This window comes from Triturus cristatus, chromosome 2_2 (genome assembly GCF_964204655.1).
Source record: "Triturus cristatus chromosome 2_2, aTriCri1.1, whole genome shotgun sequence".
Lineage (NCBI taxonomy): Eukaryota > Metazoa > Chordata > Amphibia > Caudata > Salamandridae > Triturus > Triturus cristatus.
In genome coordinates this window covers 121,574,125-121,646,213 of record NC_140582.1, presented here as the reverse complement: position 1 = coordinate 121,646,213, position 72,089 = coordinate 121,574,125, and positions in this window count along the sequence as shown.

Here is a 72,089-nt window from a genome sequence, read left to right as displayed (position 1 = left end):
TCAAGTGCCTTTCATGCATAGTGGTAAGGTCAGGAAATGTGCGAATCAGTGGTGCTGGTGTCGCTTCCCTCTCCCAGGGTACCTATGTGTGAAGTACATGGAACATGAAGATTGTTCTCAGTTTTCTAACATACATAAATGTGACCTGTAAGCGCAAAGCCATGCGTAAGTACATATATTTGCATCCAAAAGGACTACAAATGTGACTTCATGACGGTAGAATCTGACTCATCCACCAGTCATATGCAAGCTAACATTCACAGGGCTGGAACATCATCATGCACATATACAAAAGAATGAGAGAGACCCCTTTTGCCAGACCAGGGGAGTAGGGTACTACTAACAGGTAGAAATAAGGGTTTCCCTTGGTGGAAGGCTAGTACAACTACTGGGTCACAAAGTTCTCAGCAAAGAGGGTGTTTATTGAAATATTTGCCCATACGTTGAATCATACACAGTTCTGAATGTAACCATACAACGTCTGAAATATATATTAGAAAAATATTTGTATTTAAAAATTCGATAATGTTTGCAATTAAAAAATACAATAAAAGTTACAGTTAATAACACCCAATTGATGTATCAATATTTCCCTAAGGAGATAAATATTAAAACATTGTGCTTGATCCAAGTCCTATGGCAAAAAGGAACACCACCAAAGCCTAAACTTTGTATATCAGAAAAACAATCAAACATAGAGACATGAAACAGACATTGCAGTTTGTCATCAGATAACACATCTGGGTTAAACAATTTAAAGACTAGTCCTAGTAGCAGATTATTTTGTTTATCTATAGGATTCGTTATTTCCCATGGATTGTGTTGGATGTTCATTCTGTTTTCATAGTCGTTGGTATTAAAAATCATGACCCCCCGCCCTTATTGGTGGGTTTGAAAGTGATTTGGTCACATTTTTTCAGTAGTTTCAGGGCCTTCCTATGGCACACTGGGAGATTATTATTATGGCTGTGTTCATTTTCCATAATGTTTTTAATTTCAATCTCTACTATTTTTTCGAACAGTTCAATGTTTTTATCCACCTGGTTGAGACTAGGGGTAAAGGTTGACTTTGGTTTGAAGCCTGTAATATTATCAGTTGGTTCATAACTATTGTCTGCAAAATACCTATTTAACCTAATTTTTCTAAATAAATTTCTCATATCTTTTTCCAATTCGAATTTAGCCTCAGTAATATGAAATAAGTTAACAACCATTTTTTCCATTAAAATATAACGAATATCTGTACAATCAAGAAAACTGGGATTTCCCCTAGTAAAATATATGTGGGTAGGATAACTTCTAGTGACCTGAGACATACACAAATATGAGCCCATATTATGGATCAAAAAAGAACGTTTATTGTAGGATAAAATATGTGTGGAAAAAAAGTGTCTCAAACAAATAAATGATCCCTATTTTGCTGTTTAGATCAAATATTTTAGTGATTATGGAAATGTGCAACCACTGCAATTACATTTGTGGCAGACTTAGAGAATTTATGGAGCTGACTATATGAAATTATTACACTGTATCTGTCAACAGGATTGAAACCCCATAACCAGGCAACCAATCAGTGCCCATTACGAGAGACGTATAACTGTCTTGAAAAAGATGGAATAATAAAATAAAACCATCAAAACGCGTCGACGTTGCATTCAACACAATCCATGGGAAATAACTAATCCTATTGATAAGCAAAAGAATCTGCTACTAGGACTAGTCTTTAAATTGTTTAACCCAGATGTGTTATCTGATGACAAACTGCACTGTTTGTTTCATGTCTCTCTGTTTGATTGTTTTTGTGATATACAAAGTTTAGGCATAGGTGGTGTTCCTTTTTGCCATAGGATTGGGATCAAGCACAATGTTTTAATATTTAGCTCCTTAGGGAAATATTGTTTTTTCTCGTGTATATGTATAATATATGTTTCTAGGATACATCAATTGGATGTTATTAACTGTAACTTTTATTGGATATTTTAATTGCAAACATTACTAAATTTTTAAATAAAAATATTTTTCTAATATATATGACAGACTTTGTATGGTTACATTCAGAACTGTGTATGATTCAACATATGGGCCAATATTTCAAAAAAAACCCTCTTTGCTGAGAACTTTGTGACCCAGTAGTTGTACTAACCTTCCACCAAGGGAAAACCTTATTTCTACACATCATCAGGCACACCATCATATCAAAGTAGAGGGACAGCACCATAGTGAGGCATCACAGACATGTTTAATCGGCTAACCCTTTACACATAGTGCTAATGACATTGTGCATACGTGCACATTTGTGCAATACACAGATGAAAAATGACCTACAGGACATGACATGGGAATGGAGCTTTTGCATTGCCAATGTCTCAGGACACATATGTTGCGGTGGTGGTGTGCTCCAACTTGTCAAATACAATCTCAGCAAATGTTAACATTCCGTTTGTAACACAGTACACACAAATGACCTTGCCAATAAGACAAATAGAGGCTTACACCTCTGGCGGTCGAGGACCACGTAGTTGGTGGTTACTTACACAGAAGTCTCCCCATAGGCTAATGTTGGGGATTGGGACCAAGCTCGTCCAATGGATGTGTGCATCTACACTCATGACCGCCTAAGCAATGTAAATGTACATGGTGGTTTGAAAAAACACTCACTTGTCTAGCAACACTGCTGCCATTAACACCTCCTCACCGTCAACTGCTGTGTGTCACCTCTGGGAGCAACCATACCAGGCCAAACATGTTCGAGGGCCCCTGCATTCACAATGGAAGTGCTGGAGACCCTAGTTGGAGATGTTCTTCCCCTCTATGGCCAGCTCTACGGCTCATCAGAGGGGCAGGTAAGTTCTACATGATGTATGAAGGATACTTACGTCTCCACCTTAACATGTTCATGCTCGACCATGTGCCTGTGAGCCCCAGAGTGAAAACACAGACACATTTGTCACAATCTTTTATCACTATTTTGGTCAGACAAGTGTAGGATGATGATGCACTGCTCATTGCCTGGAAACACTATACATTATGACATTGAAGTCGCACCTTATCCTACCCCTGTGACATAGGCATACATCTGCATGGATGTTGTAATGTCGACTAACATGGGCTTCACATGGGAATCATGTTCAATCTGCAGGGGAATGTTCATGTAGTAATGAATAACTAGTGGAGTGAAAATGGAAGGTGCACTGGTAAAATAATGCAGGTAATTGTTTGGTCCCACTCATCTCACAGCAGATATCAGTCTGTAAACAACCTCTTGTTTGGGAGTGACGGATCGTCACAAACTCATTTTGTGGAGAACGCAACATTGTTGACCTGTATTGCATGACCACTACATATACAACTACTTATGCACTACTTGGACATATGTAGTTATTTTGGGATCACTGTCCAAAGTGGCAAACAGCCATGCCTTTTAATTAGGATCAGTGACTTAATATCGAGAGACAGAATATCGACTACACACAATATCGAAGACAATATATCGTATACCAGTATATCGACCACCAATACTTAATTAATAGTACACCAAAATATCGAACCCACTACATCGACTAAACAAAATATCGTTTCTAACATTATCGAAACTCAAAATATAGATTATACAAATATCGATATACATACAATTAACTAACAATGCACCATAATATCGAAAATCACAATATAGACTGCCTACAATATCGACCCTACCATATTATCGACTAATTGTAACACACATTACAACATGTAAATGCATATAAAACTGACTTTTTCCCAACATAAACATACATCTTAAATTTAATTAATATAAATACATTTTAGAAACACATGAAAAACAAATAAAATGCCTTTTAATAAAACAACTTATAATATTATAAATAGATATACTAAACTAAACTAACACCAACATATATATTATATAATTACTTATAAAAAACATTCTAACAAGGAAATATACTTAAAATACAAGACTACTACTTAATTAGCATCTTCCATATATGGAAACACGAAGAAAAAAAAATTCAAACTGAACACAACAACAAATCAGAATCGAAGACCAACTAACCCAACCAATGAAACGAATTAACCAATTAATACAACAGTATAAAAAAAAATATATATTTACTCTTCTCCACTTCAAAATTAAAAGAAAACTGAAGAAAAACGCTACCAGATTGGTTCCTAACTACAAGATATACTAAAGAAACAAAACCTCTAACAGAAATAAGTAAGTAAATAATGTTTGGCAAAACGTAAATTTACTAACTGTTTGTACAAAATGCATACAATTTATATGTAACTAAAATACACTTTCATTTACTTATATCTCCACTACAGATACTTCCAAACACAAGAAAATTCCTCTACAAATCAGCAAATCAAAAAGTAAGTAATTATTCTTTTATAAACATTAATAATAGAAAAAAGTCGTAAGAAATATTATGAAATTAAAATAAAATACTAAATGCTTTCATGTATTTATATCTCCACTACAGACACTTCCAGCAATCTCCAAAATTATCTACAACAACAGAAAAAATAAAGCTAATCAACAAAGTAAGTATTTCTATTAATGACTTTAAACTAAATAGATATAATCACTAATTAAAACAAACCCTTTCCCAATTCCCCTATCACCTACAACAAATAATAGAAAATGTATTAACATTACATTTTTTTTTTCTACAGATATACCAAGTCTATATGAAAATTAACAGCCAACAACCACCAAAAGAAAATTCTTTTCAACATCTACATCAAAATTGTAAGTATATATCAAGAAATATATATCTTTCTAACACATTATTTCATGATATGATAGTAACGTAATTATATCTACATTTTCTTTAGAAATAAAGACATCACCATGACTGAAGGCGCTGAATTCATCCAATCACAAAAAGGAAAAATGCTCCTATGTTACATGGGTTATGTCTATACGCAAGAAAGACAGAAAGATTTAAAAGTCTTCTGGAAATGTAGCAAGTACTATGCTAGCAAATGCTACGGAAGAGCCACAACTCAAGAAACTACTGTATTATCAGTCAATGAGCACAACCACCCTCCAAATATAACTGAAATAGAAATTAGAGGAGCAATAGAAAATATCAAAGAAGCAAGCACTAGCACAGAAAAACCCACTAGTGAAATATTAAAAGAACAGCTACTACAAATACCCCAACATGCATCTGGACAATTACCATCCATTGATGCATTAAAAAAAATGATCATTAGACAAAAAAAGAAAACCACAGCTCCCATACCTATCCCTAAAACTTTCCAAGAAGTAAACATCCCACAAGAACTAAGCATTACCCATAATAAAGAGCCATTTATTTTCTTTGACAATAAAAACAGTGAAAAACTTATTATAATGTTTGCCACTGCAAATAACTTAACTAAACTCCAACAATGCAACACCTGGATGATAGATGGCACATTTAAAATATGTCCTAAGCCATTTTATCAACTGTACACAGTACATGCTATGTACCAAAACACTAACATTCCCTTCATCTACTGCTTACTCCCAAATAAAACTCAAAGTACCTATTAGAAATTCTCCACAAAATAAAATCAGAAATTCCAGATTACTTCCCACATAAAATAATAATGGATTTTGAAATAGCCATGATTCAGGCTATTTTAAAAACATACCCCCATACATCTATACAAGGATGCTACTATCATTTTAATCAATGCCTCTGGAGATTTCTCCAAAAGTGAACACTGAGGTGCCGATCACGATCCGGTAAAAAATTCCCCCGTGCGACTCGTATCGGGTCTTTTTACCGTACGAATCGTACAAGTGCCGTACGAACTGGCAATCACGATTCGCATGGAAAAAGTCCATACGAACCGCACTGGGAATCATTCCCCACACGTCCTCGGGTCGGAAAATGTGTCCGACACGTCCTCGGACGATTTACCTTACAAACGTGAAAAGCCAAGTCCGACCGAGGAATCACGATCCATCCCGTGCGTCCGAGGTTACAACCGTATGGAAAAAACACCGTCCGCACCGAACTCCTACAGCAACCATGGAGACATGTGCCCGCATACGCGCCCAACACTCCCCCCAGCCCCCGTACGTCCGACACGTACCCCCCGTATATGTATACCCCCACCCGTCTAGGTACACCCCAGTACGTTCCAGTCGAACCCCCACCCCAGTACGTGTCATAGCCCCGTCTACCCACACCCCAGTACGTTCCAGTCGTACCCCCACCCCAGTACGTGTCGTACCACCGTCAATGTACACCCCCCCACCCCTGTACGTGTCGTACCACCGTCCATGTACACCCCAGTACGTTCCAGTCGTACCCCCACCCCAGTACGTGTCGTACCACCGTCAATGTACACCCCCCCACCCCAGTACGTGTCGTACCACCGTCAATGTACACCCCCCCACCCCTGTACGTGTCGTACCACCGTCCATGTACACCCCAGTACGTTCCAGTCGTACCCCCACCCCAGTACGTGTCGTACCACCGTCAATGTACACCCCCCCACCCCAGTACGTGTCGTACCACCGTCCATGTACACCCCAGTACGTTCCAGTCGTACCCCCACCCCAGTACGTGTCGTACCACCGTCAAAGTACACCCCCCCACCCCAGTACGTGTCGTACCACCGTCAATGTACACCCCCCCACCCCTGTACGTGTCGTACCACCGTCCATGTACACCCCAGTACGTTCCAGTCGTACCCCCACCCCAGTACGTGTCGTACCACCGTCAATGTACACCCCCCCACCCCAGTACGTGTCGTACCACCGTCAATGTACACCCCCCCACCCCTGTACGTGTCGTACCACCGTCCATGTACACCCCAGTACGTTCCAGTTGTACCCCCACCCCAGTACGTGTCGTACCACCGTCAATGTACACCCCCCCACCCCAGTACGTGTCGTACCACCGTCCATGTACACCCCAGTACGTTCCAGTCGTACCCCCACCCCAGTACGTGTCGTACCACCGTCAATGTACACCCCCCCACCCCAGTACGTGTCGTACCACCGTCAATGTACACCCCCCCACCCCTGTACGTGTCGTACCACCGTCCATGTACACCCCAGTGCGTTCCAGTCGTACCCCCACCCCAGTACGTGTCGTACCACCGTCAATGTACACCCCCCCACCCCAGTACGTGTCGTACCACCGTCAATGTACACCCCCCCACCCCTGTACGTGTCGTACCACCGTCCATGTACACCCCAGTACGTTCCAGTCGTACCCCCACCCCAGTACGTGTCGTACCACCGTCAATGTACACCCCCCCACCCCAGTACGTGTCGTACCACGGTCCATGTACACCCCAGTACGTTCCAGTCGTACCCCCACCCCAGTACGTGTCGTACCACCGTCAATGTACACCCCCCCACCCCAGTACGTGTCGTACCACCGTCAATGTACACCCCCCCACCCCTGTACGTGTCGTACCACCGTCCATGTACACCCCAGTACGTTCCAGTTGTACCCCCACCCCAGTACGTGTCGTACCACCGTCAATGTACACCCCCCCACCCCAGTACATGTCGTACCACCGTCCATGTACACCCCAGTACGTTCCAGTGGTACCCCCACCCCAGTACGTGTCGTACCACCGTCAATGTACACCCCCCCACCCCTGTACGTGTCGTACCACCGTCCATGTACACCCCAGTACGTTCCAGTCGTACCCCCACCCCAGTACGTGTCGTACCACCGTCAATGTACACCCCCCCACCCCAGTACGTGTCGTACCACCGTCAATGTACACCCCCCCACCCCTGTACGTGTCGTACCACCGTCCATGTACACCCCAGTACGTTCCAGTCGTACCCCCACCCCAGTACGTGTCGTACCACCGTCAATGTACACCCCCCCACCCCAGTACATGTCGTACCACCGTCAATGTACACCCCCCCACCCCTGTACGTGTCGTACCACCGTCCATGTACACCCCAGTACGTTCCAGTCGTACCCCCACCCCAGTACGTGTCGTACCACCGTCAATGTACACCCCCCCACCCCAGTACGTGTCGTACCACCGTCCATGTACACCCCAGTACGTTCCAGTCGTACCCCCACCCCAGTACGTGTCGTACCACCGTCAATGTACACCCCCCACCCCAGTACGTGTCGTACCACCGTCAATGTACACCCCCCCACCCCTGTACGTGTCGTACCACCGTCCATGTACACCCCAGTACGTTCCAGTCGTACCCCCACCCCAGTACGTGTCGTACCACCGTCAATGTACACCCCCCCACCCCAGTACGTGTCGTACCACCGTCAATGTACACCCCCCCACCCCTGTACGTGTCGTACCACCGTCCATGTACACCCCAGTACGTTCCAGTCGTACCCCCACCCCAGTACGTGTCGTACCACCGTCAATGTACACCCCCCCACCCCAGTACGTGTCGTACCACGGTCCATGTACACCCCAGTACGTTCCAGTCGTACCCCCACCCCAGTACGTGTCGTACCACTGTCAATGTACACCCCCCCACCCCAGTACGTGTCGTACCACCGTCAATGTACACCCCCCCACCCCTGTACGTGTCGTACCACCGTCCATGTACACCCCAGTACGTTCCAGTTGTACCCCCACCCCAGTACGTGTCGTACCACCGTCAATGTACACCCCCCCACCCCAGTACGTGTCGTACCACGGTCCATGTACACCCCAGTACGTTCCAGTGGTACCCCCACCCCAGTACGTGTCGTACCACCGTCAATGTACACCCCCCCACCCCTGTACGTGTCGTACCACCGTCCATGTACACCCCAGTACGTTCCAGTCGTACCCCCACCCCAGTACGTGTCGTACCACCGTCAATGTACACCCCCCCATCCCAGTACGTGTCGTACCACCGTCAATGTACACCCCCCCACCCCTGTACGTGTCGTACCACCGTCCATGTACACCCCAGTACGTTCCAGTCGTACCCCCACCCCAGTACGTGTCGTACCACCGTGAACCTACACCCCAGTACGTTCGAGCCCCACCCCCACCCCAGTACGTGTCGTACCACCGTCAATGTACACCCCCCCACCCCTGTACGTGTCGTACCAACGTCAATGTACACCCCCCCACCCCAGTACGTGTCGTACCACCGTCAATGTACACCCCCCCACCCCTGTACGTGTCGTACCACCGTCCATGTACACCCCAGTACGTTCCAGTCGTACCCCCACCCCAGTATGAGTCGTACCACCGTGAACCTACACCCCAGTACGTTCGAGCCCCACCCCCACCCCAGTACGTGTCGTACCACCGTCAATGTACACCCCCCCACCCCTGTACGTGTCGTACCAACGTCAATGTACACCCCCCCACCCCTGTACATGTCGTACCACCGTCCATGTACACCCCAGTACGTTCCTGGCGCACCCCCAACACAACCTCCTAAGTACGGAGCGCACCCCATGCCCCAACATCACAACCGCATGTACGAGTCGTACAAAGCCACACACAAGGACATAATCGTACAACCAAATGGCCCATGTACACACCGTACACACGCTCAAAACGCACGTACACAACAAGGACAAAACAAAATAACACAAGAATACACCATTCGAAAGGCACACAGCCACTAAACATGGCCAACAACCACTAAAATAACACAATCACTGACCTGCAACTGTCAAAAACAAACAGAGGCCCAATACACCACCACTCCTTATAACACACCCACCCAAAATTCAAACACTGCCACACCCACCCATGGACCAATGAAAAGGGCCCACACACACAAACCATGAGCCTTTGCAACAGACTCACTGCTGCCAGACACCACAGAACCAGACTACAAGCTACACCACATCTTACACTTGCACACCTTCACACGACCACCCTCACAAACACCCTCTCATCACATTCACACACACACACAACCATCCACACCCCCCCCAACATCCACACACACAACCATCCACACCCCCCCCAACATCCACACACCCCCCACACCCACACCATCCCCACCCACACCCCTCACCATGCCCACTACCAAGAATCCAAAGTTCAGTCACCGAGAGTTGGAGGTCCTTGTTGATCAAATCCTCAGAGTCGAGCCACAGATCTTTGGAACATTGGTCAGAAGCACCAGCCAGGCAGCCAAAACAGCCATGTGGCAGACCATCGTCGATGCTATGAATGCTGTTGCGGACACCAGGAGGACCAAGCAGGATTGCCAGAACAGGTGGTACGATCTGCGGAGGAGGGTCAGAGCCAAGAGGCAGGAGGAACACGACCAGGCCAACGCCACCGGAGGAGGGCCCTCCCGCAGAGCCGTACAGTACCATCCCTGGGAGGAGAGGGTGATGGCCATACTGCCGGTGGAGGCAGTTGAAGGAGTAGAAGGACTCCGAGACCCGGGTGAGTACACAAACAACGCACCTCACATGGGGGGAACTGCAACCACAACCAAAATTAATAACAGGCACGCAACCACCACAAGCCATCGCATGACTCAACCACACTCCATGAGCAGGCACATGCCACTGCTGCCACCATGCCCCATGCACCCAGCTGGACAATGTCAAGTCACAGGCCACAGAAGACAACAACACATGACACGGTAACCCGGATGGCGGGAGGCTGGGCACCAAAAATCACATAGTGCGACTCCAAAGCAGACAACAATGCCCTCTGCCCATATGGCCTAGGTCACAGCCAGACAAACACTGTGTCCCAACACAGGAATGACTTGCCAGCAAATGGCGGACGCCTTGCATCAACACATGGGGGTGAAGGCACTGTTTTGCACATGACAGCAGCTAATGAACAGCCAACATTGTGAAAGAGTGGCAGCACACACCACCACAGCAGCAGCGCACAGACACACAGCAGACAAAATGGGTGCCTGGAGATCAGAAACAAACTCACATCAACAGGCCAAGGGCCACTCAAAGATCTGCTAACAGTGTGTGCCCAGGAAGCTGGGCCAAGGTGACAGAGGGTGACACACGGAGGGAGGGAGAGGGGGACAGAGAGGGAGGGAGACACAGGAAGATGGACAGAGGGAGGAGGCTGACACACAGAGGGAGGGAGAGGGGGACAGAGAGGGAGGGAGAGGGGGACAGAGAGGGAGGGAGACACAGGAAGATGGACAGAGGGAGGAGGCTGACACACAGAGGGAGGGAGAGGGGGACAGAGAGGGAGGGAGAGGGGGACAGAGAAGGAGGGAGACACAGGGAGAGCAAATCAGTCCTTTGGTGTGTGGGAATGTCTGCTCGTCAGCAGGTGGACTGCGTGCATGTAGACAAGGGTGGCCAGTGCCAGAACCCCCCCTCTTCATCATGGCAAAACGCAGGGCCATGTCACAACCTGTTCACGAGCACAAGGACAGCCACCTGCATCATATAAGTGTGTGGATCCACTCCATGTGCACATGTACAGTGCTACAAGGAAGGCGCAAATGCATGGCTCGCCACACCTGCACACTCCACTGCTGACTGCAGTCACACTTGACGCAGCAAGTAAGACTGTGCCACACATAGTTAAAGGGGCCAAATTGGTGCCCAAGGGACACACCCATGCACAAGTGCACTGTGAGTGGAATGCAAGACAGATCCTAATTCCAAGAGGAAATGTGCCAACTTTGAAACGGATGAAACATGGATGTTGCATGGATCAAAATTAACATTTTCTCTCTCACACACAGGTCAACGTCGTGCTGCACCCCCCAACACTGGGGGGGGAACACCCACAGGACCCGGATCTGCAGGAGACCGATCCCACCGGCAGCGACCACTCTCACCAATCTGCGGACGACCCCGACCGACCTGGCCCCTCTGGTGTCCAACCACCTGCAGCACCTGCGTCAGGTACAACCGTGCCAACCACCACCCCCACTCCTGCCACATCCCAGGAGACACCCAGGATCCCTGCCCCAACACCACAATGCAGCCAGGCTCGCCAGGAGGGACACGGTGTCCCGGGCACCCAGGAGGAGGCAGGCGACAACGCCAATGCCACCCCTCAGGGGTCCCGGAGACCCGATGTTCCCACAAGTGCAGGCCAGACGCAAGTGGGCAGGGGTGGTGGGAGTGGAGGACGGCGGAGGCGCGAGCCTGACCAGTTGGCTGGGGATCCGGTATTTTCCCATGTCCGTAACATCCTGGACTCATACCGGCAGGACACCACGGGCATGGCCCAGGTTGTGTCCGTCCTCGAGGGGATCAAGGTCCAGCAGGCCCAGCAACATGCGGAGCTAATAGCCTGTCTACAGGTACACCAACGGAGGATGGAGGACAGACAGGCTGAGCAAGTGACGGCGTCCCAGGGGATTCACGCTGCACTCCGTCGGATGGCCGACACCATGGCCGACCCTCCCTGTGCCAGAAGGCGGAGAACATCACCACCCACAGGGAGGGATCATGAGGAGGAGGAGGAAACATCCGACGGAGCATCCCAGACGTCGTCACGGCCTGCTGCTGAGGTTCCCCGCAGGAAGCCGGGTCGTCCACGGAAAGGACCGTGAGGGTGGCTGCTACATCACCATCTCCCAGGACACCTGGCCTGGCACCTGGCCCACTGGAGCAACAGCATCACAGCATCAAGAGACATTCTCTGCCACATGGCCCTGCTGGTCACTGGCTGACCAATGTTGACAAAGACTGTGGCATGGACTCTGAGGATTTCCAATGGCAAGGACACCAACTCCCCTACTGAACTTTGGATTCCCTAATCCCGGAAAGCCCCTCACTTTGTCCCCCCCCCCAATAATAAATCACACTATTAAGAGTAGATGCCTGCTGGTAGCATTATTACCTAACATGTGTCTTGTACAGTCTAAACATGCCTGAGTCATCTGTGCACTTCAACCATCCACACCCTGGGGCCTGAGTCTGGCACAGGACACATGGGTCACAGTTTATTAGGCAAGACAGACATGGAGCACCATACACACCCGTGATGGTCAGAACCAGCTGAGGGGGTGGCCGAACAACCGTGCTGACAGACACATTGAGTACAGCAACAGTCATGCGCAGTGGTCAGGGATCCTGGCCCGTGTCCTGGGGGGCACCCAGGTATGTGTAGACAGGTGGCAGAACCATGTCCTGCAAGCTTGAGTCCGGTGGATGCAGAGAATGGGGTCATGGACAACGTTGGATGCATGGGGATGGCACATGTCACAATACCCACACAGTCATGGACATCATGCCCAATACACAGTCTCAGCACACACACACAGCTTGCATCTTGCCACTCGACACATTGACACATAGCCACAATCAGGGAATACCATGCCAGACATGCAGGATGCACCGTGCCAACACACCAGCATTGACTGAGAAGAGGCACCTTGGAGGCATAGGGACACCTTTATTAGTCATGTTTTTGGGATTGCAGAGGCAACTTGAAGTACACATGAACGCATCATGTGGAGTAACATGTGGCTCCAACACTGGCACCCCCCTTCTGCAGCACACATGCGTGATAGCCATGGAACTGGCACACAAGCGTCGGCTAACAGCTAAACACCCACAGCTGCTCACGGAGAGCCTGCCATACACCATACATCCGCTGATGTGGAAGTCCCACGCCATGTCAAGCCAATGCTAACCGTATGTGTCCGAGGGCAGTGTCACACACATTGATGCCATCATCACAATCCACTATCCCATCACTGATGACTGACAACCAGGCAGCCCATCTATTCAGGTGTACCCAGCTGCATGTCGTGTCCCATGGGGATGCCACATGTCTGCAGAGGAACCAAACCCCGACCGGGGCAGTGTGCACACATCGTGAACAACTGCCACACCCAATACACCCCAGATGCATCCCTTACCCCATGGAGACTTCCAAACGTGTCCGTGCCTGTAACGCTGAGTCAGCCCACGATGTCATGTCCATGAGGAATAGCAGTGCCACAACAATGCAACCAGCAAACGGCATGCGCAGGTACCTGGGGAAGAGAGACACACAAGAAGTCAGCCACAAAAAGCACAGCCACTTGCATGTGCAGTTACTCGACACATGTATGGATGACAACATGCTAGGTCACAATTATGACTGGGGAAATACTACCATCACTGCCACCATCACTCCAGTGACACACCCACACACACCTCTGACCCACGTGCCATACATGCAGGTGGAGACACACATCACAACGCATGCCACACGGGGACCAATGCGTGCACACTCAGACCCTGGTACTCACCACTAAGCAAAGAAGTCGCGTATGAGCCGAGTCCGGATGTCCTCTTGCGGCTCCACATCCTCCACATCACTAGCCCTATTGCCAAGCCCTTCGTCCTCCACGGGTGGATGGTCCTTGTCATGTTGATTCAGGATGAGTGGCCCAGCTCTTTCAACTGCCATGTTGTGCAGCATGCAGCAGACCATGAAGATCTTGCAGACCTTCGCCGGGGCATAAGGGAGTGCACCGCCGGTCTTGTGGAGGCACCGGAATCGGCTCTTCAGCATGCCAAACGTCCTCTCTATCACTCGCCTTGTCCGGCCATGGGCGGTGTTATAGCGGAGCTGGGCCGGCGTGATGGGGTTGCGGAGAGGTGTCAGCAGCCAAGGCATGTTGGGATAGCCAGCGTCCCCTACATGGGAAGCACATGGACATCGTTAGAACTGGTGTAGCGGTCGTGCTGGTCGGCTATGCAGAATACAGGACAGACAGACTGTACCCACCAACAACACATGCCCGTTCGTTGCGCAGCTGCATCATCATATCAGGCATCCCGCTACGCCTCATGATGTAGGCATCGTGTGCTGATCCTGGGAAACGAGCACAGACATGTGAAATCACCATATTGGACAGACACACCACAAGGGCATTGATGGAGTGGTAGTGCTTCCGATTGCGGTACGCCACCTCCCGTGCGTGTGGTGGTACCAAACCTACATGTGTCCCATCTATGGACCCAATGACATGGGGCATCCCTCCCAGGGCATAGAATCCACGCTTGACCTCAGTCATCTGTTCAGGGGTTGGGAACTTGATGAAGTCATCCAGGTGAATCAACATGGCCTCCAAGAAATCATGCAGCACACCGCTGAACATGCTCTGGGACATGCCACCAACATGAGCTATGGTATTTTGGAAGGTACCCGTGGCAAGAAAATGTAGGGCAGCCATTACCTTCAGCTGGGGTGTCAGTGCCGTAGGATACCTGTGCTGCGGTTGCAGGTGTGGTGCCAGTCTCGCCGTCAGCTCCAGAATCAACGGTTGGGTGAAGCGGTAGAGCCGGATCCTGTCATTCTCCTGCATGGTAGCCAAGTCTGGAATTCTTCGGGCAACAGGAGGCGCTCTGCAGTAATTTGGAAGTGACAAGGAAGAGTGAGTGCACTACGAGAACAACTCATGTCTACTGAGCACATGTAAATCTGGCAATACACACATGCCACATAGGGAGTCAGGCATGTGCTACATGCCCAGGACACGTATGGATGCAAGGTGACACTCCTTCCAAGACCCAGCTACACACGGTGATTGAGAACCTCCCCATGCCACGCCATGGAAATAGCTGTGTCCCAGTGCAAGTGCACTGCCCGACGCAAGACAGGAGTGACATACACCCACACATCAGCAGAAGTGTGATGCCGATTGCAGAGACTGGTAGCGGAACACTGGAGCCACAGGTCACATGACATTACACTAGTCCAGCCCACACACCTTGCCATGAAGGTGCACATGTCATGACTCACCACACATTCCTTGTGAGTTTGCTGACATGGCCTTGTCACGCTACTCCGTGTCCCATGCATACATGTGCACCTCACATCAGATAACACATGTGGCATGGTGTTGGGAACAGTGTGCAATGACAATCTACACACAGCCACATGTTGGTTGCTGCAACGGCTGCAGCTTTTGAGGGTGCTACAACATCAACCTGATGTAAATCCCGGACACATATATGACATAGTCACATTGTGCACTGTGGGTAGTGACAAGTCATGTGTCATGACCCCTGTACCGGGCATCATGGGACACTTCCGTGTGTTGGTGTCCGTGCCATGCCAGTGACGCTCACCCCAAGTGCGCAGTCCCACATGCACACATGTCAAAGGAGTCAAGGGCATGCCTGGCACACATTGCACCCTCACACAGTACACATGTACACATCTCATCATACATCTGGTGCCTTCTCCACTCAGGAGGCATGTTCCACATCACAGCCTGTGACACCTGTGCCCCACACATGTAGTAATGCACAGACGATGCCTTGATGTCCATTCCTGGACAAGTATGTCCATCCATGGACAAGTATGTCCGCCCTATTCCTACATGTGTGTCGCCTATCACCACAGTGATGTGTAAAATCCGCCGTACTGCTGCTGAGAGGGCCTGTGCATGTTCCCAAATCACTGTGGGAGTGCTGCCGTATGTGTACCCATCGTGATGGCGAGCGTACAGGCATTCGTACGGTCCGTAGCACTACGGGTACGCATACGCGTGCAGACCCATAGTGATAGTGAGCGTAGATGCGTGTGTACGTTCCGTACCACTACGGGTACGCATACGCGTGCAGACCCATAGTGATAGTGAGCGTAGATGCGTGTGTACGTTCCGTACCACTACGGGTACGCATACGCGTGCAGACCCATAGTGATAGTGAGCGTAGATGCGTGTGTACGGCCCTATCACTATGGGTCTGCACGCGTATGCGTACCCGTAGTGGTACGGACCGTACACTCGCATCTACGCACACTATCACTATGGGTCTGCACGCGTATGCGTACCCGTAGTGTTACGGACCGTACACACGCATGTACGCTCACTATCACTATGGGTCTGCACGCGTATGCGTACCCGTAGTGGTACGGACCGTACACTCGCATGTACGCTCACTATCACTACGAGTACGCATACGCGTGCAGACCCATAGTGATATAGAGCGTACATGCGTGTGTACGGTCCGTAACACTACGGGTACGCATACGCGTGCAGACCCATAGTGATAGAGAGCGTACATGCGTGTGTACGGTCCGTAACACTACGGGTACGCATACGCGTGCAGACCCATAGTGATGGAGAGCGTAGGCATGCATGTACGGGCCGTTGCCATGCATTTGGGGTGCCCTAGGGCCCCGAAACGCACCGTACCTGTGTGTGATGCTCCAAATTACATAGGGGACAAGTATTAAGGCCTACATGCATGCTGGTTGTCATGGAGACCAAGTTCAAAATTCGAAATTGTTCTGGAAGGTGCACAGCAGAAGTCAGTTGGAATTCTTCTACTTTGTTGCAATGTGTTTGTGGGGCTGACATCATGCAGGAGAATGAAACCGATAGAGAACCCACAGACTGCTAGGTTTGAAGGGATTGGTGGAAACATAGGATGCAAATGTGAGTGACCAATCACTCTGTACTCCTGTGCATGAGACTGGGCAGAAGGGCACATATAAGGCAGCCAGGTCCCATGAGGGAGCACTTGCCTGCACATCTTTGCATTCGTCGACCCAGCTGCTGCTACTGATTCCCTGGAACCATGTCAAGGGCTGTGGAGAGGACACAGCCATTCACCCTGGAGGAGAACATGGCTCTGCTGGATGTGATCCTCCCACAGTACTCCATGCTGTATGGGCGACCAGGGTATCAGGTGAGTGCATAGGCCACTGCCACAGACTGTCCCTATGTTGTGACTGTGACTTCTGCCATTGCGTCCAGGTGTAACACACATGCCATGTACTGTCGGGGGGGTCCCAGGGGGGGGGTGCCTGATGTCTCCCAGCAGTGCCCTGAGACAGGAGGGGTGGGGGCCTATCACTCACAGCAGTGCCCTGAGACAGGAGGGGTGGGGGCCTATCACTCACAGCAGTGCCCTGAGACAGGAGGGGTGGGGGCCTATCACTCACAGCAGTGCCCTGAGACAGGAGGGGTGGGGGCCTATCACTCACAGCAGTGCCCTGAGACAGGAGGGGTGGGGGCCTATCACTCACAGCAGTGCCCTGAGACAGGAGGGGTGGGGGCCTATCACTCATAGCAGTGCCCTGAGACAGGAGGGGTGGGGGCCTATCACTCACAGCAGTGCCCTGAGACAGGAGGGGTGGGGGCCTATCACTCACAGCAGTGCCCTGAGACAGGAGGGGTGGGGGCCTATCACTCCCAGCAGTGCCCTGAGACAGGAGGGGTGGGGGCCTATCACTCCCAGCAGTGCCCTGAGACAGGAGGGGTGGGTGTGATGCACAGTGTGAGCCTTGATCATTGATTGTGACATTGCCATCATTCCACCTGTGTACCCACTGTGGCACGTACAGCTTTTTCCCTCACCAGGGGATGATGTCCCTATGACAAAGGTGCAATGCGTTGGCTGCATGACATGCCTTGTTGTAACCAGCTAATTTGTACCCATATGTCTCTCTGTGACATGTGGCTGGTGTATTGATGTGGTGTCACTTGTTCCTCCTCACAGGTAGGCGCCACTGCCAAGGAGCAGATCTGGCTGACCGCCGTCAGTGCCGTGAGGGGTGTGGATGGTCGGAGGCGGAGCCTGCCCCAGGTGAGAAAACGCTGGCAGGATATCCGGTGCTGGACGCGGAGGATTGCACGGCTCCTGCTGGGGGACTCACCTGAGAGCCACAAGAACCGTGGCCGCCGCCGTCTGAGCCACCTCCACAGGCGTGTGCTGCCGGTGGTCTTTCCAGACCTGGAGAGGCGCTTACAGGCGATGCAGCAGCCGGAAGGGGGTAGGTACATGTGTGTTTGTTGTGTGTCACCGGCATTTGTAAGGGCACAGTAGCATGAATTCACTGGCAGGGTTTAAAGGTGCTGTGCAGATCCTGTTTGCCCCAGTATAGCGCTGTGCCCCTGCCACCCTTCCCCTCCTTGCAATATGTTCCCTGGTCTGTGTGTAGTCACTCCTTCACAAGGTGATGTAGGCTGGCGCTTTGTCCACGAGAACAATGACTGTAGCATCATGTGTGGGGGTGGTGTGTAACAGGTTGTGGGACCTTGCCTGTGCACTGTCAAGTTCACTGCATGTGGGTTCCATGTCAGTTGGCACTGATGCTGACTCTAGACATGGGAGTTGGTCTCTCATGTGTCATGCCTTACAGCGCGCATGTCCTATGTAGTGGCCTGTGACATGATGTGCATGAGTGTGCGATACACATAGTGCAGGGATGGTGACGTGTGTTGCAGTCATTAACATTCAGTAGCATGTAGTTGCGTGCCCACTACTGTCCCCTGGGGCACCTTTTCCTCAGTGGTGTATGTGTCATCATAAACGTGGACAATCTCAGTGTCTACAGCGTAGGTTGTGCTCTGTGCCATAGTCCCCTGTCACCATGTATATAGACGTGCTATTTTGTACAGGTGTCCACTGTGCAGCCTGACCTGATTGTCCTTCTTCATACTCACAGTTGCCAGTGCCTGTGTGTCTTGTTATACTCATCTGAGGATGGGCACTGGTACCTCATTATTTGTACAGGCGCACCTTGGCTGTTTGGCGTACACTCTTGCTTTTTGCCTGCCCCTGTGTGTATCAGCCAGACTATGAGATGTTGGTGCCACCTGTGTCTCAACAATTTGCCTCGTGTAGGGTCTTGTTGGTGCGGGCAATGCCTATGTGTCAAATCCTGATTTCTACTTGCTGGGTCTGGGCAGTGTGTGATGTGTCTGGACACACACGCAATGTGCAGTGACCGAGTCATGTTGGGCATGTTTTCAGCATTACCTATGCAGCATGTGTCTCAAGTTCATGGATATGGTCCCTGGTCATCGGTATTTTCGCCAACGCTGTGTGGTGCAGATGCAGTGCTGGATTGTCCCCAGGGCCTGGGTGCTCTGTCAGACTCCGTTTCCTGTGTTTAGCTATTGTCTCATGCTCTCCATGGTATTTCAGTGGCATGGTGGCTCAACCAACTGTGTGTTTCATGCCCTACATCGGTACCTTGTTTAGTAGATGTTAGGGATCTTCCTTTTCAGGCTATGCAGTGTTACCTATGTCGATTGTACTCATGTGACTGATGTGTACAGCTGTCTGATTAATTTATGTCTCTCCACCCTGCCCACAGCATCGTCGGGGGACACAGAGGGAGACATGGACACAGGCAAGGCGGAGGGACCGAGCACCAGTGCCAGCCGTGACATCGGGGCTGGCACATCGAGTGGGACAGAGGTGGAGGATAGTGCGGCCGAGGACCTGTCGACTGGCACGTCAGAATACGAAGCTGACAGGTCCGAGGAGGATGTCTCCGAGTGGGCGGTGGCTGCACCAGCAGCTGACAGCGGAACAACACCTCGCACCGCCCCCTCAGTTCCCACCAGCCGCCTCCCACTTGCTCGTGTCCCTTCCCAGCGTGCCCGGTCACAGCATGTCTCCTTCCTGCCAGGCACCGCACCCCCTGCCCCTGTCTCCACTGCTGCCGCCAATGCAGAGTCTGTGGACATCCAGCGGCAACTGCAGGTTGGTCAGGCTGCGATCCTTAATGTCCTCCATGCCCACGGCAAAACCCTCACCAACATCGAGGCTTTCGTGGAGGGCATTCATTCATCGCAGGCTGACCAACGCAACTTGCTGAGGTCCATCGACTCCACACTGACTGCAGCAGTGGGTCTCCTGCAGCGCGACCTCCCCCCACCTACCCCTGCCCCATCCACACTTCCCACTCCCATGCCTGTCCCACGTACACCCAGACGTCGGCATGCACCCACATCAACGGACACGGGCACCACACCAGCAGGGAAGGTCCACCGCACTCCTCCTGACACGCACACACAGGGTGAGGTAGGCACACCCACTGGGTCGGGGGGCAAACGTGTGACACGCAGCCATAGTGGGAGTCCGCATTCCACCCAGTCCACTCCCTCCAAATCCCCTCCCCTCAGCTCTCCTGGCCACATCTCCCCCAAGGACTCCTTAATGGCCGCTCTGTCCCTGAGCCCCACAGTTACACCACCACGCAAGCGGTCAAGGAGGTCCCCGGTCAGGGTGGTTGAGTCTCCCCCCCTGTCTCCACCCTCCCCCGGTGGCGCTGCGACCCATCCCTCTGACCCCCCCCCCTCCTTGGGGCCTGAGGTCCCTTCGGGTGCAGGGGACTCCCTGGAGGACCTTGCAAAGGTGTGTAGTGCCATCCTGGCCTCCGCCTTTGGCACTGACCCACCCCCTGTGGTGGAGTCCTCCATCCCTGCACCCACAACGCCGCCCCTTTGCCCTGATGTCCCTGCGGTGCCTGTTGCTTCCCCCCCCCTGATGCCCTCACCAGTGTGGAAGACGATGCCATTTGACTGTGCAGGCAAGGTAGGGGACACGCATCCCACTGTGTCCCCCATCCAGCTGAGAATCATTGACTGCCCTATGGGCTTTGTGAAGATTGAACTGCCTGCGATCCACGGACATTGTGCTCATGCTGAATAAAGCTTAATTTTGTTTTCATTATCACACTACTGCTATGCTGGTATTGGTGTTGGTGGGGCTGCTACATGGTTTTGGGTGGTGTGTAAGGGTTTGGGTGTGTGGGATATGTAGTAGTGTACTGCTCATTGGTGGGACCCTGGGATCTGTGTGCCATCACAAGGTGTTGGCAAATTTTTTTTTTTCATGTAAGCAGTTACTGCATGGTGCACTTGTCCCAGGGTGTATTCCTTCCTCTGTGTACCCAGCTTTCTTCCCTGCAGGCTGTTCCCAATGTTTAGCGCAGAGCTGTGTCTACATGAGCTGTGTGTGACGTAGCCCTTCTACTTTGGCCATGCATGCAGGGCCATGTCTCAACCTGCAACAATCGTGGCATCCTTGATGATCACTGTACTTGTGTGTGGAGTCTGTTGACATGAGTTCATGGGGACATGTTCCCTTGTAGCCAGTATGCATGTGGATAATTCTGGCCTCACACACATGTGTTACACCCCTCCTGTCTCAGGGCACTGGTGGGAGGACTCCACACCCACCCCTCCTGTCTCAGGGCACTGCTGGGAGTGATAGGCACCCACCCCTCCTGTCTCAGGGCACTGCTGGGAGGACTCTGCACACACCCCTCCTGTCTCAGGGCACTGCTGGGAGTGATAGGCACCCACCCCTCCTGTCTCAGGGCACTGCTGGGAGGACTCTGCACCCACCCCTCCTGTCTCTGGGCACAGCTGGGAGGACTCCACACCCACCCCTCCTGTCTCAGGGCACTGCTGGGAGTGATAGGCCCCCACCCCTCCTGTCTCAGGGCACTGCTGGGAGGACTCCACACCCACCCCTCCTGTCTCAGGGCACTGCTGGGAGTGATAGGCACCCGCCCCTCCTGTCTCAGGGCACTGCTGGGAGGACTCTGCACACACCCCTCCTGTCTCAGGGCACTGCTGGGAGTGATAGGCACCCACCCCTCCTGTCTCAGGGCACTGCTGGGAGGACTCTGCACCCACCCCTCCTGTCTCAGGGCACTGGTGGGAGGACTCCACACCCACCCCTCCTGTCTCAGGGCACTGCTGGGAGTGATAGGCCCCCACCCCTCCTGTCTCAGGGCACTGCTGGGAGGACTCCACACCCACCCCTCCTGTCTCAGGGCACTGCTGGGAGTGATAGGCCCCCACCCCTCCTGTCTCAGGGCACTGGTGGGAGGACTCCACACCCACCCCTCCTGTCTCAGGGCACTGCTGGGAGTGATAGGCACCCGCCCCTCCTGTCTCAGGGCACTGCTGGGAGGACTCTGCACACACCCCTCCTGTCTCAGGGCACTGCTGGGAGTGATAGGCACCCACCCCTCCTGTCTCAGGGCACTGCTGGGAGGACTCTGCACCCACCCCTCCTGTCTCTGGGCACAGCTGGGAGGACTCCACACCCACCCCTCCTGTCTCAGGGCACTGCTGGGAGTGATAGGCCCCCACCCCTCCTGTCTCAGGGCACTGCTGGGAGGACTCCACACCCACCCCTCCTGTCTCAGGGCACTGCTGGGAGTGATAGGCACCCGCCCCTCCTGTCTCAGGGCACTGCTGGGAGGACTCTGCACACACCCCTCCTGTCTCAGGGCACTGCTGGGAGTGATAGGCACCCACCCCTCCTGTCTCAGGGCACTGCTGGGAGGACTCTGCACCCACCCCTCCTGTCTCAGGGCACTGGTGGGAGGACTCCACACCCACCCCTCCTGTCTCAGGGCACTGCTGGGAGTGATAGGCCCCCACCCCTCCTGTCTCAGGGCACTGCTGGGAGGACTCCACACCCACCCCTCCTGTCTCAGGGCACTGCTGGGAGTGATAGGCCCCCACCCCTCCTGTCTCAGGGCACTGCTGGGAGGACTCCACACCCACCCCTCCTGTCTCAGGGCACTGCTGGGAGTGATAGGCACCCGCCCCTCCTGTCTCAGGGCACTGCTGGGAGGACTCTGCACACACCCCTCCTGTCTCAGGGCACTGCTGGGAGTGATAGGCAACCACCCCTCCTGTCTCAGGGCACTGCTGGGTGGACTCTGCACACACACCTCCGATTTCAGGATATGTACGCTTGGCACATACACGGTGGGGGTACGCTCAATGCATTCGAGGTGAGGGTACGAGTCTACTTACACTGGTGTGGTGGGGGTACGCTCCATGCATACGCGGGTGAGGGTACGGGTCGAACTTACACTGTTGGGGTGGGGGTACGCTCCGTACGTCCGCGGGTGGGGGTACGGGTCGTACTTACACTGTTGGCATGGGGGGTACGCTCCTTGCATACGCGGGTGGGGGTACGGGTCGTACTTACACTGTTGGGCTGGGGGGTACGCTCCTTGCATTCGCGGGTGGGGGTACGGGTCGTACTTACGCTGTTGGGCTGGGGGGTACGCTCCTTGCATTCGCGGGTGGGGGTACGGGTCGTACTTACACTGTTGGGCTGGGGGGTACGCTCCTTGCATTCGCGGGTGGGGGTACGGGTCGTACTTACACTGTTGGGGTGGGGGTACGGTCCGTGAGTCCGCGGGTGGGGGTTCGAGTCGTACTTACACTGTTGGCATGGGGGGTACGCTCCATGCATACGCGGGTGAGGGTACGGGTCGAACTTACACTGTTGGGGTGGGGGTACGGTCCGTGAGTCCACGGGTGGGGGTTCGAGTCGTACTTACACTGTTGGCATGGGGGGTACGCTCCATGCATACGCGGGTGAGGGTACAGGTCGAACATACACTGTTGGGTGGGGGTACGCTCCGTACGTCCGCGGGTGGGGGTACGTGTCGTACTAACACTGTTGGCATGGGGGGTACGCTCCTTGCATACGCGGGTGGGGGTACGGGTCGTACTTACACTGTTGGGCTGGGGGGTACGCTCCTTGCATACGCGGGTGAGGGTTCGTGTCGTACTTGCACTGTTGGCATGGGGGTTACGCTCCATGCATACGCGGGTGGGGGTACGGGTCGTACTTTCACTGTTGGGGTGGGGGGTACGCTCCTTGCATACGGGGTGGGGGTAGGGTCCGTACATATCCGTCCCCACGCTATGTGATGTTTGTGCGGCCCGTACCCAGGCCTTTGCCACGTGGGTGCGATCCGTCCCGCCATTGTTGGGGTGACGTGTGTGGGCGTGGTCCGACTCGTACCCACGCTCTTCAGGCGTGGGTACGGGACGTACCTGTCTGGTTGTGTTGCCGGTTCGCGTGGTGACGTACTTCCGTTGTGGCGGTCGCTGGCTTATCAGGACACGCCCCCACCCCCTCGTGGTGACCAGGGCATGGGAGTCAGGTATGTCCAGGCCATGTGTGGTGTGTGACTTATGTGGTTGTTTTGTGGCCTGCCCTGGTCGTGCCACCCCCACCCCACCCCACTTTCCCCCCTCCCTTAGTTATTCTGACCTTCTGCGGCGTCTGCGTCGTAACCTGTAGAGGAGGTGTACTGCTATGAGGGCAGGGATGACTCGTAGGTTCGGGTCCATGTCTGTCCGTCGCGTACTGGTACTCCTTGCTCGCGTCGTCCTGTCGCGTACGGGTCCTCCTTGATCGCGTCGTCCTGTCGCGTACGGGTCCTCCTTGGTGGCGTCGTCCTGTGTGTCCGTCACGTACTGGTCCTCCTTGTTCGCGTCGTCGTCTGTCCGTCGCGTACTGGTGGTCCTTGTTCGCGTCGTCCTGATTTCCCGGCAGTTTTTGGCTGCCGCAAAATATTCACCGTGCGGGGTGACGTCGGTGCGAATCGTGATTCCTGGGTCGTGAATGGCTGGCTGCGAGCGTCCCGACGTCAGGTCGGCGCTTTCCCGGATCGTATTGGTAGGTGTTTTTTTGTTCGGTCGGGCTTTTTTACGATTCGTACGGTAATGGTGTACCCGTGCGAATCGTAATTCCTTGTTTGTGAAAATTGACGACCGGGTACGCGTCGGGCGGAGATTGTGCTCCGTCCGACGGTTCGTACCCGGTTTTTGCAGGATCGTGATCGGCACCTGAGTGTAGAATACGTGACAGATAGCACCTTAGCATACAATATAAAAAAACTAATAGCCCTAGCCTATGTCCCTATCACTGACGTACCAGAACACTATAACCTACTAATAGAGAGTCCCTTCTACAAAAGAAATGAAGAAAAGTTAAGTCCACTACTGGATTACTTTGAGGACACATGGGTAGGGAGACTACACGGATCAGGCCACAGAAGATTACCAAAGTTCCACATACCATGGTGGAACGTGTACCTCAGCACCCTAAACAAAGAAGCAAAAAGTAACAACGCCGTTGAAGGATGGCATAACGCCTTCAAGGCAACAACAGGGAGAGGTACACCCACACTTCAAAAATTACTACAAAGTATTCAAAAAGAGCAAAGCTACCAAGAACTAAGGATGCAACAATCCATTACACTAATTAAACCTAAAGTAAGTAAGCAAACAAATAGAATGTATGAACTTCTCCAAAGCCAAGTTACACTCTATCCTACAACTCGAGGCTTAGAATACTTATCCCTAAATGCAAAAAGCATCCTTTAATTCAAATGTAAACATAAATCAAAACATTGTCATATAAATCCCAACATAAGCATAATTAAAATCCTTCCATACTTTCATGAAACATTATTCATTTGTCAAATATATACTATTGATAAAAGATTAAAAATATATTCACAAATTAATAATAATTAACAAAATACAATACATAGCAAAACAGAAATAAATGACATTTCCCTCCCACATACCATTAAAACTATTACTTACAGTTGTTGTAGCACCAAATCCAATAAAAGAAAGCTCAAAGTCCATCCAGGTGTCAATGTATCCCAAACAACGTTAAAAAAGCCCCCAAAAAATGCAAAAATGCAAACATGTCCTTAAACAAATCCTCGAATTCATAAATCCAACTTAAAATGTCATCAAAAACCCGAAAATATATAAAACTTAAAAAACGCTCCAAGAAAGTGGCAAAAATAAAGAGTGTGTTAAATAAAGATTAGCTTACAAAACGAACACACACCTTCTCCAAAAAAAAAAACAGCAACTGATCCAAAAAAACATCATTTGGCGATAAATCCAATTGGCAAACCCTTCAAAAACCCGAAAAAGCTTACAAATTTGTAAACACTATGAAAACGCGAAAAATTAAGAGAGAGTTCAATAAACATTAGTTCACTAAACTAATACACACCTCTTAAAAAAAAAAAACGGCAACAGTCTCCAAAAAGCGACGTCGTCGAAGAGAAACCTGTAAAACAAAAAGTAAACATACCCACCCACACAAAAAGTACATTAACACAACTTCTAAAAAGATTTGATAACATTTAATAACAATACACATAAAAATATCTACAAGCACTACTACCTAAACACGAGTCCTAAAACACGTAACCTACTCGAAAATTACCACAACCTAACACACACGTAAATTACACCAAAAACACAACCACAAAACTCTAAATACACTACAAACCAACAAACTACATCCAAATGACCTTTAAGCCTAATTTAAACAATAATAAATAACTCTTACCTGCCTCCAAGCGACACAGCTCCCAACCGCGATCTCATCCCGCCGAAATAACCCAAAACGACACTAAGCGGTTACAAAAATAGTCCCCTTCAACTAAAAGAATTAAATAAATACAAATGTTACACTTAAATATTATAAAACATACAGTAAACTCACCCAAACTTTTACCAAAATAATTTCTAAAAGGTTAAAAAAAAAAGATTAATTCCCCTAAATTTATTAAAACTAGTACAACACTAATATTAAATAATAGAACACATATATTAATATTTATTAGTAAAAATCTATAGCATTAATAACTCTACATATCTAAATATAAAATAAATACATAAGATGATACCAAAATACTAAACACTTAAATAATGTAAATATTATTATTATTAAAAAAAATTATTTATAAGATTAATTCAACATATGTACTATGTATGAAAAATATACAAATACAGTTATATGATGTTTAGTTAACTTCAAGTAAATAAAAATGCATTCCTTTTACAACAATAATTAAAATATAACCAATTTATTTATTAATACTATTAATAATACACATATTAATAATATTAATACTCTATTAAATATATATATTTAAACTGCTAGATGAAAATATTATCATTTTCTTACATATATATAATTTACAATTCCAACTCAAATCAATATTAAATCATGAAAGTTGCTAGATAGTAAATAAATATAATTCACTATACCAACTCCACTCAGTATTAAATAAAAGAAATTGCAGGATAGTACATAAATATAATTTACTACTCCAACTCCAATGAAGAATGAATCAGGAAGGTGCTGGATAGTAAATAAATATAATTTACTATTCCAACTCCAGTCAGTCTTAATTTAGAGAAGGTGCTGGATAGTAAATAAATATAATTGACTATTCCAACTCCAGTCAATATTAATTTAGGGAAGGTGCTGGATAGTAAATAAATATAATTTACTATTCCAACTCCAGTCAATATTAATTTAGAGAAGGTGCTGGATAGTAACTAAATATAATTTACTATTCCAACTCCACTCAGTATTAAATCAAATAAAGTACTGGATAGTAAATAAATATTATTTACTACTCCAACTCCAATCAATTTTAAATCAGGGAAGGTGCTGGATAGTAAATAAATATAATTTACTATTCCAACTCCAGTCAATATTAATTTAGGGAAGATGCTGGATAGTAAATAAATATAATTTACTATTCCAACTCCAGTCAATATTAATTTAGGGAAGGTGCTGGATAGTAAATAAATATAATTTACTATTCCAACTCCACTCAGTATTAAATCAAATAAAGTACTGGATAGTAAATAAATATTATTTACTACTCCAACTCCAATCAATATTAAATCAGGGAAGGTGCTGGATAGTAAATAAATATAATTTACTATTCCAACTCCAGTCAATATTAATTTAGGGAAGATGCTGGATAGTAAATAAATATAATTTACTATTCTAACTCCAGTCAATATTAATTTAGGGAAGGTGCTGGATAGTAACTAAATATAATTTACTATTCCAACTCCACTCAGTATTAAATCAAATAAAGTACTGGATAGTAAATAAATATTATTTACTACTCCAACTCCAATCAATATTAAATCAGGGAAGGTGCTGGATAGTAAATAAATATAATTTACTATTCCAACTCCAGTCAATATTAATTTAGGGAAGATGCTGGATAGTAAATAAATATAATTTACTATTCCAACTCCAGTCAATATTAATTTAGGGAAGGTGCTGGATAGTAAATAAATATAATTTACTATTCCAACTCCAGTCAATATTAACTTAGGGAAGGTGCTGGATAGTAAATAAATATAATTTACTATTCCAACTCCAGTCATTATTAATTGAGGGAAGGTGCTGGATAGTAAATAAATATAATTAACTATTCCAACTCCAGTCAATATTAATTTAGGGAAGGTGCTGGATAGTAAATACATATAATTTACTATTCCAACTCCAGTCAGTATTATTTTTGGGAAGGTGATGGATAGTAAATACATATAATTTACTCTTCCCACTCCACTTTAAATAACACAATATTCTGTCTATTTTAAATACATATGTCTGTATGAATATAGTAAAATTATTTCTTTACATTTAAATTTCTTTTATAAACTCTCAACAAATATAAATTATTGTTAACATATTCGAAATTTATAAGTTTTGATAACAGTACACACCCTTACCCACTATTAACACAACATCACATTCCTAAAAACATCATGACTCATAAAATAATTATATATTAATAATATTATGATCTCATCAATATATATTTACTCTCAACAATAATAAATTATAATAACATATAATAAAATATTATTTTTTCTACAAATTCCCCACCCTTATCCCCTAATAACCCAACATCCCACTCAAATTATTTATATTATAAATTACCTTTCTAAATTATTAATAAATTATTATTATCTCATAAATATATATTTACTCTCAACAATGACACATTATAAATTACATATAATTTATATATATATTTTTAATTAACTCCCCACCCATATCCCCTAATAACCCAACATCCAACTCCAATTTATATATTTATAAATAACCTTTCTAGAAAAATCATATATTAATATTTTCTCATAAATAAATATTTACTCTCAACAATTACAAATTATATTTTACATATTTTTTTTAAAATATTTTTAAAACACTCCCCACCCTTATCCCCTAATAACCCAACATCCAACTCCAATTTATGTTTTTATAAATAACCTTTCTAGAAAATTCATATATTATTATTATCTCATAAATATATATTTACTCTCAACAATTACAAATTATAATTTACATATTATTTATTTTTAGATTTTTAAAACACTCCCCACCCTTATCCCCTAATAACCCAACATCCCACTCCTATTATTTATATTATGAATAACCTTTCTGAAAAATTAATATATTATAATTATCTCATAAATATACTTTTACTCTCAACAATTACAATTTATAATTTACAGATTATATTTATATATGTATTTTTAAAACACTCCCCACCCTTATCCCCTAATAACCCAACATCCCGCTCCTAAAATTTATTATACTAAGACTTTTATACATATTTATTAACTAATATTACATATACTATTTAGAATGTATTATTATAACATTGGTAAAATGTAACAAATTTAAAATTCTGATTTTTCCTATAATTCGACATTATCATATTCGATATTTCTTACCTTAAAAAAATAACTATATTTTGTCCTTTCGATATTTTGGACTCGATATTTTCTCATTCGATATTTAAAATAAAAAATAAAAAACGATATTTAGCCATTCGATATGCTGACTGACGATATTTTGGGACATTCGATATTATTAACTCGATATTATGTCATGTCGATATTAAAAAGTCGATATTATATCCATTTACCTCTTAATTATACGTACCAACTCTGGGCCAAGATGTAGCAAAGCTATGTGTGATATCCTACTGCAGCACATTGACCTCTCCGAGGACATCTGCAGATCCAGAGACAACGGTAAAAAATCCTCAAATTGGTATTTATTCACCTAAGATGTCACGGTAAAGCCACCTAAAACATTATACCTGACTGGAGCCAAAGAGCTGAGTGTCCTTGCCATGTATTCCCCATTTCAAATGTGTTGCTCGGTCTCAGGACAGGCCACTCACTACTACAATTGTGTGGTAGCAGGCCCAGGAATCTAGTTTTCATTGGGTAGAGTAACTGCAACCTTGACTCATGTACTGTGCAGATAGTTGTTTAGTACAGCAGTTATGTCCATCACAGCATCACCAGGTGTGTCACATGGACCTACCCCACAGTGTGTCAAAAGGTATGTTGTTGCCATAGCCGTAACTGAGCCTGCAATAACTAAATGGGTTACCTTTGCTTCTAGGACATCGGGCAAACGCTCAGTGAGTCTGGCCAGTAATTTACATAGAGTAACACACATGGCCATCATGTTGCTGGTTGTGAGTACAAAGTGTGACACATGCCAGACCTTCCATGTTGAGGTATTCAGTCAAAATATCGAGTTGGAAATGTCGACTTATGCTAATATTGAGTTTTAAATATTTTGACACAGAATTATCGATAGCAAGAATATCGTGGTCGATATTCTTATGGACTTTAAGGTAAGAAATATTGATGTAAAAAATATAGAAGTCATTAATATCGTTTGCAAAAATATAGTTGTTTAAAATATCAGTTATTTAATTGGTGTTGTGTATTTTGATACATATTTAAGATGTATGTGATTTTTTTTGTTTAAGTATTGTTTATGTTTTTTAACATGTGTTAAACTTTTAGTAGTTATTCATTTTATTTTGATTACATTTTATGTTTTTTATTTCCGTAGCGGGTTGTGGACTAAATTCTAAACTTAGTACCATTCTGGTATTCACAGAATGCACCTAGTACTTCTGCTATTCACAGAATGAACTTACTACTTTTGCTATTCACAGAATGAACTTAGTACTTTTGCTATTCACAGAATGGATTTACGACTACTAAACTTACGTCCGCACTCGGGCCGGAAATTCCGGCCCGGAGGCGGGGCTTCCGACCCGGAGGCGGAGCTTCCGGACCGGAGGCGGAGCTTCCGGCCCGGAGGTGGGGATTCCGGCCGATTCAGCTATGGCCGAAATCTCCACCTCCGGGCCGGAAGCTCCGCCTCCGGCCCGGAAGCTCCGCCTCCGGCCCGGAAGCCCCGCCTCCGGCCCGGAAGCTCCGCCTCCGGCCCAGAAGCTCCGCCTCCGGGCCGGAATTTCCGGCCCGAGTGCGGACGTAAGTTTAGGAGTCGTAAATCCATTCTGTGAATAGCAAAAGTACTAAGTTCATTCTGTGAATAGCAAAAGTAGTAAGTTCATTCTGTGAATAGCAAAAGTAGTAAGTTCATTCTGTGAATAGCAGAAGTACTAGGTGCATTCTGTGAATACCAGAATGGTACTAAGTTTAGGATTTAGTCTTAAGTTTGTTCTGTGAATCGGGCCCTATACGTTTTTTAATTGAACATACATTTTAATTATGTAATGATTTTTTTACAGTATAATGTTAGCTGTGGGTTGTGGGGATTATAGGGGTAAAGGGTGGGAAGGTAAGTAATTTTTATGTGTTTTCATTTTTTTTTTAATTAATAACATTTCTTTAATTGCTAATTAATTATGTTTATTATGGAAGTATATCATTTTTTAATTTAGATATGGTTTGTGAATTGTGTGGTGTTATAGGGTAGGAAGTAAACAAACTACACTATCCAACACAAACCCTACTGTTGCACTGATTGGAGTGGAAAAGTAAATTGCATCCCTCCACTATCCAACACTAACCCTATTGTTGCACTCACTGGTGTGTTAATAGTAATTTTTACCCCCTACGCTATCCAACACTTTCCCTATTGTTGCACTCACTGGAGTGGGAATAGTAATTTTTACCCTTCCGCTATCCAACACTTTCCCTACTGTTGCACTCATTGGAGTGGGAATGGTAATTTTTACCCCTCCGCTATCCAACACTTTCCCAACTGTTGCACCCATTGGAATGGGATAGTATTTTTTGTTCCTCCGCTGTCCAACACTTTCCTTACTGTTGCACAGACTGGAGTGCAGATAGTACATTTAACGCCTCCGCTATCCAACTCTTTCTTTACTGTTGCACTCATTGGAGTGGGAATAGTAATTTTAACCCCTCCGCTAGCCAACACTTTCCCTACTGTTGAATTGACTGGAGTGGGAATAGTCAATTTCTTCCCTGCGCTGTCCAACACTTTCCCTGTTGTTGCACTCACTATAGTCATCAGGTTATTGATGCAATTTAGCCTCATGTCAGTGTTCATGTCCATCAATTGAGTCCAAACATTACTGGTCTATTCAAGTGCTACTTGAACATGTCAGGTGTCTAAAAATTCTTGATCTGCTACACAGATGATCCCTGTCTTGCATGTATACTCATTTTTTGTCATCTACTGCATCCATCCAGGTCAACGCACATGTCAAGCAAAGACTTAGAAAAGCCATCGCTCAGAAATTGCGGTCCTTGGGAGTCTATCGCTGGTGCAGCGTCCACTGCAGAAAAAGGTGGGAGGACCTGAAACAGAGTAGCCATACCATGGCCAAAGTCCAGCTAGGCAAGTTCTCCCCACATCGTAGGGGCACACCCTGGACCCTGACTCCCTTATGTGCCTGTATCCTGGCAGAGACCTACTATGAGCTTGGTGGTCAGTTGAGGGTCCAACAGCAGCGAGAAGGGGGTGAGTAGTGGTCTAGACAATCTGATAAATGCCTAACATTGCACAAACTTCAATCTGCTGGAGAGTGAGTAATGTGAATCCCTATAGCTGAGTAAAAGCATGTGTGCTGCTAGTTGGCATTGATAACATATCTTTGTTCTTCCACCATATACACAAGTGTATGCTACAAGATCTGTGGCTTTACATAGTATGGCAGCTGTGTCCATTACAGTTTAAGGTAGGAGTCAAGGTGTCAAGGACGTTTGTGACAGGTGATATGCATACATGTCATATTTCATCACAGACATGGGTGTGTGGACAGGGGTGGGCTTGTCACAGATACCCATTCACATGAGTTATTGCTAAATATCTGAGGCACATGTGATGGCAATTACATGAATGGTATGAGGACTGACAGTACTGTCTCACATTATAATGTGCCATGCAGGTGAGGTGTTAGTAGGCATGTAAGTCCAAGACAAATGTTAAATTTTGCATGAACTATAACTACCTGCTGACAATTAGAAGGTACTGTAAATCTGACTTGTTCGATGCATATGTGAGTAGGTACCATCATGAACAAGTTGGGATTTATATGTTAGAGACATATTTGTGGTGCTGTGATGTCTCTTCCCTACTGTCTACAGGTTTGACATTATCCACATGGACTGGTCATTCCCTGTTTCTCATCGCTTTTACCTGTTGTAGTAGCTACAAATGATGCAAAACGGTAATGGGTGTGGAGTTAGCAATACTAAAATAGTGCAAAGGCCTAGGTGGTATCAGGTCATATGGATAAATGTGATGGCATCCCGACCAAAGTTTACTCACATTGTCTCCAAGATACTCTAGGTTGAGACACATGATACATAGCTATGTTTAACTTTCTATTCAACATTTAGATGTGTTGTGACTGTGTAAAAGCGTTTGTGACAACAGGGTTGACCGGGCACTTTTGTTTACACTAACTCCTTGGTTCTAGACATCTTGCAGGGCAATACCAGTAGCTGGCTCACATGAGTTCACATGGAAATGGTTTTCACAACAATATAGTGGAATTTGCAGGTCCTTGTGTGAAATGGGTAGGACTGATGTAAGTCTGGCCATGCTAGTTGGAGTCACATGGTCAATGAATTTTGTGAAAAAGGACAAAGTGTACGGTGTCAATTCAGACCCTGCAACGTACATGGAGAATGAGTAGTGACAAGTTGACTCCTGCAAATGTGGCAAACTGTGGTCCAAAGCTCATTGTGTGCAGCTGCTACAAACTCATGTTGCATACATGCATGTGCTCCTGCTAAGGGTATAGTAATGTTTGCATTACTAGCAGGTAATGTGATACCTGCACATCTTTTAGTGTTATGTGTGTGGAACCTTTCCTCCAGTTTGTCTACACTGTTGACTTCATCCTAGCTCTTTCATCATTTCAGCATCCACCCAGGCAAGTGGAGGAGGAAGGGCTCAGGATGTTAGGGAAGCAGCTGGCCGAAGTGGGTCCAATCAGGAGACAGACACAGATGGACCCAGTGGCCAAGAGGAGTGTCCACAGAGGACAAAGAAAAAACAACTTTATCCAATGAGTAGGACTCCAGTGGCCCTTCTTTGGTGTTGGGGGTCCCGACCCAACCTAGTCCAGTGCCATAAGTGTCCGCCACCCCCTTTCCATCTCCACCCTTCCTGCTGCTCCCCACCCAGTTGTCCAGGCCTGCTCCCTTAAAAGGGGAGCCAACTCCTCAGCTGCCCCTTCTCCTGTGCCCTCAGATGCCGTTTGAGAGGAGGCTATTAACCTCCTGAAACAGATCTCTGTTGGGCAGATTGCACAGTTGAATGCCATCTAGGGTCTCGGTTGCCAACATACTCAGATGGCTGCCTACCTGGGTGGCATTCATAGTGACATATGTGTCCTACAGGGATTGGTTCAGGCTCTGGCCTCCTCATTAATGGCAGCTTTTCCCCAACCCCAGTCTTCTTTCCCACATCCTTCCTCAACCCCATTCAAAGGCCCTATTCCTCTGCCTGCCCCAAGCACATACACACCTGTCCCTGCAACCACCCAAATAGACACATGTAGCACATACCCATTGCAAGACACATGACACCACACCTGCACCCACACACCCATCCACACCACCCACTAGGAACCAATACATCACACATGCACCCACAAACCCACCCACACCACCCACCAGCACCCAAGACACCACACCTGCAAAAGCACAAAAATGAATACAATTCCATGAATTTTACAATGTGTAGGCAACTTGGTTTTATAGGTGGTAGAAATGTAACCGAGTTATCAATGTAATATTAATATTTATTAATCAAATAACTCCCCAATTCTAAGATGATATTATTTTAAATAAAATGGCATATCCACAATACATAGCAACATTTTTGGCAAATATGGTGACAGTATTTAAAGGCATTGTGCCATTACAAAAAAAAATGGCAGTATCTTTTGGGGTTAAAACAGCACCGTTCAAGCACACTGTACTTGCCAAATCCATCCAATTGGAAAGTCAGGTCTTGCTGCGGGTTGCCCACTTCAGATCGGCTAGAGTAAGAGGCAATTCACTTTTCTTTTCCATCTTTTGTGTGCCAGGGTACCTAGTCTTTGACTTTGCAGACATGTTATTGCATTGCGTTTGGAACCACATCGTTTTAGGATTGCAAGTTTTAAATATGTAATAGATCAGGAGATGGTGACATTATGAGTCACATCAAATGTGATGCCACATTTAATGGCATCAATGATGTAAATGTGTATCTTTTGTGTGAGATGACGAATACTGCATTGGGGTTCGAGTTGTGGTCTGTAGTTCAGCATAAACAGTAAATCTTAATTTTATTTGGTTTTTGATTTTTCCAATACTTTTTTCTGTTTGTTGGTTTGACTATTCAAATGTGACTGCCCCATATATGTAACACTAACATACTGTTTTTTTCAGAATGTGTACTTTATGAATATATTATTTCTATATATTATTTTATAAATCTAAGAGTGTGATCCTGTAGACTTTTTGCCATTGTAGTTTTTAAGGGGCATGTAGCAAATATGCATGACAATAGATACAAGCACACATTAGCTGCTTTGAAAGATTAATCTAGAATCTATTTTAGCCCACCGCATAAACATCAGACATCTCTTCTTCAGAGCACCATTGTCATCACTCTCTTACACTATCCAGGTCTTTGTCAACATGGATTTATCAAGGGGGTAACTTCCCGTGAAAATAATTTGTTGATTCCTTTTTTGTCACTCTTCAAATGAATAACCCCACAGCTTCTCCATTGATGAAGAAGATATTGATAGCCACTGATGATCTAACAGGAATGTCACAATTGTAATTGTAATGCAAGGATATATAAATAGAGGAAGCATAGGAGAATAGTCGCATTCTCTCCAAAAATGATAATACACGATCCCTACTAGTTATAGGAGAGGGAAACATTACTTACTTTCTGTGACCACCTGATGCGTAGCAAGCATCTGCATCTGGAAAATAGATGACTGACAATCTGGGGATGTACTGAGATAGATGGGATTTAGCACATACATGCGTCTAAATTTAACCTTGTGCTAGAAATGTCTTCATATTCATTTTCTGAACTATCAAGGGTGATTATATACCATTTCCACTAGTTCTTGGAAGCAGCAGAACACAACTTATGACAGTACATATTCTTTATACTTGCACCTATTGCTGATAAACTGTAATATTCCCAAGCAATGTCAAAGCCAATAGGTCTCAGTTTGAAATGGCTGATCTATTGGGTTTGCCAGGGCTTGTTTGCACCAGCATGCAAACTCATGCCACAGGATGAATAATAGAGTGGGCGCGTGTAGGTAAAAAGTAAATGCCACCAACATGAAAGAGCAAAGGCGAAACAATAGAGGAACTGGGTGAGATGGGGGTATTTTAATAAAAGAAATACCAAAATAAAAAGCTCAAATGGACGGGGAGGGAGAAGCAAGGTACTAGCTTGGACGGGAATGGACTCAAGAGATTGATGAGTGGGGTCAGCTGATTACACTATGTAACATATAACTTCTTACTTTTTGTCTGTATCTATTAGTGAATTGGGTGCCATTCTTCACAATAAATTAAAATATATCCACTGTTTCATACAGATCAGACATCTATGTTATCATCGAGAACCAACTCTGATGCCAAGCTTTCTCTCTTCCCCCACACCTAAGAAATATATATAGCAGCACAGCAACTTTCTCTTAACCACCTCTCATCCATTGGACAATTCAGAACCTTACAACATGACCCACTTGCTGCACCACCACCCCTAACTTAAACACCTTTCCCCAAAACAGATGCAAACAAAATAAACAGCATGCCACTCTTCACAACTTTGCATCTCCATGTCTACTGTACAAAAAGGCTACGCTACAAAAACAGCACAGCTCAAAAAATCGCTCTCAACCACCATCTCTATCACCTACATTTGCAGACCCATCAAAATGCCGTCTTAGCCTGCTGGACAAGGAACACGATAACTAACTGCTATACTATTGCTATCCTCCTACAGCTAATACCTGCACTGATGGGCACACCGGCAACAAGCTCACAAAATACTGCTCACTCTTCTACAAAACAAAGTCAAACCATCACCAAAGCACATTCTCTAATTTGCCTATTAATAAATGCTCGATCACTCTCTAAGAGCAAGATTCTCATCTACGACCTTCCCACTGACACAGAACCTTATAAATTATTCATGCTTAGGAGATGATATGGATCCAGTCTTGCATGAAGTCGTTCCTCTAGGATATCAAACAATCACACAAAATCGCATAGGGAAAAGAGGAGGTGGCATAGCTGTTGTGTTCAAGCAAACATTAAATATAGCTAAAGTTGAAAATGTCTCCATACAAGGTTGTGAGGCCCTCTTCACCAGATGCACCCCTACGCCATCTTTTTCCTGTAACTTCCTGCTCATTTACAGACCTCCACCTAGCAATGCAACATTCCAAGCCACACTTCTAGACACAGTTTCAAACCATATAACACTACACTCCAACCTATGCATTCTGGGTGACCTCAAAATTTGGTTTGGCAAACTCAATGGGCGCCATCCAAAAACAATCATCGTTAGCCAAGACGCACTGAACCTACATCAGATCGTCTACAAACCCACACACATCACTGGACACATCCTAGCTGTCATTTTTTGCAAACACAGAACTATTTGCCTTTCAAACAATAACTCCAGTCTCATGTTCAGACCACCATTTGCTTGCTTTCCAACATAAAACAATACAAAATAACACACCTCAAACCACCGAACATGAATCCACATATCGACTGTGGAATAAACACAGTTTTGAACACTTAGAAACACAGCTAACATCCAGCACAGATCTAGACACAATAAATTCTGTTAAAAAACTACACGAGTGGCTACACAAAGCTTTTGACGTCCTAACACCACTAAAAGCAACACAACAGAACAAAAGAAAACAGACACCTTGGAGAAATACAGAGATAAAAGAGATAAAAACTACAAATTAGAAAGCTGCAACGCACCTAGCTCAAAACAAACACTAATCAAGACAAACTTTCCCTACAGAAACTTAACAGATTATGCAAGTCAACAATCAAAAAAGCTAAAAAAGATACTATTCAGACATAATTCAAAATCCTAAATATGCAAATAAAGAATTATATAAAATTCTCACAGAATTCCGTAAACCAAATTGCCTAGAAGGAGCTCATCCCAGTCCTCAAGAATTCACAGACAAACTGGCAAATCATTACACTACTGTAGCAGACACGTTGGACTCTGTTTAAAACAAAGAAAAACCACCAGCACCGACCCTTTTCCAAAACAAAAATCCAAGAGTGCACTAACCCAGCCTCTCTATTCCTTTCAACAAATTTCACACAATGAATTTATGGACCTAATCAAAGCAAGCAGGCTTGCCAGCAACCCTTAAGACCAGTGTCCACCATAAACCTTCAAGACAAATGTTCTAATTATATCTGCTGCCATACCAGTAAGAAGAATCACTGAAAATTCCTTAACTACTGGAATCATTCTAGAAGACTTAAAAAGTCATAAATATGCCCATTGCTAAAGAAACAAACCTGGACCCGCTTAATCCTGACAACTACAGACCAATTTCAAATGGACCTTTCCTGGACAAACTGATAGAAAGAGCAACATTCGCCCAGATATCATAATTCATTGAAGCTAATTCCATACCTTCAGACTTCCAAACAGGAATCCATCCAAGAAGAGGCACAGAATCCACTCTTGTTGCCATCTAGGGTGACTTTAAGAACACAGTTGACCGGAACAGAGTTGCTGTAATACTTCTCTTAGACCTCTCAGCTGCTTTTGACACGATTGACCATGACACCCTAATAAAAGAATTATACAAAGCTGCATCGAAGGGACTGCTCTCAACTGGATGACATCCTACCGTCACAACAGAACTAATGTCATCCATACTGCCCCTTTCTCATCAAAACTGAACTTCATAAAAGCAATGGTCCCTCAAGGCTCTATCATCTCACCCATGCTTTTCAACATCTACATTAATTAATTACTGGCACTGATCGATCAATTTCACCTCACATGCCATAACTATGCAGATGACACATACTCCTAAAACTGGAAAGCCCCAAAGACATTGAACTCTCACAAATTCTCAGCTGTCTTAGAGCCATGGGTCAGTGGATGATATGGAGCCATCTCAAATTGAATGCTTCCATAATGGAAATGCTCATGTGTGGGGATTGGAAAAATTATAACCCACTCGCTGCCTGGCCTGATGACCTGAGAACACTGCCTAAAGGAAGTAAGAAACTTCGGAATTACCATGGACTCCAAGCTATCAATGAATACCCACATAGACAAACTAGCAAAATAAAGTTTTGTTACTATAAAAACTCTGCAACGCATCTTCCCCCACAAGGCATTTCCACACAAGGTTCAGGCTACTATCTCTTGTTCTGTCTAAACTGGATTACGCCACCAGCCTCCACCTTGGATCATCTTTAACCACTATGAAAATACTACAAAGGATTCAGAACTCTGCTGCCATACTACTCTTAGATATAAAGCCACAAACCCACATGCCCCCTACTTTGAAGGCCCTACATTGGGTACCAGTTGCCAGAAGATCCTCATTCATGCTGCTTTGTATCACCCACAAAGCGATGCATGAAACAGAACTTCTCTTCATCAGGACTAAAATCACCAAATACATTCAACAAAGGAACCTCCACTCTAGATTGGTACCTCGCCTTAAAATCCCACCATACAAAAAAAAACCTTTGTTGGCCCATCCTTCTCTGTTCAAGCAGCCAAAATATAGAACTCTCTACTCCCAAACATAAGATCCACGGATAATTATCTTCAGAAGAATACTCAAGAGTTCACTCTTCCCCACATAACCACCATACTCCAAAAATAATATACAGCATATCCCTCTGTAAATAAGCATTTATTTGGGCTATAGATTTGTACCTACATATGTTTATTGTATTGTATAAACATGTATAATAAATATGTCAATTTTTTGGGGGATATTTGTTAGTTCGTACCGTAACGTATCGTTATGTTATTCTATTTTTAATATGTATACAGGTGACTGCATGAATAAAAAAATCTTCTATCATATCATAACTATCTACAATTGCTTCACTATTGAATTATGGAAAAAAAATAATAAATAGAGAAAATCAAATAAATTAACTTTGAGCACAGAAACACTTGAAAGTGTGAGTTTCTTAAATACAAATGTACATATATTCCCTTCCTTATACATATATAACTTTCATTGACTTATGTATCTTTATATTTATTACTTTGCTTCTAATTCAGCATCTCCAATGCACCATCCTATATCTCACCCTATACCTCTCGCAATATGTTCTTTACCGCCACTCCAACTCATCTCAAACCTCATTCTACTTCTCTCTCCAATACCCTACACTATTTCTCACCTTATACCTCTCTCAATATATCCTCTACCTCCACTCTCTGAGTCATCTCAAACCCCATTCTACTGATCTTTCCAATGCACTACCCTATTTATCACCCTATACCTCTCTCAATATATCCTCTACCTCCAGTGTCTCACTCATCCCAATCCCCATTCTACTACTATGACGCCCAAAATAATCCTTTCCATAATCTCACCTATTTCTTACTCTATACCTATCCTCTACCTTAACTCCTTCAGTGATCCCAAAACCTATTCTACTACTACGATCCCCAAAATAACCCTTTCTTGACACTTCCCTCCTCTACCCCTCCTTGCATCATCTCATACCTCTTTTTCTATTCAGACATCCCAAACAAGCCTTTCTAAACCCTTTGCTTTGACTCTTCACTAGTCCACCTCCCCATTACTCCTCCCAAACCTCCTCCTACTGTCCCAAAGAAAATTCTAAATCCTTCCCTCTTCTACCTCTCCACTATCCTTTTCAATCCAAATAACAGACTAACATGTCCAACACTCAAATAAATTAAAACATTTCCTTATACTTATTCTCCCATAATCCTGTTTGGGTTCTGGAGTAGTGTGCTACCTGTCCAAAAGCGCTTCAACATCTCATCAGGGATGGCAAGCAATATATAAATAAAAAGCCTTCAGTCTTCCATCACTCCAATATTCAGTTTCAATCAAAATAACAGACCAACATGTCAACCGCTCTAATTCATTTCATAATTCTCTACACTAATTCACCACTAATTCTTTTTGGTTTCCGGAGTAGATGGCTGCCCACCGAAAAATGCTTCAACACCTCATCAGGTAAAGCAAGTGCTATGTTAATGCAAACCCTTTCCTTTTCTATCCCTCCACTATCCTTTTTTAATACAAATAACAAACTTGTATATCCACTGCTTAAAATAATTTCATATTCCCCTATACTAATTTCCCCACTAATCCTGTTTTGGTTCTGGAGTAGCATGCTACCCACCAAAAAGTGCTTTAACACCACTTCAGGGGTAGCAAGCGCTATATACATGCAAACCTATCCCTTCACCATCCCTTTCAATTTAAATAACAGGCTATCATGTCCACCACTCAAATTCATTTGATATTTCCATATACTAATTCACCACTAATCCTTTTTGGGTTCCGAAGTAGCTTGCTTCTCGCCGAAAAAGCATTTTCAACGTCTCATCAGGGGTAAAAAGCACTATATAAATGCAATTACAATTACAACTGTTTCCAACTTTTCTACCGTACCTATCACATGTCACCAGATAGAAGATGTGATATGTGCCATCCTAATGAGGCTGCCATATATATGATTTGACTTTTCCTCAAAACAATGTTGGCATCTTTAAATCGATCACAATTTTTGCTATTTTATGCGACCATATTTTGAGCTTTTTTTTTATGTTTGACCTTGCATAAATGCAATCATTTCCACTGTGGGTCAATATCCATAAGACCTGGCACTAATCATTGATTCTGTATTTTGTTTGGGATCGAAATGGGTATTTCTAATTATATTCCAAAGAGGCTGATATTTTTTCATTTTGATTGTATTTTTATCATGATGGACACTTCTACTTTTGTCACTGGGATTTCTAAATAAGTCGAAAGCCAGTTCTAACACACCACTATTTTTTGTACTGATATATATATTTTGTTTTCAGTAACTGGCTTTGCTCTGCCTATCGAATTTTACTTCGGTTTTGTACTGAAGGCACTGTTGTGAAGTCACGTCCTATATTACGGCCCTTGCTACCCCCTTGATGGCGGATGTGCCTTTTGCATAGTATTGAACTCCTATGTAATAAGATTAGGCACTGTTTTAAGTAAAACTGATGAGTACTTAGGACTTCAAAGATGGCCGCCGAGAAGTATTCCCGTTTCTAGACGGACGCACGCGCTCGGTTGCAGCCCTCATCTATTTCTATGAGCACCACGGTGCATTCTGCACTGCTTCCTTATGGATTGAGACGCTTTAATCGTCGCGGTAACGGATGAGATATTAAGTAAGTTGAGCTACGCGACCCCTCGTAATAATAAGTTCGAGTCCCCATTAGTTATCTATGAACCTTGGTTGATGACAATTCTGTTCTTTCAGCCTACTCCCCTAGCTGCCAACATATCCAGAACGTGTGAATGTTACGTGCACAGCCATACATGTGAGTGTTGCCTCTATGATTATCACAATACCAATGAGATAGACCACGTAATTTTGAATTATTGCCTAACTAAGAGAGGTCTTGAACATGTATCTGAATTGTCTGTTGGCAATATTATAATGCCTTATGATATTGAACGAATTATAGTTCGTGACTTGACTTGACTATTGGCAATAATATTTTAATTAGACAGGACTGAATTGATAAAAGTCCCCTCCAACCCTGCCTCAACCAGTGGCACACCATACAAATTGTGAGAACTATCACTAGGTGAGTGAATTGGCAACCTGCATTCGTGTAATACCATGTACGGATGGCTTTAATATACTATAGGCACTCATACCATGTTATTTTAAATGAGATAGACCACGTAATTATGAATTGTTGCCTAACTAAGAGAGGTTTTGAACAAATATCTTAATTGTCTGTTGGCAATATTATAATGCCTTATGATATTTAACGAATTATAGTTCGTGACTATGACTAATGACAATAATATTTTAATTAGACAGGACTGAATTGATAAAAGTCCCCTCCAACCCTGCCTCAACCAGTGGCACACCATACAATTTGTGAGAACTATCATTAGGTGAGTGAATTGGTAACCTGCATTCGTGTTATACCTTGGACGGATGGCTTTAATATACTATAGGCACTTACACCATTTTATTTCAGTCCCCAGATACTGTCCTGAAGAGACCCCTTATACATTGCGGGTCGAAACGTCGTCGACACAAACTAAGAGAGAGCAAGATAGACTTATGCTATTGTTGGATGCCTCTCATTGTTTTTAAGACCTTCCTTGAATTCCTTTTCACTAAATTTTCACTTTGAAGGCTATGATCACTGCACTGGGTTCACTCTTTCACTTCTATAAATGTGCTATTAGTATTTGAAAAAATCTGTGACCTTAATTGTTTTCTATAAATAATTTGTTAAATTGTAAAATAAACTAATTTTACTTCGGCTGAAGTAAATTACTGTCCAGGTTATTTCGAATTTTATTTAAATCATGGTGTGATTTTCTGATTAATTCGGTTATGAGTATATAATTTGTACTCCTCATTGTAAATACGTTTTTTCTAATAAGTTCCTTGTGGACATTGTTATTGCCTAGTGCAAAATACCCAGTTCACAGGGACATATGGGTCGCTCTTGTTTTTGGTTATATTAATTTGCTCTGCCTATGCCATACTTTTTAAATTGTTTAGTAAGTGCGCTCACACTCTCGCTTTCCCCTTAATTGTCATAGAGGAAATAGACACAATATGATTGTTAGACCTGGCATCATTGGGGTGGGTTTCCCCTGTATTTTTGCCTTGACCTCCTGTGTTATTGCTGTGTGTTGGACTCCGTTTTGCTGGTCTAGATGATTTGGTCACTTTGCCACTGCTGTTCAGTGCCAAAGTGCAAGTGCTCCCTTTGTAAATTATTGCTATGTATTGGTGTTTCCATGATTGGCTAGTCAGTACCTAGTACAGTGCACTGTGTTTGCCCAGGGCCTGTAAATCAACTGCTGCTAGTGGGCTGCAGGTCTGATTGTGCCACCCACATAAGCAGCCTGTAAATGTAACTCAGGCCTGACATTGCAGAGCCTGTGTGCAGTCTGGTACTGCCACGCCAAATTAGAAAGTGCACCCACTTTCCAGGCCCTACCCTTTCCTTTTCTTACATGTTAGTCACCCCTAAGGTAGGCCCAAGGTACCCTTGTGGGCAGGGTGCAGTGTATGTGAAAAGTAGGACATGCCCTGGTGTGTCTGGCATGGCCTGATAGTGGAATACTGCCAATTTCATTTTTCACTATTGCAAGGCTAGCTACCTGTTCCCATAGGATAGAATGGGGAGTTTGCTTACAACATCTTATAAACATAACTACCCCTGGGAACAAGGTAGGAAAAGAAAGTTTAGCATGACGGAACTCAGAATGTTAAAATGCATCTTTTAGTGAGGGTGATTTTTACATTCTGTGTTTGAAAATACCACTTTTAGAAAGGAGGTATTTTCTTGCTTAGCTATCCAGTGTGCCTCTGCTAGGTTTGAGTATTGCATGACTGGCTTTGGATGACAGGGGCTGGAAGGGGCGGTGGCTCCAGAGAGTCTGATGAGTCATGGATGGACTGATAAGATTTGGGCTGCATTGAGAGTAGGGGGAGTGGATTTCCTTTCACCTGAATGGACCTGGTCTGACTTCCACAATGCTTTCTTCCCCTCCTGCCAGGAAGCTGCACCAGAGAGGACAGAACTGGTTTTGACCCAGCACAGGCTTATCTGCCACCAGAGAACAAACACTTTTGTAGTATACATATTGGGGCCCAGACCCCAAAACTTTAGATCACTTCTGGGAATCAAGAGGAACCATTGCCAAGGAGAAGAGCCAGAGAAGCTGAGGAGGTTTACTGTCCCTGTGTTGTTTGCTGTCTGGGTTTGGCCTGCAGTGGCTAGTTGCTGACAAGGAAAGGAGAAAGGAAATTGCTGTTTGCTGTGTCCCCTGCTTGAGGAAGATCTCCAAGGGCTTGAAACTGAGCTTGCCTCCTGTTCTGAAGTCTCAGGGACACAAAGACTTCACCACCAGCTGCCCTGAACTTCCTTGCTGGGAGTTCTGACTTGCAATTAGGTGCCTCTCTGTTGTTCTGGACCTCTAGAGTCTGTTTTCTGCTGGGAGCTGGGAAAATCAACTCAACACCAAGAAGCATGACGCATCCATACCTGTTTCCGATGCATCGCCGAAGAAACCGTTGCAGCGCCTGCCGCGGCTCAAGAAATCGCTGCACGCCGCATCAAGTGTAACGATCACAGAAACCTGAAATCACCGCACAGATTCCGATGCAAGCCCTGCTGTACAGCTGCAAAAATCCACGTATTGTCCCAGATCGTCGCATCGCATTGAAGCGCCAAGTCTGTCACATTGTTGGCGGATGCCGTAAGAAAACTGATGCATCACCTCCCCTGCACAGCAGTAATGAACCAATGCATCACCTTCCCTGAGTATAAGGAACTGACACATCACCTTCCCTGTGCCCCCTTTTGTTTGTTTGTGTGACGCATCCAAAGTACTTTGTGTGAAAAGTGTTGCATTTGCAATTTGCTTTGAACTGAACTATTTCCACCAACTGAAAGTCATATTTTCATTACTGCATTGTGGATTTTTGTTGTTTGGTCTTGCTTTGGTTTAGATAAAGATGACTTATTTTTCTTAACTGGTGAGGTGTCCATTTGTAGTGTTTTCTCTGTAATACTGTATGTTTTCACAAATGCTTTGCACACTGCCTCTGGGATAAGCCTGCCTGCTTGTGCAAAGCTACCATGGGGTGAGCTGGGTATCGCCCTTACCCTGACTAGAAGCAAGGGTCTCTATTTGGGCAAAGGTTCCTACCTCTACCAACTGGAGACCACGATTTCTAACAGTGATTAACTATTTTCCGCTACCACTTGATGGCACAATTCAATAGTTGCATCCTTTTCTAATACTTAAGCAGTGTGGGCATTACACTTTGCAGAGTCAATGAAAACAAGTAGCAAATAAATCAAGATGCTTCATTCAGACAGTGTTACTGCTGTTTGAATGATACCTTTGTTTGCATCCATTGACTGATTTTTACTTGAAAAGGAATTTGATTGAACCTTCTGTATATGAAAGATAGACTTGCTCCAAAAATGTTTTTTTCTATATGTTATTTCTCTTAAACCTTGTTTCTAAAAATGCATCTATTCATAATTTAAATCATGATCATGGGCGATCTGTAACTACAGATAACACCTAATGTTTGTGTACGTAGAAGGCATGTAACAACAATGATCACAAATTTCTACATGTATCGCTGCTCCTTAAGGTCTAAACATATATAAGTCTTTCGGAAATGCCTGCCATTGACAAATAGATCAAACAGCTGAATGATCCTCAGAAAATATCTGATATTTCGTAATGATAAGCATAGGTGAGTTTTTCTGTTATTATGTGTGTTTAATTTCAGCACAACAGCTTCAATGTTGTCCTCTGCCATAGGTTAGCACCTATTCTTTTGTCCTGATTAAGACCCATTGTAAATATGGTAATTGTCTTTGCTTGCTCACACATGAACTGCATATAATTTGACCTTGAACTGACTGAGTGTCAGTGTGTCAAATGAACCATATTTGTGACCAATGCATTGACACTTCCAGCTAAACTGGTGGAAAAAGTCATGAATAACCAACTCACACTATATCGACATGAACACAATTTTCTGGACGAGTCTCAATTCGGATTCAGGGCAGAACATAGCACCGAAACAGCCCTAATAAAGGCTACAGATGAAATCAGAGCAGTTTGGATGTAGGGGGTGTGTCAGCCTTATCCTGCTCGACCTGTCGGCAGCATTTGACACGGACGACCATAAGATGCTGCTTAACCGTGTGAATTCTCTTGGCATTTCAAAAAAGGCACTAGCACTGGTCTCCTCTTTTTTATCTGATAGGATATAATGAGTTGCCTTGGCTGACTACGCCTCTCCGTCCTGTACTCTCCCATGTGGGGTTCCTCAAGGTTCTCATATGAGCCCTACACTTTTTAATGCACATGTATCTGAATTGGCGGCCCTAATTAGATCGTTCAGGATTGCACTAGCATCCTACGCAGATGACACTCAAATTGTCCTGTCAATCTGTAAAAATATTTTTCCGCCAGTAAAAAGATTTAGGGATTTTATGATGGCAGTCGACTTATGGATGAGTTCGCCCTGCCTTAAGCTGAACTCAGAAAAACCTGAGATAATCCTGTTTGGCATCTACTCCCCCAGCTGGTCTCAAATTTGGTGGCCAGACAACTTGGGAACAGTACCGATCCCGGTCCTTAAAGCTAAGAATCTGGGAGTGGTGATAGATGAGAAACTGAACTTCGAATCTCAAGGCAGTTCCCTCATCCAGTTTTTTTCTACTCTATGCGATTGAAAAAATCTTACCTTTCATCCCAGCAGAAAAGCAGGAAAACGGTAGTTACATCGTCCTTGCCAAAGTGGATTATTGTAATGGGCTATATCTCGGTATACCCGAGAAGCAGTAACATAAGCTTCAGATGATCCAGAATGCGGCCTCAAGGTTCCTCCGGGGATCCCCAAATTTCAATCAGTGAGAAAGCACTGTCGGAGTTTGCATTGGCTGCCAGTCAAGAGTTGTATTAAGTTCAAGGCCCTGTGTATCACATATAAGGCACTGCACGGTACTGGTCCTCAGTTTTTGAGGAGGTCACTGCACTGGAACTCCCCAAACAGATGCCTTTGGTCAGAAGGGGTAAAACTGATACTCTTTCAGAGATTTTTTAAGTCTAATTGGGCAGCAGAAGCTTCACAGTGGGTGCCACGAAGCTCTGGAACACCCTCCCCATTACGATCAGAAGTCTCCCCTCTCTGACATCTTTCAGGAAAGCCATTAAGACCTGTGAAGTAATGACAGATGCCAATGTAGTGAGGAAGGGGTGAACCGGGGCAAACCAACAGGGGAAAGATACAACAACCTGGCTGTTCTATTAATAGTGCTCCAGCTCGCTTCTAGACTGTTAGCACAAAGACACCGTTGGTATTCGTGCGCTGTATACGTTTATAACATAACATATATATTATCTACTGGCGGTCGCCAGTAGATAGTTATAGTTAGGACCGTGTTTCCATAGGAAATCCGCAACATTCTATTTGGAATAACTTTGGCGCCGATTGACGAATCCTCGCGAAATTCTCAAAATAGGTGGGGCGCTCTGCTCCGCTCCTACCCTGAAAGTCTCGGGGGGATTCGTCAAGCGGGGGCTGAGAAAAAGGGGGGGTCCCAAAACGCGTTTTCCCCATGCTTTTTTCCATAGGACCTTTAGTCCGAGCTACAGCCCGAACGGCTGAACAGAATTACTTGAAATTTGTCAGAGAGGTAGCCCTCAGGTCAGGGATGTGACTTTTGAAGGTCTGGTGTAAATGTGTTCAGTATTTCCTGAGAAAATAGCAGGTGAATCAATATATATATCTATGGGCGCGCTCGGAGCGCGTACCATAAGCTTACCGTACGCGCACGCCGCCGTGCACGAGCGCGATTCTGATTGGTTGTTAGATCTCAGTAAACATTCAAATCGGTCGAAACCAGGAAGTGTCGGCTGCCATTTTGTCTCTCGCAGTCTGAGGGGGTGAAAAACAAATGTGGAGAACGTGAAAAGGGGGCAGGGTGGACAGTTCCTGACCCCCTAGCCTTGGTCAGGGGGTCCCAGAAAGACCCCCAAGGGCAAAAATTAATTTTAATTTTTTTTTAAAAATCGCCGAATGCGCGTAGCGTACGTGCACGGCGTAAACGGAGAAATTCCGCGAGGGAAAATTCGCGAACTTGGCGTAACTATTACGCGTACCGTACGCGCACAGCAAAAAAAAAATTTCAAAAAGGAAAGCTTAAAAAAAAATAACAAAAAATGTGAGGTAAGGTTGGCTCTTAAAAGAGCCGTTGGGTTAATACAAGGATTGAGGAAAGAAAGAATGGGAATATTATGAGCGTCTACAAACGTGCTGGTCTATCTTATTGTTAATAAGGGAAACACTGGTCTCCCCAAAAACAATAAGACCACAACACGTTGTACACCTCATTGAAACCCTCCGAAATCGAGGGTTAATGTCCAGAGGAGCAGAAGAAGGTGATGCTCCCACCTCAGAGGAAGGGCTCAGCTGAGCTGCCGATGATGTACTCGGCTGAGCTTCTGAGGTTGGGCTCCGGTGACTTACTGAAGAGTTTTCTTCAGTATGTCGAGCAAAGGTCCTGGGATGTTTATCCCTAAGGTGTCTCTTCATAGAGTGATTTCCAAAGGAATACTTCTTCCTTGGATCTCCTCTAGATAAAACACGGTCACAAAGTATGCAAGTGACCAATGGAGCATTGACCTTTTTCTGCCCCTCTGGAAAAGTAAAATACTCCCACACAAAAGAATCCTTTTGTTTCCTCCTTCTCTGTCTGATGATGGTGCTGCTAGGCTCATTCTCAGAAGAGGTCTGCTGCTCTGCCATTGTATCTCAATGTCAATTCAGCTCCTTCTCCTAGGGGATCTCAAGCAGTAATGAGGGGAATGGGTGTGGTGTGGGAAGTTTCTGGAACTGAAAGTAGTTTCAACCAATGAAAAGTGTTCTTTGTGGATCACATGACCTACTGTGCGCGCTCCGTAAGCTTACGGTACGCGCTCGTAAACAAGTACGCATGCGCAAACGTGACGCTTACGGAGCGCTTACGGAGCATGTATGTAAGACGCGCATGCGCATTACACGCCCCTGCGTAACCGCGACCTTGCTTCCGCGCAACGCGCATGCGTGTACGCGTACGTCACGTACGTATCACGTAAGCGCACTGTACTTATGACGTACGGAGCGCGTAGCATCAGCTTACCGTACGCGCATCGTATCACGTAAGCGCACCGTACTTATGACGTACGGAGCGCGTAGCGTCAGCTTACCGTACGCGCATGGAAAAAAATGCATTAAAAAAAAAAATAACCATTCCATAATGCAGGATATAGTACATATATTATTTTATACATAGGTTTACCAAAAATCACAAAAATAAATTTGCATTTAAAAAACCGTACAAATTAACTGAAAAAACCATAGGTTTCACACACGTTATAGTTAGGAATTAGCATTTAAAAAACCTTGCAAATTCACTGAAAAAACCATAGGTTTCACACATGTTATAGTTAGCTGGACATTTCACTTGTAAAAAACCAATGAAATTCCCCCATTATAGTTAGTGCAGGCAACTATAACTCAGGCGACCGCAATCCTCTGTTGATGCTAATACTGTATCTTTAGCTATACATATATTACAAATATTTATTTTTCATAAAGACACATATGTCATCAGTGATGTAATATTTGACATCATCAGCAGAGGATTGCGGTCGCGTGAGTTATAGTTGCCTGCACTAACTATAACGGGGGAATTTAATTGGTTTTTTACGAGTGAAATGTCCAGCTAACTATAACATGTGTGAAACCTATGGTTTTTTCAGTGAATATATATATATATATATATATATTACCTACTGGCGGTCGCCAGTAGGTAGTTATAGTTAGGACCCCTTTTCCATAGGAAATCCGCAACATTCTATTTTGAATAACTTTGGCGCCGGTCGATGAATCCTCGCGAATTTCTCAAAATAGGTGGGGCGCTACGCTCCGCTCCTACCCTGAAAGTCTCGGGGGGATTCGTCAAGCGGGGGTGAGATAAAAGGGGGGTCCCAAAACGCGTTTTTCCCTTGCATTTTTCCATAGGACCTTTAGACAGGGCTACAGCCCGAACGGCTGAACTGAATTACTAGAAATTTGGTAGAGAGGTAGTCCCTAGGTCAAGGAAGTGCCTTTTGTAGGTTTGGTGTAAATCTGTTCAGTAGATTCTGAGAAAATAACCTTTAAATCAATATATATATCTGAGCCAGCTTACGGTACGCGTACCGTAAGCTTACCGTACGCGTACGGTGGCGTGCGCGAGCGCGATTCTGATTGGCTGTTAGATCTTAGTAAACATTCGAATCGTCCGAAACCAGGAAGCGGCGGCCGCCATTTTGTGTGTTTCACTCAGAAAAAAAAAGAGTGAAAACAAGAAAAGGGGGCAAGGAGGAGAGTTACAGACCCCCTTACATTTGTGAGGGGGTCAAAGAAGGACTGTAAAGTTCAAAGAAAACATTTATTGATTTTTAAAAAAATCACGGGGTACACGTACGGTAAGCTTACGGTAAGCGTACGGAAGAAAAAATAAATTAAAAAAGAAATGAAATGCAGATTTAAGAGTTTAGATATTAGGGAGCTCTAAAAAGAGCCGTTGTGTTTATGAAGTCATTTTTTTAGTGGTACCTACAAGTAAGTACCGATGCAGAGTCTAAGGTTCAAGAGGAAGACTCTGTTCCCTTCATCATTGAAGTGCACACCATCTCCTCTATAAATGTCTTGCATGTCATAACGCAAGTTGTTGTGGTAAATGGCACCCATACCATAGTCATGGAGGAAAGCAGAAACAGATTTGTTGACGTGCTTTCTTGCTTTGTCAATCTGCGGACAGAAATGATTGGACCAGTTCCATTTTTGCCTTTGGCATATGTTGGAAAACACAAAGGCAGTTTTAGGGAAAAGTGAAAACAGTTGTGCAAAGATGTCCTTCATAAGCATTTCCAGACCTACCCCAGTCAAAGTGCCTAGGTCATTGCCACCACAGTGCACTATTATGAGGTCAGGGTGTTGGATTTGCATGAAGGATTTCACCAATGGCATCAATTGGTGCCACTTTAACCCTCTCTGACCAATCCATTTAATGTCTACATTTGGCAAAGCAAGGTCTCTCACCATACCTGTTTTCTCTGCAAACTTTTCACTCCAGAAGACATAGCTGTGCCCTACAATCCACACTGTGAACATCTTCAAAGGAGAACTGGATGCACTCAGGAGGTGTCTTTCAGTAGAATGGCAATATGAAAAGAAAGACAGTTTGGAAATGGAGGCATACATATTTGTTTCAAAACAAAAAGAACTGATTGGCTGTTTCATACCATTCTAGAATAAAAACTAGGCTGTATGTGTAAATTAATAGAAGCATGTTTTGTATTGGTACAAAAAAATGTGTTACCAAAGAACAGTACTATGGATTTGCTGTTAGGTTTGAAAAGTCAAGCACTCTTGCTCTGTGGAATTGAAACATTGTGTGGCGAACTTCTGACCTAACTCCACACAGCAGTGTTCCATGAGCTGTTGCTATGGTAGCAGGCAGAAGTCAAGTTGGGGGAAGGGTACTAGGCAGAAGTCAAGTTGGGGGCAGGGTACTTTTGGAAAAGGGTTGGTTTTCAACCAATAGAAATGTGTGATTACATTTGAAAAAAAGGGGGAAGCACTGAGATTTGAAACTTACATGTATATGTGTGGAAAAATAGAGGGAACGTTTGCCATTATCTGGTTCTGCTGAGAGGAGAGAGGTGTACAGCTCTGAGATCCTGGCTCTGCTAATCTGCTGTTTGAGTGCCACATTTCTTTCACAACTAACTAATTTTAAAGGTGAGGTTAGAGTTTGAGAGGAGATGTGTATGGTAAATTAAGAAATGAATAATAGAAATGGAAATCCTTTTGTTGAAGTTGCGTTTATCATTTTCTGTTTTGGGAGAAATTTAAATGTGAGGAACATGTAAAATAATATGGACTATGTTTTCACGATAAATTAAGGTGTACTGGAAAAAAAAAGAATAGTTTAAGGGTTTGAGGTTGGACTCAGTAATGCAAATACATTCAGCATCACTAAGGCTGGTTGCCCTTGCTGGAATGTAGGCAGCCACCCAGGTTACACATGGTGGTGGTCTGAAAAAGCAGTTTGGACATGTGCATTTAAAAAAATCAAAAAAGTGGATTCATAATGTGTCAGTCTGTAAAAGTGATTTTCACTTGCCAAAAAAAAAGAGCAGTAAGTGTGCTTTCAAATTGGCAAAGAAATTTCGTTTTGGGACTAATGTGAAAACATGACTGTGTGGAAATAGGAATTACAGGCAGAGATTTATTGCGTTTTTCTCTGGTGATTTCACAGTTGCATTAGTAGGAAAAAGGGGGAGCGATTTTTTGGGGGAAGAAGCAGACTCTTAGCACACATCCAGCTGCTTGCCATGTATAATCATGCACAGTATTTACAAGCGAGTGGGGTTTTCAGGTTTCAGTCTGTAATGCAAATACATTCAGCATCACTAAGGCTGGTTGCCCTTGCTGGAATGTAGGCAGCCACCCAGGTTACACATGGTGGTGGTTTGAAAAAGCAGTTTGGACATGGGCTTTTTAAAAAAACTGAAAAGTGGTTTCATAATGTGTCAGTCTGTAAAAGTGATTTTAACTTGCCAAAAAAAAAGAGCAGTAAGTGTGCATTCAAATTGGCAAAGAAATTTCGTTTTGGGACTAATGTGAAAACATGACTCTGTGTGGAAATAGGAATTACAGGCAGAGATTTATTGCGTTTTTCTCTGGTGATTTCACAGTTGCATTAGTAGGAAAAAGGGGGAGCGATTTTTTGGGGGAAGAAGCAGACTCTTAGCACACACCCAGCTGCTTGCCATGTATAATCATGCACAGTATTTACAAGCGAGTGGGGTTTTCAGGTTTCAGTCTGTAATGCAAATACATTCAGCATCACTAAGGCTGGTTGCCCTTGCTGGAATGTAGGCAGCCACCCAGGTTACACATGGTGGTGGTCTGAAAAAGCAGTTTGGACATGTGCATTTAAAAAAATCAAAAAAGTGGATTCATAATGTGTCAGTCTGTAAAAGTGATTTTCACTTGCCAAAAAAAAAGAGCAGTAAGTGTGCTTTCAAATTGGCAAAGAAATTTCGTTTTGGGACTAATGTGAAAACATGACTCTGTGTGGAAATAGGAATTACAGGCAGAGATTTATTGCGTTTTGCTCTGGTGATTTCACAGTTGCATTAGTAGGAAAAAGGGGGAGCGATTTTTTGGGGGAAGAAGCAGACTCTTAGCACACACCTAGCTGCTTGCCATGTATAATCATGCACAGTATTTACAAGCGAGTGGGGTTTTCAGGTTTCAGTCTGTAATGCAAATACATTCAGCATCACTAAGGCTGGTTGCCCTTGCTGGAATGTAGGCAGCCACCCAGGTTACACATGGTGGTGGTCTGAAAAAGCAGTCTGGACATGGGCTTTTTAAAAAAACTGAAAAGGGGTTTCATAATGTGTCAGTCTGTAAAAGTGATTTTCACTTGCCAAAAAAAAAGAGCAGTAAGTGTGCTTTCAAATTGGCAAAGAAATTTCGTTTTGGGACTAATGTGAAAACATGACTCTGTGTGGAAATAGGAATTACAGGCAGAGATTTATTGCGTTTTGCTCTGGTGATTTCACAGTTGCATTAGTAGGAAAAAGGGGGAGCGATTTTTTGGTGCAGAAGCAGACTCTTAGCACACACCCAGCTGCTTGCCATGTATAATCATGCACAGTATTTACAAGCGAGTGGGGTTTTCAGGTTTCAGTCTGTAATGCAAATACATTCAGCATCACTAAGGCTGGTTGCCCTTGCTGGAATGTAGGCAGCCACCCAGGTTACACATGGTGGTGGTCTGAAAAAGCAGTTTGGACATGTGCATTTAAAAAAATCAAAAAAGTGGATTCATAATGTGTCAGTCTGTAAAAGTGATTTTCACTTGCCAAAAAAAAAGAGCAGTAAGTGTGCTTTCCAATTGGCAAAGAAATTTCGTTTTGGGACTAATGTGAAAACATGACTCTGTGTGGAAATAGGAATTACAGGCAGAGATTTATTGCGTTTTTCTCTGGTGATTTCACAGTTGCATTAGTAGGAAAAAGGGGGAGCGATTTTTTGGGGGAAGAAGCAGACTCTTAGCACACACCCAGCTGCTTGCCATGTATAATCATGCACAGTATTTACAAGCGAGTGGGGTTTTCAGGTTTCAGTTTGTAATGCAAATACATTCAGCATCACTAAGGCTGGTTGCCCTTGCTGGAATGTAGGCAGCCACCCAGGTTACACATGGTGGTGGTCTGAAAAAGCAGTTTGGACATGGGCTTTTTAAAAAAACTGAAAAGTGGTTTCATAATGTGTCAGTCTGTAAAAGTGATTTTAACTTGCCAAAAAAAAAGAGCAGTAAGTGTGCATTCAAATTGGCAAAGAAATTTCGTTTTGGGACTAATGTGAAAACATGACTCTGTGTGGAAATAGGAATTACAGGCAGAGATTGAATGCGTTTTGCTCTGGTGATTTCACAGTTGCATTAGTAGGAAAAAGGGGGAGCGATTTTTTGGGGGAAGAAGCAGACTCTTAGCACACACCCAGCTGCTTGCCATGTATAATCATGCACAGTATTTACAAGCGAGTGGGGTTTTCAGGTTTCAGTCTGTAATGCAAATACATTCAGCATCACTAAGGCTGGTTGCCCTTGCTGGAATGTAGGCAGCCACCCAGGTTACACATGGTGGTGGTCTGAAAAAGCAGTTTGGACATGTGCATTTAAAAAAATCAAAAAAGTGGATTCATAATGTGTCAGTCTGTAAAAGTGATTTTCACTTGCCAAAAAAAAAGAGCAGTAAGTGTGCTTTCAAATTGGCAAAGAAATTTCGTTTTGGGACTAATGTGAAAACATGACTCTGTGTGGAAATAGGAATTACAGGCAGAGATGTATTGCGTATTGCTCTGGTGATTTCACAGTTGCATTAGTAGGAAAAAGGGGGAGCGATTTTTTGGTGCAGAAGCAGACTCTTAGCACACACCCAGCTGCTTGCCATGTATAATCATGCACAGTATTTACAAGCGAGTGGGGTTTTCAGGTTTCAGTCTGTAATGCAAATACATTCAGCATCACTAAGGCTGGTTGCCCTTGCTGGAATGTAGGCAGCCACCCAGGTTACACATGGTGGTGGTCTGAAAAAGCAGTCTGGACATGGGCTTTTTCAAAAAACTGAAAAGTGGTTTCATAATGTGTCAGTCTGTAAAAGTGATTTTCACTTGCCAAAAAAAAAGAGTAGTAAGTGTGCATTCAAATTGGCAAAGAAATTTCGTTTTGGGACTAATGTGAAAACATGACTCTGTGTGCAAATAGGAATTACAGGCAGAGATTTATTGCGTTTTGCTCTGGTGATTTCACAGTTGCATTAGTAGGAAAAAGGGGGAGCGATTTTTTGGTGCAGAAGCAGACTCTTAGCACACACCCAGCTGCTTGCCATGTATAATCATGCACAGTATTTACAAGCGAGTGGGGTTTTCAGGTTTCAGTCTGTAATGCAAATACATTCAGCATCACTAAGGCTGGTTGCCCTTGAAGGAGTGTAGGCAGTCACTGAGGATACACATGGTGGTGGTCTGAAAAAGCAGTCTGGTCATGGGCTTTCTAAAAAAACTGAAAAGTGGTTTCATAATGTGTTAGTCTGTAAAAGTGATTTTAACTTGCGAAAAATAAAGAGCAGTAAGTGTGCATTCAAATAGGCAAAGAAATTTCGTTTTGGGACTCATGTGAAAACATGACTCCGTGTGGAAATAGGAATTACAGGCAGAGATTTATTGCGTTTTGCTCTGGTGATTTCACAGTTGCATTAGTAGGAAAAAGGGGGAGCGATTTTTTGGGGGAAGAAGCAGACTCTTAGCACACACCCAGCTCCTTTCCATGTATAATCATGCACAGTATTTAGAAGCGAGTGGGGTTTTCAGGTTTCAGTCTGTAATGCAAATACATTCAGCATCACTAAGGCTGGTTGCCCTTGCTGGAGTGTAGGTAGTCACCGAGGATACACATGGTGGTGGTCTGAAAAAGCAGTCTGGACATGGGCTTTTTAAAAAAACTGAAAAGTGGTTTCATAATGTGTCAGTCTGTAAAAGTGATTTTCACTTGCCAAAAAAAAAGAGTAGTAAGTGTGCATTCAAATTGGCAAAGAAATTTCGTTTTGGGACTAATGTGAAAACATGACTCTGTGTGCAAATAGGAATTACAGGCAGAGATTTATTGCGTTTTGCTCTGGTGATTTCACAGTTGCATTAGTAGGAAAAAGGGGGAGCGATTTTTTTGGTGCAGAAGCAGACTCTTAGCACACACCCAGCTCCTTTCCATGTATAATCATGCACAGTATTTAGAAGCGAGTGGGGTTTTGAGGTTTCAGTCTGTAATGCAAATACATTCAGCATCACTAAGGCTGGTTGCCCTTGCTGGAGTGTAGCAGTCTGGACATGGGCTTTTTAAAAAATCTGAAAAGTGGTTTCATAATGTGTCAGTCTGTAAAAGTGATTTTCACTTGCCAAAAAAAAAGAGCAGTAAGTGTGCATTCCAATTGGCAAAGAAATTTCGTTTTGTGACTATTGTGAAAAGAAATGTAGTAATATATTTAAATAAAATAAAGGAATTTTTTTTTTAGTTTTTTTCAGGTATTGCTGAAGAGCAGTGAACAAAATTTAAGATGCCTACAAAATCCAGAGTTCAAAAAACGCTAAAAAAAACCTATATTTGAAGACAACTAGAGGACCAAAGTTAGTAGAAGATGCTGATGTTGGGAAAAAGAAAAAATCTTCTGGTAAGCACAAAAAACAATTTCTTAAAAATATATTCAAAAGAATTAAAAATGTACAAAATGTCTGTACTCGAAAGGATGTTTTTAAAAAAAAAGGAGAGGAAAAAATTGACAATTTAGTTAATGCAAATATACCTTCAGCAACTGAAAAGATTTATATAAATAGAAAAACAGCGTTTAAAGAGATACGTAGAAAAATGTTTCAGAGAAGAGTTATGTCTAATTTGATGAAGGATGTGAAGAAATATAAGAAAAAGACAAAGTTTTATAAAAGAAAAAAAGAAATAGAAGCCATTGCAGCAAAGGCATTAGAATTAAAAAGGAAACTATTCATATTAATTTTGAATAGGATGCGTACATTAGACAAAATGGTTAATGTACTGAAATCACATAGCAAAAGGAAAAGAGTAGTGAACAGAACAAACTTTTGTAAAGTGTTTTTAGGCAAGTGGATGCATAGTTCAAGTAGTGAACCTTTTTTTAATGAAGAAAGCTATTTTCAAAGTAATAGTTTGCTGCATGCAGTTGACACCAGAGGTCGTTCATACGAAGTAAAAAATGGTTGCATAATGGAGAAGGAGATAATGGTTCCAAGAGATGAGGTACAAGTGATGGCAGATGAGGCAATGGGGAGACGTCCTAAAGCCCCAGTGTACACTTGGAATTGTAGTAGTATTTGCACTGTGCGTCAGGAATCTATTGACAAATTTCGAGAGTTTCTAAGAGAATATAGTAAAAAAAGTATAAAACAGAAGATTAAGGTGCTTCAAAGTCTGGATCCATGCAGAGTGAGAGAGAATACTGGTTTGCAGGGTCATTCTCTGGCTTGTCTATCTAGAAAAGTGTGCAATAGTGTTTTCCATCATTTTAGGATGCTGGCTGTTCATCATACTGAAATGAGAAAGTTTGTGAGACGGTTGTATTTTGCTAAAAGTCCAGCAATAAAGTTAAATGAATTGAATAGGGCTCTGTTCCGAGGAACGGTATCAGATGTAGAGAAGGTTGTTGATGAAATTCAGTTTTGTTACTTTGGTCCTGAACAAAACAGTGCAGAGAAGGACACACTAAATGAGGAAGAAGTGGAAGAGAATGTACAACCATTTGTAAGTAAGACATTTAATGATCACATAACAAAATTTGAAAAAATCTCTAATGAAAGACCAAATATTACTTGTATTTGTTGCCGCAGAACTCATTATAGAAAACAGACCAGGTATGTTGATCTGTACAGAAAGAGTGAAAATGAAGATAATTATAAGTGGAAGGATTTTGCCACATATATATTTCTTGAAAATTGTTTTGAATTGGGTGAAGTTCAGCGTATTTGTAAATACTGTTACAACAAGTTAGAAGAAAATAGAATGCCGACCAGAGCTGTACATAATAATTTAGAATTGGATGCTATTCCTGCTGAACTTTCTGAATTAAATACTTATGAGTCTATACTTATTCAATGTGTTCATCCGTTCCAGACCATAGTACGTATGGAGCCCAAAACTGGTAAATTACCTCCTTCTGATTTACTGAGAGGTTTAAAAGGTAGAGTGGTGTATTTGCCCTTGGATTTGAAAAACAATATGGAAACTATTGATGCGGATACTTTGGAAACTGAACCATTAGTTATTCTGGTTAATGGTGTACCTACAAAGAATAAGAAGATTTGGCAGGAGCTGGTAGATGTACGGAAAGTACAAAGAGCAAATTTGTATTTGAAAAGGAATAACAAATGGTATGAATCAATTTATATAGAAGAAGAAGAAGAAGAAGATTTACAAGAAGACACAGAAACACCAACTGGACAAATTGAAAAAGTGGACAAGTCAAAGGAAGAAGAAATTTATGAACATTTTAGCATACATCCTCTTCATTCAAAAGAAGTTATGGGAGACAATATTGATCTCTTTCAGATGAAGAAAGCAAAAGGGACTCCCGTGAGTGTATGGGAGGAGAGCTTGGAAGCTCGATGTTTTCCCCAGCTGTTTCCTAAAGGAAAAGGAGGACGATACGATGAACGTCCAGAACAGATTCCAGCTTCTGAGTATCGGACTACAAGACTATATGCTGAAGATCCCAGATTTCGACAAAGTATTCCTTATTTGTTCCATCTTTTATTTGAAAGCGACTTGTCTGCACTGTCTTATGCAGTAAATCACATTTTAAAAAGTGGAGTACATTTACAAAATGTGTCTGCTAAGGATTTTATGGAGACAGTGCAGCACCGAGATGATCATTTGGAAACACAACTGATCAATCTGATGGCTTGTCAGCGTGGGACAAATGAATATTGGTACCGACGCCATGGTGAATTAAAATGCATGTTACGGAATTTAGGAACTCCAACATGGTTCCTTACCCTAAGCTGTGCCGAGTACGCTTGGGATGATTTACTGGATTTTCTACGAGAGGCAAATTCAAACATTAAAAACATCGAATACAAGACAGCAGGAGAACTGTGCTCATTGGATCCGGTTAATGTTTGCAGATATTTCAATCATAGATTTGAGGCTATGATGTCCTTCATCTGCAATAAAAAAAATCCACCTCTTGGAGAAGTAGTGGATTTCTTTTGGAGAAAAGAGTACCAGGCAAGAGGTGCTCCTCATATTCATATGCTGTTGTGGATCAAGGATGCCCCAAAGTTTGGAACAGATACTGATGAAGCAGTGTTATCTTACATTGAAGAATATGCAACATGTGCTATACCAAAAAGCACAGAAGAGAAAAAGTTAAAGGAGCAAGTTTTACGTTTCCAAAGTCATCGGTGTGGAAAATACTGTCGACGGAAATACAAGAGCAAAGAAAAATACTACACTAAATGTCGATTTGGATTTCCTAGACCTGTTCTTTCAAATGGAAGAGTTAACAGTTTTATGTCAGCTGTGAGACATACTATCACAAGAAAATCACCTAAGAATACCTACAACCTTAAAAGAAAAGAAGAATCAAAAAATATAAATGACTACAACCCAGTCATTTTATCCATGTGGAACGCTAACATGGATATACAGTATGTAGCTGACAATTCCATTGCTGTTGCTCGATATGTAACGTCTTACATTACGAAATCAGAAAAAACAGAATTGAAGGAAATGTGGGAAGAGATTTCTCACGAGAAGACTGTCAGTTAGAAGCTGTACAGTTTCAGTTTGAAGATGTTATCGCATCGAGAAATTGGATCCTACGAATGTTCAGATAGGTTATCTTCTACAAGTCTCTACTCGAAGTCAAGAAGAATAATTTGGGCAAGTTTAGGCCTTGCAGCAATGAGAAATCGGGTACTGAAATCTGTAGGAGAAATTGAATATTTGGCCGAGAATGACCCAGAAAGTACAGATATTTTGAAATCAAACATGTTGGACACTTATTATCCCAAGAGAAGTCAACATCTGGAGAACATGTGTCTCTATGAAGTGCTGCAGAACTACATTTATTCACGGAAAGCCGCAGAAGACATCAACAATGGAAAATATAAAGTCGTTGGTGAAGAAGGATGTTTGGTGAAGCAAACAAAAGGAAGTTTGATAAATCACAGGAAGCTGAGTTGCGACACTACTGACAAGAAGGAATTTTACTACTTGGCTCTTTTACAGTTGTTTAAACCATGGCGTACAGAGGATGAACTACTGGGAGAATTTCAAAGCTATGAAGATTCTTTTAATGCTTGCAAAGACAGCATACAATGCAGTACATTCTCAACTTATCTGCAAATGTTAAATGAAGAAATTGAACAGGAAACTACAATTGCAGCAGAAATAGCTAGAGACAGTTCTCAGGACAGCCAAAGTTCAGGAACACTCAGTCAAGATCCCCTAGGACAACCAATCGTTGAAAATGAAGCATCAATAGCCATGAATGAAGTGTAAACGGCTATGAATCAAGCTCAAGAAGAATTTATAGACTTAGAAAATTTGGAAAGACAACTGAATCAAGAGCAGCAACAAATTTATGAAGAGATCAAAAACAAAATTGATCACGGATTTCTACATGAAAAAAAAGAGTGCTCATGCACATCATTTCATCCAATCAGGATGTATGTAAGCGGACAAGCTGGAACTGGAAAAAGTTTCCTTATAAAAGTCATCAGAAGCTACCTACAGCAAAAAACAGATTCTACTTTGTCTTGTGTGGTTACTGCTCCAACTGGGTTAGCAGCATATAACATAAAAGGAATCACTTTACATCGTTTGCTAATGTTACCAGTGGAGCATGAGAACAAAATACAATACAACAGGCTAACTGGAGAAGCATCCTTGGAAGTTTCAAGAATATTGAAGAAGATGCAAGTTCTCATTATTGATGAGGTGAGCATGGTATCAAACTTAATGCTTGCCTTTGTGCATTTAAGAATGCAGCAAATTTTGAAGACAGACTATGACATGTTATTTGGTGGAAAACACGTCATAGTTTTTGGAGATCTTTTGCAACTTACTCCAGTTAAAGGACAACCAGTGTTTAATACTGTCACACATGAAGACACGAAGAAGTCATTAGGAAGCATCGGAAATACAAATATTTGGTCCTTCTTTGAGTACAAGGAACTTACTACTAATATGAGGCAAGCAAGCGATGAAGAATATGGAAGTATTCTGAAAGATATCAGAATTGGACTACTCACAGAAGTTGGCAAAAAAGCATTACAGAGTCGTCTGCTACATAATTTATTTCCAAAGGAAGAAATAGTTGCAGAGAAAATATACAAGAATATTGCAGAAAACAAAAGTGTCATCTGCTTAATGCCAACTCTACGTGAATGCTCAATATTTAATGAGGAGCTTTTGAAATTGGAAAAGGAAGAGATCAGGAAATTGGAAGCAGTGGACAAAATTGAGGATGGAAGAATTACTGTCACAGTAACAGGCAAACTGAAAAATAAATTGGACTCACTAGAGAAGAACATCTCCAAAACAGCTGGATTAGAAAAAAATCTATATGTTTGCATGAACTGTAGAGTATTTTTAAGAAGAAATTTGGATGTTGAAAAAGGTTTAGTTAATGGAGCTATGGGAAGAGTTGTGGGTTTTATTAATTATCAGAAAAAAGATGGAATTGAATGTTTAAAAATAAAATTTGATCAGATAGAAGAAGTTAAAGATATTTGTCGTTGTACAGTTCGTTTCATGCTTGTGAAAGACTTATATGTACGTAGGAAGCAGTTTCCGTTTTCTCTAGCATATGCTGTAACTATTCACAAGTCTCAAGGATTGACTGTAGATTGTGCATTTGTGAACATTGGTTCAACTGTGTTCAAAGAAGGTATGGCATATGTTGCTTTGTCACGAGTGAAAACATTATCAGGTTTATTCATGATAGACTTTGATGATTCAAAAGTTAGTGCTGATACAAACTGTGTAAAGGAGTATAATAGATTAAGAAGAAGCTATGCTCCTCTTTTAGGTCAGTATCCTGTGTTGGAGAAACGTGTAGTTTCTCGTAAAAGAAAAAATGAGAATATCTGTAATGAAGATGTAGAGAAGAGGATAAAAGAGGAGTGATGTAATTGCAAGCAAAAAGAAAAAGGAAAATGAAGAACAGGTTGTAGGATGTCATTTTGAAAATAGCTCTGGTGTCAACTGCTACGCAAATGTAGTGCTGAATGTTGCATTTTATCTGGAAAGTTTGCAAGAGCAGATAATAGTAAATCAGGGAAAAAGATTCTGTTCTGAGCTGAGTCTCCTTTTTCAAAAGCTGAGTAAAGATAAAAGTCAAATAGAAAGTGCTACTGAAATTAGAAAACTTTTAGATATATGTTCAGGACGAACACAGTTTTCTCAAAATGAACAGCAAGATGCACACGAATTTTTGATGTATTTTCTTCAGGTACTGGAAGAAGAAGGGGTTCCCATTGAAAATTTATTTGGTCTCTCTTATAAATGGGAACATAGTTGTGAAAACTGTTATAATATATGTGGCTCTAATGTTGATAATGAAAAGTTTATTTATTTGACATTGCCAGAGAGTAAAACAGTCACTTTTGCAAAATTAGTTAAAGATGCTAATCATAGCATGAAATGCGGTGAGTGTAAATCTAACATGTTTTCAACATTAATTTTAAAGGAATACGGACAGTATGTAATTTTAATGATGCAACGATGTAGAGCTGATGGTTCAAAATTGGATACTTTAATAAAGAAGTTTACAGGACAGCAATTATCAATTTCAGGAAAAACTTTTGTAACTTTTGCAATAATTTTCCATGATGGACCTACTGTTACTTCTGGACATTACACAGTTTATCTTAAATGTGAAAAAGGCTGGACACTGTGTAATGATTCCCAATTGATTTTCAAACAACGTTTGCCTTTTGATTTAGCAAATTCCTATCTAATCTTCCTGAAACCTAAATTTTAGAGAGATTTGGCAAGATCTGGACAAAATAATTTTACCATTTTACTGGATTACCATTGGAATTTTGTAAAAAAAAGATTTTTTAAATTATCATTTGGCCTAATGGAAAGATAACCAATCGTAATGTGGACTTTTTTAATTTTTAATGAAACTTTCAAAAACCAATAATTTAGAGATAATTGGTAACATCTGTACAATTTAAATTTTGGAATGTTATTGGAGTGCCATTGGAAATTTTTTCAAAAATGATTTTAAAAATTACTATTTGGCCATGCGGAAAAGTAACCAATTCTATTGTGGACTTAATAAATTATTCAAAAAATTTTCGTGAACCAAAATGTTACAGAGAATCGGTGAGATCTGGACAAATTAAACTTTAGAATTTTATTGGATTACCGTTGGAAATTTATTCCCCAAAAAATTTTAAAATTACTATTTGGCCTAAAGGAAAAGGAATCAGATGTATTGTGGAGTTATTTGAGATATAATATTGTGATTATACTTCTGAAACAAACATATCAGACGGTATTTTAAAGAAATAAGTATTGGTATTAGATGATATTTTTTTAGAATATTATGCATTTCTATAATGTTAAGTTTAAGTAAAAAGAGATTCTGGGCTTTTTTAATACAATCTTTGAGATTGTTATTTTTTTTTGCCCGCTGTAAAATGATGAATGCAATTGCTTTCACAATTTATAGTGAAATGCAATATATTCTGAAAACAGCAAAAATAAGGCAAAAATATTTTTTGAAAAATATATAAATATGTGTACTGTATTATAAAATGTTTTAAAAATATTAATACTTTTTTCTTTTTTATCAGATTGATATAGAAAAATTTCGAAAACTAGAACCATTTTTAAAGCAATTTTTTTTTAAAACAAATGAATAAATATTTTTTTGAGTGGGTATGGTAAGTCAATAATAATAATTGTAGTCTCTCAAGGACCTTGTAATGTGATAATTGATTTTTAGTGTTTTTAAAAAAAAAAAAAAAAAATTTACGCGTACGGTAAAAAAAAAAAAAAAAAAAGTTTTTAAAAAACATATGTAAAAAAAAGATGAAAGATAAGGTTGGCTCTTAAAAGAGCCGTTGTGTTCATGCAGGGACAGAGGAAAGAAAGACTGGGAAAATTAGTCAAAGCGACAAGTGTGCTGATCTATTTTGTTGTTCACTAGGGAAACACTGGTCTCCCTATGACAAATTAGATCATGACAAGAGGCGCATCGAATATCAACCCTCAGAAATCGAGGGTTAATTTCCAGAGGGCCAGCAAAAGGAGATGCTCCCCCCACAGATGAAGGGCTCACCTGACCTGCAGAAGAAGGAGTCAGCCCTGCAGATGATGGTCCAGGCTGAGCTGCTGTGGATGTGCTTGGTTGACTTTCTGAAGAGTTACCTCCAAAAAGTCGAGCATGTGTCCTTCTGTGTACATCCTTGAGGTGTCTCTTCATGGTATGATTCCCAAAGGAATACTTCTTGTCAGGATTACCTCTTGAAAGTACACGCTTACACAGCTTACAAGTTACTAAAGGTGCATTTACCTTTTGCTGGCCTTCAGGAAAAGTAAAATAATCCCATACATAAGAGGGCTTTTGTTTCCTCGCTCTCTGCCTCAAGGTAGTGCTGCTAGTGCTAGCCTCACTCTCAGAAGAGCTCTGCTGTTCTGCCATCGTATCACAAAGACAACCCAGCTCCTTCTCCTAAGGGATCACAAGCAGAAATGAGAGGAATGGGTGTGGTGTAGGAGAGTTCTAGAACTGAAAGTAGTTTCAACCAATCAAAAGTTGTGTTTCATGATCACATGACCTACCGTACGCTTACGGTACGCTTACGGTACGCTTACGGCAAAAGTGCGCATGCGCGTAAAAAAGACACGCGCTTGCGCGCATGCGCATAACAGTCACTACCCGACACTTCCGCGTAACGTGCGCGTGTTGCGTACGCGCGCACGCGTCCCACGCGGAGTACGCGCGGCTACGCAAATTGCGTAACTATACGCAAGCAGCGTAGAAAAATTACGGGCGTTGCGTAAACCGTACGCTTACCGTAAGCTTACGGTACGCGTACTAAAAAAAATAATAAAAAAAATAGAAAAAATGTACTGCAAATAAATTTTACATGTTTATTTTAAAAAATATATTAAAAAAAAACATAGTAAAGAATTTTACAAATTTAACCATAGTCTTTATAAAAGGTAAGAAAATTAAAAAAAAAATATGTTTAAAAAAAATAGAAGAAAAAAAATAATTAGCATTTAAAAAACCTTGCAAATTCACTGAAAAAACCATGGGTTTCACACACGTTATAGTTAGGAATTAGCATTTAAAAAACCTTAGAAATTCAGTGAAAAAACCATAGGTTTCACACACGTTATAGTTAGGAATTAGCATTTAAAAAACCTTAGAAATTCAGTGAAAAAACCATAGGTTTCACACATGTTATAGTTAGCTGGACATTTTACTCGTAAAAAACCAATGAAATTCCCCCGTTATAGTTAGTTCAGCTAACTATAACTCGCGCGCCCGCAATGCACTGCTGATGACGTCACATATTACATCACTCATGACATGGTCAGTGACATCACTCATGACATCACTGATGACATCTCAAATGACATCACTGATGACATCACTGATGACATCATCCTTGTGATAGAGTGGCAGACCTCCTCTTCCCCTAATATAACCTTTGATACACACATTCAAAAATAGAGACTAAAATTTTCAAAACAATGGACATACCAATAACAGTTACAACAACCTCTTCAGTAATTCTAAGATCCACATACACATCCACTCATTCACCAACAGTCCTATACAGTCACTCATACATGTACTCACTTATCATATGTACTCATACACCTATACATCCTGTTACACAATGCCACTCATCCATAGAGCTACTCACACACATAGTCACTCATGCTAATAAAGAATCAAACATACATTTACTTGCATATACAGTTATACACACACCACCACACTTACTTCTACGGAAACTTACACATACTTAGTCTTTTAAACAATCACTTATAGAAATACATACTTATTCATACAGGAACTCTTTCAATCTCTCACTCTCACATATACTCACATATATAAACCAATAGTCACATATACTAGTTTTAAACATATGTAGTTACTCATAAAGACACTATTGAGACAGTCATTCACTCACTAACACACCCATACACACACTCATCCACCCATGCAGTCCTGCACACATGCTCTGTTCAACACATACAAACAGTGAGTCACTCATTCATGCACCTATGCACTACGTCATACCCCCCACCGAACCATGCAGACACTCAGACTAATACTCAAAAAACCAACTAATAACCTATATAGACACCCATGTAGCTACTCACCAACCCATGCAGCCACTTATACACAAAGTGAAAAAATGATACAGATATTTACATATTTAAACATTACTCACTAAGCCATGTATTCACTATGATACACTTAATCAGTCAGTTACACAATCAATTTTTCAAAAAGAAATCATCCATTTAGACAGTAATATACCCATTTATTCTTCCATCAACCTTGAGATATACATATATAAAACATATTTAATTTTCAGAAAAACACACATTCACTGGATGATGTCATCAGTGATGTCATCAGTGATGTCATTTGAGATGTCATGAGTGATGTCATGAGTGATGTCACTGACCATGTCATGAGTGATGTAATATGTGACGTCATCAGCAGTGCATTGCGGGCGCGCGAGTTATAGTTAGCTGAACTAACTATAACGGGGGAATTTCATTGTTTTTTTATGAGTAAAATGTCCAGCTAACTATAACATGTGTGAAACCTATGGTTTTTTCACTGAATATATATATATATATATATATATATATATATATTTCCTGTGCACCCATTATTTTTCCGCTGTTAGCTTGCATTACGCTTTCCCTTGGAGCACCTATCACCAACCATTTGTCTTGGCATATTGAACACGGACTTGCCCTTAATACATTTACTTCCCAGCATGCAATATGTTGTTCATTTATTTAAATGAAGCATTTGTATAACACTTAGCATGACTCCCTAATTTACTAGAATGTCTAAATGAATCCGGAGGAACACATTGCATATTGATTGCTTGTAATTACCCAGGTTCCGAAGAATAACAAGTTGCCCCTGATTGTATTTCATAAATACGCTGGTGACAATGTTTGCTGGTATTACTTACGGAATTTCAGAAGGGATGGCACATGTTCATGTAAATATTTAAGTGATCCAAGTAACTCCGAGAAACAGTTGTCAGTTTTCATGCATCTAGTCGCTTAAGTATCATAAATGGTCAGGATTACTGAAGTGTCACAGTTATTCAATACAATTTGACCTTGATTTAGATAATTGGAAGAAATGCAGGGGGTTATCAAGCCGACAATTACCAACAGGTAACAAGTTGAAACCTGTACTGATCGTTTTGCCATGGGAATGTTAGCCATTTCAAGATGGATGACAGCCAACTGTTTAAAGCGGAATGTTGATAAAACAAAGATTATGTCTTTTGGCAAGGCAAATACATTTTGGCCTGATGACTGGTGGTCCTCTCAACTGGGTGCAGTTCTGATTCCCAGACAGACTGTGAAAAATCTGGGCGTAAAAATAGACCAAGCACTGTCTATGAAAGAGCAGATCTTGGCTACTACTGGTATCTTCTTCCACATTATGCATCTACTACGAAGAACCTTTCCCTACCTTCCTATCTCTGCTAGAAGACCGTTACTCCAGTCCCCAGTAGTTGGTAGACTGGACTATAGTAAGGCTTTACTGGCCCCAGCAAATGAGATGCTTATGGCAAAATTACAAGTAGTGCAAAATATTGCAGTTAGGCTTGTTCTTTACCTTCCATCAGACGCCCCTTCATTCCCATTGTTGAAATCATTACACTGGCTACCGCTAAGGCAGAGGAGCATTTTTAAAATCTGCTGCGTCACTTACTACTCTCTATGGGGTAAAGGTCCCAGATAACTTTGGCAGAAACTTAAATGCCATCTACCTACCAGAAATCTAAGATCTTGTGATAAATCACTGTTGAGTGTACCCCGTATCCGTCTGACTAGATGTGGTGGCAGAGCCTTTTCCTATTTGGCTCCGGTTTATTGGAACAACTTACCTCTTCATGTTTGTCTCAGTACTGGTTATTATAAAGTTAGGAAATTGCTGAAAACACAGCTTATTTGAACTGAGTTCACTTCTGCTTGTGTCTGTTGGCAGCACCGCGATGCACTTTGGGGTGACGCATGCTATGTATTAAATGTAATTAACATAACATAACTACCTCTTACTTAAATAAGAAGACTAGTGACTTACTTGAGGAATAGAATATGGGGTTTATCCTTAAATTGTGAAAGCGCTCTGAAGTGCTGTTAGGCAAGGACAGAGCAAAGTTTATTGTGAAAGAATTGGTAGGCTGTGGAAGGCTGTGGCCTTAGATCTTGGCTGAAGAATCTAAAGTGCACACAGACTATAAAACTACCCTACAAATCAATGATGTGAGCTCTATCAGAAACTAGGGCACTTCTTTCAGTGAGGATAGTTTCTAGCCAAGACAAGACTATCTAAAGCAAGTGTGCACGATGGATGAAGAGGTCCATCCCAGGGGGACATTAGTAAAAAATCAGCGCAATTCTAGTGGTGGCTCAAAAAATGTTTCCCTTATTTCATGGGCACCTTTGCTTATAAAATCCTCCAACCGCCATGAAGTTGGTGCTAATGCCAAATAAGTTTTTTGCCATTGTATTGAAGACGTACACAACCTGTACATCGAGGCAACATCAGAGTGAAATAACGGGACTACTAAAGAGAAGCTGATACTAGATAGCAGAAACAGATTAAACATAAGCCTTTTGAACAATTACACCGCTTAACAACACTATAGAGATATGATATTGGTTCTGTTTTCTCTTGCATGTCTCTTTTACCTTTTCTGTGTACTCTTCAGTTTTCATTTCATCTGCTTCTTTCCCTCTAATTCTGTATGAATTTGACATCATGACCTGGTCACAAGTTTGTTGTGATGTGACCTACATCCTTGACACCCTGAAGACCATGTGACTAGGATGTGATTTAGAGGTGCATGTCCCCTTTTGCTGTGTAAAATTGCCTGGGCTTGTTGCACCCCTGTTCAGGAGCTTGTTGCGACCGCCGATCCACCGAAGACCATGTGACTAGGATGTGATGTAGAGGAGTAAGCCCCTTTTGGTGTGGAGAATACATAGAAGAACATCTAACCCTGAATGTGCCGGGTCATACCAAATTCAAACCCAAATCCACCTACACGCCTTTGATGCTGCACAACAACATCGATATATTTCATGAACTATCAATCACAGGGATTACAAAACTTTATTCATCTACCCTTCGTGAAAAATTTAAATACACAGCACGCAACAATTGCTACTTCCAGCTGGTTAGCAAGTTACAAGCTGACAACAACATCATTGTTTGTCAATCTGACAAGGGGGGCAATGTGGTGCTCTGGCCTAAAGATCTATATCTGGAGGAAGCCCACAGTCAACTCAATGACCCCCTTTGTTACAAACGATGTGATGCGATTTCAGTGAAGGCAGCTAGAACTGAGTTTTATTCCCATCTTGTTGCCTGGCGGAGCACAGGATTACTTAGTCAAGATGAGTTGAAATATCTGAAAAATGACTTTCCAGTAACTCCTGTCATGTACTTTATTCCAAAGATACATAAGAACTCTGAGAAACCTCCAGGCAGGCCAATCATCTCGGCGCGAGGTGGACTTTGTGAGAATACCTCTGTATATATAGATGCCTTTCTGCAGGAACATGTTAAGACTTTGCCATCCTATGTGCAGGATACAAGTGATTTCTTAAGGAAAATAGCAGGGATTGATTGGGATCCATCTTTTTGGTTGGTTACATTAGATGTAACGTCCCTCTACACCAGCATTTATCATTCTGACGGTGTAAAAGCAGTCCAGCACTACTTGGGAACCCGACCTCTTCATATGGTCAACCATAACAAAATGTTGCTAGCTATGCTTTCCTTTTGCCTGCACAATAATTTCTTTATGTTTGGCAATCAATTCTATCAGCAAGTCAGAGGTGTGGCCATGGGGGCCAGCTTTTCTCCCAGTTATGCCTGTCTTCATATGGGCTACTGGGAGGAGCTGGTCCTCTATGGTCAACATCTAGATACTTTGTCTGAACATGTAATCCATTGGTATCGTTTTATAGATGATATTTTCATGGTTTGGCGTGGCACTAAACAGCAGATCCTTGATTTTATTGAGGTTATCAATTCCAATTCCCTCAATCTCGGCTTCACCTCAGACATCAGTCAAGACAGGGTGTTCTTTTTGGACGTTGAAATCTTTATTGACCTTGGTAAACTCTACACTCGCCTCTTTAGGAAACCGACCGCCGGTAATACGGTTCTCCATGCTGCAAGTCACCATCCTGCGCATCTCATTCGCAGCATTCCCTACGGGGAGATGCTGCGTATTAGGCGCATCTGCAGCACGGAGTCTGATTGCCTGGCGGAACAAAATTTAAGTAAAG